The sequence below is a fragment of the Chrysochloris asiatica genome, unplaced genomic scaffold (assembly GCF_000296735.1).
Source record: "Chrysochloris asiatica unplaced genomic scaffold, ChrAsi1.0 scaffold00038, whole genome shotgun sequence".
Lineage (NCBI taxonomy): Eukaryota > Metazoa > Chordata > Mammalia > Afrosoricida > Chrysochloridae > Chrysochloris > Chrysochloris asiatica.
In genome coordinates, this window is record NW_006408556.1 from 2,884,600 (window position 1) to 2,955,329 (window position 70,730).

Sequence of the window (70,730 nt, forward strand, 5' to 3'; positions counted from 1 at the left end):
GTGTGTGGGGGAAATGACGGCTCTCAGAGCCCAATCAATGAACTCTCTCATTTGTTGTCCTTCCCAGGAGACGAGCTTACCAAACTGGGAGAGGAGGATGAGCAGGGCTGGTGCCGCGGGCGGCTGGACAGCGGGCAGCTGGGCCTCTACCCCGCCAACTATGTGGAGGCCATCTAGCTGCTGGGCTCCCCTCCACACTCCCCCTCACTCCTTGCCTACCACCACCCCTCTCACTCTCGTCTCCCTCCCCTTGCCATAGAGTTCCAGACATATTTTCCAATCAAGCTTTTATTTTTTTAAAAGTCAAAACAGAACAAAACAAAAACAAAACTAAAAAAGTAACACAAAGAGACAGAAGCATTTGCAGGGCCGCCTGGAGACTAGGTGGTGGGGCTTGGGGTGGAGGCCCCAGGATAGGTGAGGGTCTTAGCACTTAACCCAACAGCAACATCAGTTCCCACCAAAGAGTCTCCTGAGCCCCAAGGGATGTCTCCTGGACCCTTCTACCCTGCCTGGCGCCCCCCTCCCCCATTCCACCCCAGGTTGCCAGCACTTGCCTCTCCTTTCTTTAGACCTAGTTTCCTGACTTCTTCCCCACCACCACCCTCCTCTCAAAGGCCACCCCTCAGTCCCCAGGGGAGTTAAGCCTCCCAGTCTCCTGTCTTCCACTCTGCCCTGGGGAGTACCCTTCCCTCCTAGCCCTCTGCTCTCCCTGGTGACCACATAGACTTGTGGGACTGTGGAGCTGAAGGAGGAATGGCCACTGTCCTCACCTGTAGAGGTTGCCAGCTGTCCCTAGACTCCCCCAGGCATAAAGAGGGGTAACCTGGAGGAGGTGACATTGTCACTAGGGTGCAGGAGGGTGAGTGAGGGGAATCAGGCCCACAGCCTGGGTTATACCAACCCCTCAACTCCAGGCCCAGCTGAAGATCCAAGAGCCTGTTTGGGCCCTTTTTTCCAACTGTCAGCACTTTGGGTGCAGACTCTTCCTGAGAGCCCTCAGTAGCTTGCAGAGACCCCTGCCCCCCACCCCTTAAATAAGTCCTCTGGCAAGGAGGAGTGGCCCCGACGTCCAGGGGAAAGCCAGCAACAGTAGCAGCCTCCTCCCATTTCCTGGGGAGGAGCGTATCTTGTCCACCCTCCCACCCTACCCGCATTATTAGCCTCCTTGAGACCAAGCCTCAAGGCCCTTGGCTCCCACTCCTCTTTCCCCTTCCCAGGCCTGTCTGGGGAGACATTGAGGCCCATGGACACCTCCAGCCTGGGCCCTTCAGGGGAAAGCCTGTAGCCATTGGAGGAGGCGTGCATTTGGCAGGAGGGAGGAGCCCTGGCCATCAGGAGCAGAACAGTCACTGTGTTTTGGTTTTTTTTCCTTGTCACCTTCACACCAGGAACAGTACTGCCTGTGCTGACAGCCCCTGAGCCCCAGTGAAAGGACTTGTGGGTGGGAGGAGGTAAAGGGCCTGCTCAGAGCAAGGAGGGACTCCTGTGGTTAACAAAAGCAGTGGTGCTGAAGTCATGCTGAAGTGGAGAGGGGGAACTTGAGAAGCAGACCAGTGTAGGACAAGACCCCAAGAAGTGAAGGAGTGGCAGGAAGAGGGATCTCTCAAGGGCACCTGGGGCAGGGATCTGAGACTTCATTCAGCACCAGGTGAAACTTACTCATGGCCTATGCCACTTAGAGACCTCAGGTCCTTAGACGCTCTCCCTTTTCGGCATCAGGTAAAGAGTGAGATGCCCCAGTTCCTCGGCCCATCTCTAGACCTCCTGCTTCCTGTGGTTTCTTCCAGCAGTCCACTGTGAGGAGGGAGTAGACCCTGCCTCAAGGCACTGACTGTTTCTGTGTGGGCAGGGGAGGATCCTGGGAGACTAAGTGGACTTCTCTCAGGGTAAGGAGTTGGGGAGTAGGAGCGATGGCACCTTGGAGCAGGGAATCCCCTTCCCTCAGCATCTGTCTGCTGTCCTGGCCTCCGCTGCTTCCTGAGATGGGTCCTAGACCCTCAGAGCCTGCGAGAGATTCCAGAAGCCCTTATCCAGGGCTGCGCCAGCCCTCCAAACTCCAAAACAAAAGCCTCTTCAGCCTTTCCACGAGGCAGGAATTAGGCTTGAAGCCTCTACCCCTTACCATGAACCTTTGAAAGGCAGAAATCCGGGTAATCTGCACCTTGGGGCCTGGGCTCCCCCTGTCTGTGCCAGTGACTTCCCAGTGCCTGGGGAGGGGCTTTGACCCTGCTGGACTCCAGGCCTGTCCTCTTAGCTGCCCAGTCTGGGCACAATTCAAAACCCCATCCCTTCAGAGCAGCCTCCTTCATGGTCCCACCTGGGTTCTTGGTCCCCAGACTTCTCAGGACCCCAGAGCAGGAAGGAGGGTCTCCCTGGAAGCCCCCATCAGCTCTGGGGGCCCAGCCCTACCTGTCAGTACTCATGTTAGGGCACTGAACACCTAGCCTGGGGGATGTGCCCACCATGTGCCCACAGCCACCTCCTATAACCAACCCCCTGTCCACACCCTCGATGCTGCACGGGCCCGCCCTGGCGGGGTTCAGTGAGTCCTGTGTTTTGCCCCCATTTAACCACCATTCTGCAGCCTGGTCCTGTGAGGAGCCAGGGCTGCCCCACCACCCGCCGCCTGCCGCCCTAGGCTTCCTGACTCCATTAGTTCCGACACTTGTGAGTCTCTGAGAAGTGCTGTGGTCTCAGCAATGCACCTGTTTTGTACATGATCGTGTAATTTAAAGGTATATAAATATAAATATATATATAAGTTGTGACTCTATGACTGTGGATAAAATCCAGAACTGTGTCAACCTGGCTAGACTTGGTCATCTTGAGTCTTATGCGTCTTCAGTCCTGAAGGATGACGGGGGCTGGGGGCAGGTGTGGGTAGACTGGGTGTCATCCTGGATGACCATGGGCAGGCCCCTAGGTCCTGTCTGTATGGGAAAGGGTTGTACTTGGGGCTTCTACAGCTCTGGCTTTCTTGTGTCCTTAATGTTCTGTTCAAGGGTAAATTTGACCCCAAAATAGTTGATTTTTAAAGCAAAATTCTAAAACTGACAGTTAAGGCATATGGCTCCTGGTTGCCTGCAGTGCCACAGCTGGCTTGTGGTGTGACATCAGGCCATGGCATGCCTTCCTGTGTCCTGCCTGACCTCTAGAAACATTTCTGTGTGGGACCTTTAGGAGGACCCTCCAGGAGAACTTCTCTGGGGAGTGAGTGACATCAGAGCTCTGGCCTCTCAACTGTGTTCAGCCCAAGCCGGACCACTACCCAGACCTCCCCTCTACCCCAGGTCTCACCCCACCCTGCCTCAACCCAGTCCTTCCCAGCCCCTGCCTTGTCCTCTGTCCAACCCTGTTGGATCTCTGTCCCAGGCCTAGTCCTGACTCTGCCATCAGTTCCCTGTGCACCCACCCCTACCCCCATCCTAGGTATCTCTCTGGTAGGGCCCTGACCCAAACCTGTGATGCAAAACAACTGTGAGTTCAACTTATAGTGACCCCATGTGAAGGTAGAACTGCACCATGGAGTTATCTAGGCTGTAAGTGTGGTGCTGTAGGGTAATGCACTGGATCACAGGTGGGCAGTTCAAACCCACCAGGTGCTCCTCAGTAACTCTGTACAGGGTCTCTCTGAGTCAGAACTGACTCAACATCACCGAACAACAGCAAACAGCAGCCTTTCACAGGAGTCTATCACCAGGCCTTTCTCCTGTGGAGCTGCTGTGGGGTTAGAACCACTAACTTTCTGGTTAACAGCCAAGCGCTTCAGAGTTGTACCACCAGGGCGCCATCTCATTTAATCCCCTCAATATCCACCTCCATTTGAACTCTTGCTTCTAGCCAAAACGAATCTTCAAATAAAGATGAAAGGCTACCTTGTATTACTCTGAAACTGTTCCATTTAGCTTTGGGGAGCCCTGGATGTGGGGGCCCTGTGCAGAAGGGCTCAGGGAAGATATAGGCCAGGTGGGAAGGTGCAGAAGAGGAACTCTTAGTTAGCTGCCAGCATATAAGTTGTCACTGGTCGGTGGATACTTGACAAGGGACACGCTCAGCAGATCCACTCAGTAGGGAGCAGCTCTACCGGAGCCCGGTAGCTGGAGCTAGGGAGCTACTCCAGTTCCACACCTCTAATCCTCCTTCCTTCCAGCCCCTGGTAAGACATCCAAGACATCTCCAGGCCCAGGCCCAGGCCCAGGCCCAGCTGGGACATGCTAGCAGGTGGCTCCAGGGACTCGGTAGGGGGCAGGGCTGGTGGGCTGGAGACAAAACCAGTTCAGCCATGCTAGCATCTGGCTGGGGGCCAGTCTGCCCCATCCCTGGGTGTGGGCAGACAGCAGGGACCCAGTGAGGCACAAGCCTGGGGCTGGGCTCCTTCCTCCCGCCTGGGTCCAGGCCCACTAACAGATGCCAAGGTGCTGTTTGCTCATTGTCAGAAGTAAACTTTCTTCAGGAGACAATAAAATTGCTGGAGGCAGAAGGAGGCAGCAGAGGACAGGGTTTAACCCTTGGCGGTCTGGGGCACTGGTTTTCCCTCAGGTCTCCCAGAGCCTATCCCCAGAGGCCCAGGGTTGTGAAGCATGGAGAAGCTGTCGTCACCAGGCTAGAGGTGTGGACTGGCAGATAGTGCCCTGTCCTTGGGGAGCAATAGATGTGGGTTCAGTTCCTGGTTCTGCCACTGATGGTGTGACTGTGAGCAAGTCATTTACCCTCTCCCAGCCTCAGTTTCATCATCTGCAAAATGGGGGAGGTACCCTGCCTCATGGTTTTATTGGGAGGTTTCATGACAGAAAAGCAGGAGAAATGTTTAGCACATAGTCAGGACATACAAGTGGCTCAGTGCATTCCAGGTGACTTCCAGGGGAAGGGAAGCATGAGGAAGCATGAGGCACTTTGACTAGATGGGTCCCCATCTAGTGTGCATGCACACACGCACGCACACACCCTTCCCCAACACATGTTCACATGCTCACACCATTCAGGGCTTGTAGTTTCACAGAGTGCATGGCTGAAGCCTCAAACAAGTCAACGTTTCTTCCACCTACCCTTCCCCCCATCCCAGAGGGCCAGCATGGCAGGGTCTAGTTCTCTAGGCTCTGTGCCACCTCAAAGGAAGGTAAGCTGTCCGGTCAGTCCCCAAGCACAAAGTCCTAACCCTCAGCTGAGCAAGAAGCTGTAGATCCTCCAATCCTTCATGTTGAACTCTCTTCAGTCCTAGCCCCACCTTCCCCAACCAAAGGCTCCAACCTTCCCTTGGTCTTGGAGGAGTCACTGTCTTTCTCTTGGAAAGTTCCTACCAGTTAACTGTACCTTTCTATTCAGGCCCAGCTGAATGCCACCTCCTCCAGCAGCCTCCCTGGATCACCCCAGGTCCCTGTGCTCACAGCACTTTGGATCACTGACTCCGGCTGTGCTATTCACACATATGCTGGGGACGTACATATCAGTTCTCTAATATCTTTATTATCCATTCATGGGCACCCCAGCTCCCCAGCTCACGGATACAAACTTCTCCCAGCACTGTTCCAGGCAGGTACAGAATGGATGGCAGTGGGCTAGGGCAGAGGGAGCACTAGACTGAGAGTCAAGGGACCTGGCTTGGCCACTAATAAGTGACCTTGGCCAGGCCACTGCCATCCTGTAGGCTTTTGGCTCTGCTTGGGCAATTCTGGGGTCTGTGGGTGAGGCTGGAGGAAGTCATTCCCTGGGGAGCAGTGAACACTGAGAACAGCCCAGGTGCCCTGTCCTCCATGGGGCTATCCCATTGCCGGGGCAGGTAAGTAGTTAGGCCTGAGGGGGAAGTATACCACCCTAGGGTCCCTGGCTCCAGAGAGCACTCTTACACCCCTGGGAGCATGGGCTGCCCCCTCTCTGGCCCTGGACTGACCTCTCCATGGCCAGTCTGGGTCTTGCCAAGGCAGGGCAGGCAGGAGGAAGGCCTGGCATGGGCAGGTTTCCAGGGAGGCCCTAGGCCCACCCACAGCCCTCAGATGGGGTGCACAAACTGGTAGACCAGACGCTGGGAGATATCAGGCTTCCGGATGATGCCCTTCTTGTAATACTGGCGGATGGAGCGGCTCAGCTTGTCGTAGTTCATGGCAGGACGGTTCTTGCGGATGCCCCATAGCCGGGCCACCTGGGCCGAGTCCTCGATTTTAAAGATGCCTTCAGGATCAGAAGGATCCAAAGAGAGCCATGATGGAAGCAGGAGAGGGAGTGGGGTAGGAGGGAGAAAGACGGAAACCAACAGGTTAGTCTCATGAAAACCAAGGGAACCAGTGCTGGGACCTCCCTCTGCTCAGGTCAGGGCAGGAGGGTAAGGTGGGTTGGAGAGCAAAATGGACAGACCTCCCTGTTGTCGTATCCTGCCATTATGGTCTCTCAAAAATATGCATTATAAACCCTAACCTCTATGCTTGTGCTTGTCATTCCATTTAGGAATGGGTCGTCTTTGCTATGTTACTGAGGTAGGATTAGTATAGGGTGAGTTTTGAATCTAACTCTTTTGAGATATGTTGTTGTTGTTGTTGTTGTTGAGTGCCATATAATAGAGATTAAATGCTAGAGAAGAGGTAGGGTAGGGTAACATAGATGCCAAGACAAATGGAGATCTCAAGGAAGCAGGAAACATAAACTAAAACTAAGGACACTAGGACCTTCAGCCTGAGCTCATAGAGAAGGGAAGACCTCTCCTAGCTGGCACCCTGAAATCAGACTTCTATTCTCCCAAAATGTGAAAGAATAAATTTCTCTGGGTTAAAGCAACCTATTTGTGGTATTTCTCCTATAGCAGTACTAGATAACTTAGACAGAATTGGGTACCGAGAGAATGAGGTACTGCTCTAACAGAAACTCAAAATGTGGAAGCAGTTTTAGAATTGGGTAATGAGTAGAGGCTGGAGAGATTTAAAGTGCATGAAAGTAAAAGCCTACACTGTCTTAAAGAAACTGTGGGTAGAATTATGGACATCAAAGGCAACTCTGGTAAGAGCTCAGAAGGAAGTAAGGACTGCTATAGAGAAAGTCTCTATCATCTAGCACCAGCAACAGAATGCTGCTAGAAATGTGGGCATTAAATGTGCTTCTGGCAAGACTTTAAAAGAAAATGATGTGAATGTTGTGAAGTATACAGGGGACAAAGTTATGAAAACTTCTTAGACATAAACACCTTGAGAGAATGGGTCTCTGGGCATGGGCCCAAAACCATAGTATTGAGAGACGCCAAGATCAACTGGCATAACATAATCCAGAGACACATGTTCTACATCCTACTTTGGTGTCCTGGTGTGATGATGTGGGTTAATGCAATGAACTGCAAAGTTGGTTTGAACCATAAGTTTGGTGGTTCAAACCCACCAGCCGCTCCTAGGAAACCCTATACAGGGTTGCTATGAGTTGGAACCTACTTGACAGCACTTAACAACAACCACTTTGGTGACTAGTGACTGGGAACTGAAAAGTGGCCATCTAAGGTCCAACTATCGATTCGTCCAATGGACTCAGAGACCACATGAACACACAGTCTCTAAGACCCTGAGATCAGAAGAACTAGATGATACCCAGCTACCACTACCAACTTCTCTGAAAGGAATCATATTAGAGGGTCCTAGATAGAGTGGGAGAAAAATGTGAGATCAAACTGAGAATCATAAAGCCCCAACACTGCGTTCCTTGATCACACTTCAGGTCTCCAACTGAATTCACCCCTCTGGCTCAGTTTTCAGCCAAACAATAATCAGGTCTCCATGGGGAACAATAACACTAGGGAGATATGCACACCTTAGAATAATCAAGTCATTGAGATCAAATGGGAAGCATTTTCCCAAGGAGAGAAATAGAAACAGTAAACCAATGGAGGAAATGGAGGAAGTGGAATAAGTGATGTTGCATTGAGAGGATTGCAATCAATGAGATGAAACAAAATGTGTATGAATTGTTGAATGTAAAAATAATGGTCTTATCTGTAAACCTTCACCCAATTTACAATAAAAAGTTACAGAAAAAAGAGAAAATTATGAACATGCAATTGGACAACAGAAGAAGGGTGATGCTTTTTATGCAGTTGGCAAAGTACTCGAATAAATTATGTTCAGTGTTGGAAGGTAGCACTTTTAAGTGACAAACTTGGATGTCTAGCTGATGAGATTTCTAAACAAGATCTCAAAGGGGTCGTGTGTTTCTCCTTGCCACTTTTGGTAAAATGCATGAGGAAAGAGATGGACTCTAAAATGAACTGTGCAGAATGAAAACAGAACTAAAAGATTTCAAAAATTCTGTTATACAAACTTAAGGACACGTGTCCTAGAATGTTCACCAAGGATGTGGCTACACAATCTTTTGTTAAAGAGATTAAGTCTGTGACTAATGGATCTAACCAACTACCACAGCACAAAGCCCATCGGCTTAGATTGAAGGGGACAAAAGGAGGGAAAGGAAAGCATGCTGTCTGCCCTTGGAATTCCACAGGCAGGAAGCAGGTCAAAGGAGCTACATCTGTTGTCCTTTAAGAAAAGAACCATTACTGGTATAGTTTGGAAGTCAGCAGAACTGTTGGAAGGAGCACAGGAAGCAGGGCTTTCTCAGTTTCAAAGGGTGGGGCCATGATCACCTGGATCTCAAAGGGGCCACAGCCTCCTAGATTTCAAAATCAGATCTTTGTCAATTTGGTTCCAGAGTGTGGGGCTGCCATTAAAGTGTGCCAGAGGGCTGGGGCTACCACCCAAAGCTGAGGGAGTGGGGCTGTCATACTCAAGTAGCACTAGAACAGGGCCTTTGGGGGCCAAGGATATGGGGGGTAATATTCAGGTAGATTAGGAGAGTGGGGCCACCCAAAATTGAGTTGCCATCCCAGTAGACCAGAAGGCAGAGCTGAAACCAAGGACTAAGTGTCCTCCACTCAGAATCCAGAGAGTCTGGCCAACACCCAGATGCTACAGGACAGGGCCATTGCCTAAATGGTCTCAGAGAACAAGTGCTGTTGTGTTGGTTCTGACCCATAACCACTCTGTATAGGGTTTCCGAGGAGCAGCAGTGAGCTTGAACCACCGACTTTGCAGTTCAAATTGATTTTGCAGTTGAGCACATTAACCTACAGTAGTGCCACACGAGGACTACGAGCCAATCAATGTAAATTGTTCTGGATTTTTTAATTTGTTTGATGCGTATTATCCTTTCTTTCCTCCAATTTCTCCCATTTGTAATGGAAATGTCTTATCCATGTCCTACTATTGTACTTTGGAAACAGACAAATTATAGTCTTGATTTTACAGGTTCATAGATGAAAAGGTATTTTGTCCCAGGATAGAATTCACCTACAATCTCACCCATTGTTATAGATTGAATTGTGTCTCTGCCAAAATATGTGTCAACTTGGCTAGGTCATGATTCTTATTATTATGTAAGTATCCTCCATTTTGTATCAGATGTAATTATCCTATGTGTTGTAAACCCAAACCTCTATGGTGTTAAGAAGGTAGTAATGCTTATGATGCAGTACGCAAGCTACAGAATTAGGTTAGTCTCTTTTGAGATATAAAAGAGATATATCACAAACAAGAGAAGAGAGGAGGTAAGGTAGATGTCAAGACACATGGAGATCTTCAAGGAACCAGGAAGCAGAAGATGAGAAGACAGGATTTTCCTCAAGAACGTCCCCCTAGAGATAGCACTCTAAACTGGGACTTCTAGCCTCCTAATGAGAAAATAAATTTCTGTTTGTTAAATTCACCTACTTGTGGTATTTCTCTCATAGCAGCATTATTAGAGAATTAAGACAGCTGGGATCTTTTAAGACCTCAAACTATGATACCCACAACTTGGGCAGGCCTGCACCATCCAGCCTGAAGATGGCTGGGCCAGTCACTCACCTGGCTTTGTGCCTCATTTCTGTTCTTTCCAAATCACCCACCACACTGCTTCTACCAAATTGTACACAGTGTAGAAGAGTGACCCAGGCAATCTGTGCTTGAGGTCCAACTCCTGGACTCACCAACTCTGTGATATTTGGTTAAGTGAGTTAGCCTGTCTGAGCCTCTGTTTTTCCATCTATAAAATGGAGACCACATATCTACTCCCATGGTTGTGGTGAGAGTATAGAAATGTGTCACACACATACAAGGCCTCAATAAATGGTAGTGAATACTACGGTGTCTCACACCTCTTGGAGTCACAAGCCTCCTGAGCACCACCAGGGTGAACCTGGGAACATCAGAGAGTTATTTGGACCACCTAGGATCTGTCAAGAGACTCTGTCTCTGTTTAGAGCGTTGCATGCTCTACTCAGCTATCTGCCTGCCTTTGCCCTTGCCTTGCAGTCCCAAGCCTAAAAGGGCTTCTTTGCCCTTCTCAGACACATCAACCCACATCACCCTTTCATGCAGGATTAGTTCATGAGTGGGGCAATGAGCTGGGCAGAACTGGGTTTGAATCCCTATTCTGCCCATTCTTAGCTTCTTTCTGGGACTACATTTTTCTGTCTGTAATGAGGGCACTGTAGTGATTACTAGAGTCCTGGTGTGGCACTGCAGGATAATGTGCTGGACCACAAGGTCAGTTTAAACCTCAAGGTCAGCAGTTCAAACTACCAGCTGCTCCTAGGAAACCCTATACAGGGTAGCTGTGGGTTGAAACTGACTTGATGGCACTTAACAATAACAATAGTGACTCCCAGGGATTGCTGAGTTGCTATAGAAAGCACTTAGAATGAAGTGCTGAAGGATGTGCCCCTTGGGGCAACTTATTACATTATTAATTCCCTTAGTGCTTGCTCCTAACCCTGTGGGCAAGGTTCAGTTCAGCACAGTCCCTCCAGGAAGCCTTCCAGACTCCACACTAATCTTCCTTCCCCAGAACTCTACCACGGGGCTGCCCTAACCCTCATGAATGGTTCCATCTCACACGCCCCAGGTTACCACACAGAAACTTCTCCTCCACCTCTGTCCAACCCATTTTATCCTCTACACTCAGCACCATCCCCTCCATGAAATCCTGGACCCAAGCACAGCCTTCCCCCACTGATGCCCCACAGACCACCATGTCCCACACACTTCATTTCACTGCCAGTTCTCACACCAGATAAAAGGTCCTTCAAGGACAGGGCAAATCTGAGCCTCCCCTCACCCCTCACCCCACAAAAGAAAAGAAATCCAACTCACAGCATAGCATCAGTTCTGACTCATAACCACCCTACAGCACAGAGTAGAACTGCTCCATAGGTTTCTGAGGCTGCAAATCTTTATGAGCACCAGCTGCCTCATAGTTCTCCCAAATTGCAGCTGGTGGGTTCAAATGGCCCACCTTTCCGTTAGTAACCCAATGCTTCACCACAGAGCTCCTTCCCTTCACCCCCCAGGACACTGTAATTCTCTGTAAAGGTCACTGAGTGGGTGTGAGGCCTGAGTAGGTGCCCAGTAGAGGATTGTTGGGTGAATGAATCTAGTTCATTTTATAGATAAACCAAGGTCCAGTCACCACAGCTACCAATGGCTTAAGACCCTGCTTTCTTGACTCTGAGCCTTTTTCAAAATACACACATCAGCTAGCCCTGAGCTGTTCAATATGGTGACTGAGCATTTGAAATGTGGCAAATCCAAATTGAGACTTATACATGGGGTTACAGGAGCCCTGGTGGTTAAGTGTTGGGCTGCTAACTGGAAAGTCAGAAGTTCAAACCCACCAGCTGCTGTGTAGAAAAAATATGTGACAATATGCTTTTATAAAGATTTATAGCCTTGGAAACTTTATGGGGCTGTTATATTCTGTCTTATAGCATCACTATGAGTCTGAATAGACTCAACGGCAGTGCGTTATATATGGGGTCAAAGTTCCTGGGTTTGCACTTGACTACTAACCTTGATAGTTTGAAACCACCCAGTGGTTCTTTGAAAGACATGTCTGATGCTGTGCTACTATAAAGGTTATAGCCAGAAAAACCCTATGGAGCAGGTCTATTCTGCAACACATGGGGTTACGATGGATTAGAATCATCGTAGAATCAGAATCAATGCCAGGTTTGGCGTTTTTGGTTAGGGAGTATAAGATATGCTTCACATTTAGAAATGTAGGAAATTATCTTATTAATAACTTCCCATATTGATTATATGTTGAAATGATAATAACTTAGATACCTGGGACTAAATATATTTTATGTCAATGTAAAATTCAATTAGTTTGTTTCTTTTAGTGTAGTGGTTATGAATTGGGCTGCGAACCTTAAGGTCAGCGGTTCGAAACTACCAGCTGCTCTGCAGGAGAAAGATGAGGCCTTCTACTCCAGTAAAGATTTACACCCTCGGAAACCCTGTACAGGTTCGCTATGGGTCGGAACTGACCCGACGGCACTTAACAACAACAACATAGGAAATTTAATATTAATTATGTGGCTTGCATTATATATCTTATTAGACTGTTGGTCTAATCCCCTGTGTGATGCTCTGACATTTTGAGAGTAAAGACTGTGTCCAAGTTCTCAGCAAATAATTTTGAGCTCCAACTGTATTCTGGATGGTGTCATCAGTTAACATTTGTGGCTGTAAGCTTAGCAGTTGGAAATCTGAGTCCACGCAGAAATGCCTTGAAAGAAAGGCCTGGCGATCACCATCAGAAACAGCTACCGCTGAAAACTCTGTGGAGAACAGTTCTACTCTGAAGCAACTGGTTTTATGTTCCACGCACTGTGTTGTGCTGGAGATCTGAAAGAAGATGGTGTTTTATTGGAGAGACAGACAAACATGGATACAAGTTGCATATAGACTCTGGTGTGAGGTGGGAACCCAGTAATAGCAGTAAGGGCAGCTCCACCTCTCTGCCCAGCTCTGACCCCAGCCAGAGCACAGTCAGGCCTCCACAGATCCCAGGACTCCCTGGCTTCCATTGCTCCCCGGCCCCAACGCACAGCCCGGCAGCCTCACAAGAACCTTACTCACCCTTCTCCTTGTTGAGCCACCTGATGAAGCGGCCATAGCTGTGGGGCTTGAGCAGCAGCTCTTTGAGGAACTGCCACAGGTGTATGGGCTGCCCAGGGCAGGAGGAGTCCACCTCACTGTCAGTCCAGTTCTCTTCACTGGTTGAGGCTGGGCAGCAGGGAGGGTGGAGGTAAGCTAGGAACCGCGGCCAACTCTCAACCCCAGAGCCCGCGCCTTGACCCCCTCCTGCCCCTGTCACGGGCTCACCACAGTAGTGAATCATCCCAGGTGAGGTCTTCTCTTTCATCCAGGCTGCTGTAGAGCAAGGAGAGGAGGTTGGGGGACCCAGACAGACCCCACCGAGTCTGTGTTTGGGTGGGGCTACAGGGCCACAGAAACCTCTTTGTGGCTGGGGATTGTCCCTCTGACACCCTTCCTCCTGCCAGTCTGGGAGGACAAGTTGTTTACAAGGAGCTGCTTCCGGAAAGAAGATTCTAGGATTTCAGAGATAGAGGGACCTTAGAGAGCTTGCATGCAACCCATCATTGTTCATATGAAGAGAGCAGAAATTGAGCCTCACTGGGTCTCCCTTTCCTCACCTGTAAAATGGGTCTATGACATCTCACAGACCTTGCAAAAATCCAAGGTAATTAATTCCACAGAGCACCTCACTCAGTTCCTGGCACAATCAAAAGCGGCTCCCTGCCCTCCACTGCCAAGTTCACCAAGCTCCTCCAGCCCTCTCCCTGACACTCCCACCTCCAGACAAAGCAGTGGGGGTGGGAGGTAGCCGCTGAGGAGCAGGGATGACTTGCCAGCTCAGCTTCTGCCCACGTCACCGCTGGCTCTCAGCCTGTCACTAACTGTTCCCTGGACAGCCTGGACTGGGTGGGACGTAGGTCTCTGACTGGGCCCTACAAGTGGGCTTTGTTCTTTATTCATCTTGGGTCCCTTAAGGCGGGGGCCTTGACGCATTGAGCAAGCACTGCCATCTCTAAAGCGCCTATGGGTGCCTGGTGGATTTAGATCATTTGAACATTGGCTGCAGTCATTACGAGACTTGAGTAGTGGTATGTATACTGAAATGGGCCGTGATGGCACGGTGGTTAAGTGCTTAGCTGCCAACCGAAAGGTTTATGGTTGAACCCGTCAACTGTTCCAGTGAGAAAGACGTGGCTGCTTGTTTCTGTAAAGACTGACAGCCTTGAAAACCCTGTGGTGACGGTTCTATTCTGTCCTATAGGTCACTATGAGGTGGAATCGTCAGGTTAGCAGTGAGGTTTTGGTTTTATGTATACTGGTGTATATAAACTCCATGTATGTAAAAACAACAAAAAAGTACATTATTTATGATCTTGTTGTCATGGAGTTAGTTCTAACCATAGCGACCCTATAGGATAGAACAGAGATGCCTGATAGGGTTTCCAAGGCTGTAATTTCTACAGAAGCAAGCTGCCACATCTTTTTCCTGCAGAGCAGCTGGTGGGTTTGAACCTTCAAACTTTTGGTTAGCAGTACAGCACTCTGCCCCTGCTCCATAAGTAGGTAGATTGATAGATATTGTGGTAAAGTGTTGTCAAATCAGTTCTAACTCAAAGCAACCTTGCATAGGGTTTGCAAGGAGCAGCTGGTGACTTTGAACTGTCAATCTTGCAGTTAGCAGTCTAGTGCTTATCCTATAGAGTCACACCAGGACTATTAAAAGGGCACACTGCATTGGCCAGGAATCAAACTTGGGCCTCTAGCACGGCTGTGAGAATTCTACTACTGAACCACGAATGCTAGAGCTGATGGATGGATGGATGGATGGATGGATGGATGGATGGATGGATGGATGGACAGATAGATAAATATATAGAGATATTGCTTGTTAAGGCATAGACTATGTGCACAGTAGACTCTGGCACCATATTCTATGTAAGCAATGTACGTACTCTGCAGATCTGAGATTCAGAACAGAGTCCTGAATGGAGTCCAAGGAGTACATCCCTGGGGGAGATCCCTAAGCCCACTTCCTAGCCTGATGTTCCCCTGGGAATCCTGAGGGGCAGCTTACACCACACCCTGGCTCACCTGACTTCCAGATGTCCAGATGGGCATGAAGCACATCCCCACCCAGGGGTGAGCGCTGGCGGAATTGCTCCTCAGACATGGCGCACAGCTCCTTGCCCCCCAGCTCCTGGAAGGCCTTACCCACGGGGGGCAGCCGGTACTGGTGTTCCGTCCACAGGAGCCACTTTTGCACGTTGCCAGGGCTCCAGTCCACAGGGTCTAGTCAAGAGACACCCCCTCAGCACCAAGGGCCAGGTGATAACAGCACCCCAAATAATGGACCACTGTGTTCTGACGGGGCTCCTGTGGGGAGCTGTGGTCCAGGGCCATGTCCTCCTTGGGATGGAGATAGGTCAAGGACTTGACAGGGACTTGAGGGACCTGGGAGCAACTTGGGATCTGAGGAGGGGGCTGCCAAGAAGAGAGGAACTGGGTCCCTGAAAACAAATTTAGCTCAAGGCAAGGCAGCTTGGGGCCTCTGCATCCCTCACTCCACTGGGGCCTTAGGCCCTCCCATGGATCCTCAGACCCTCCAAGGATCTACTGGGGGAGTTCAGTTTGGGAGGGGGCAGTGACATGAAGGTGAGTTCCTTCCCAACTCATGCCCTCTGCAAGCTTTTTAAAGAACCCGAGAACAACACACCCAGGGATTAGTTTTACAACTCACAGTCCCCATCACCCACTTGTATTTTACAGATGAGGAAACCATTGTTCAGCACCTGCCAAAGAGCTGCATAGCAGCAGCTCAAGTGTGTGAATAAATGAATGGCAGAGTATAGACTGGTAGGGCTCAGCCACAGACCCCAGAGCTGGGAGGGCACACTGGCTCAGTATCCTAGACGTCCCCTGGGGAGCTGTTCTGGGTGAGCCTGGAAAGGCGCGGGCTGGGAGCCAGACTGGTGGGTGCAGACACAATGGGGCCTCCAAATGAACACAGTGGTCAGAACCAGTGTCCCAGTTGGGTGACCTGCTGACTGACCTACCCCCACTTAATAAGCTCATTTTCCTTCCTGAGGTCAGAGCAATTTGTTCCTGTCCCCATTGTTCAGGGAGTAGGCCCCTCCCAGTCCAGAGTAGAGGTAGAGGCACCATGAGAAAACCTGCTGGGATAGGGCAGGCAAGGGGATTGGGAACCAGGAGGACTGGGGCATCTGTGGGAGCTGCCTAACTGGGAAAAGCAACTGGGGGTGGGGTGGGCCCAGCTGAGTCCCTGGAGGAGGAAGGAGCTGGGCCTGGGGTAGTGGGGAAGAGTGGGGAGGTGCCAGGAAGAAGAAGCCAGGACCCAGAGACCCAGGGAGAGGTATCAGGCCCCCCAAAGCTAGAGAGATTCTGGAAGACAGAGACTGGGGACGTGTGGTATCAGCTCCACAATCACATCTCAAGGGCAGGCCGTCACAAACATGCCAGGCCCCCTGATGTCCCACCACACCAGGACCCACATCACCACCCTTTTAGAAATGCATTTATCCATGTGTTTATTATCTGTGTCCCAAGTGTAACCTATATTCCGTGAACCTAAGTTCAACATTCAATCCTCCAGTCCTGAAACACTGCTGGTAGTGCTTGTGGCTGAAGTCATTTAAAACTATTTATTGAGCATCTAAAAGGAGCTCTGGTAGCGTAGTGGTTACGAATCGGGCTGCGAACCTTAAGGTCAGCGGTTCGAAACTACCAGCCGCTCCGCGGGAGAAAGATGAGGCTTTCTACTCCCGTAAAGATTTACAACCTCGGAAACCCTGTACAGGGTCGCTATGGGTCGGAACCGACTCGACGGCACTTAACAACAACAACATTATGTGCAAGGCAAGCCTTCAAACGGTTCAGTCATGGCCAATGAAAACAAAGGCTGCATATGAATTGCAGAGCAACCAAATCTCTTATGAGTGGGGATTTTGATAATGCACTGGACTGCAAGATCAGTTTGAACTACAAGGTCAGTGGTTAAAAACCACCAGCTGTTCCTTGTAAACCCTATACAGGGTCACTAGGAGTCAGAGCCAACTTGACAGCACTTAACAACAACAGGGAAAAGGCATCAGTGTTCTCTCAAAGACGGCAGCAGGTATATGTCCAAAGCAGAGCAGTTGGCCACCATCTTTGAGCGGTGCAACTCTTACCTGTTTCCTACTCAGACCAGAATTTGCCACACAAGAGATTTGGTTGCTATGCAACAAGTAGCTGCTCTGGTTTCCATTAGACATAATGGAACCATTTTGAACCAGTCTGAAGCCCAAGTGCAAGGTGATATTCCAGGAACTGGAAACGTAGCAGTAAACAAACAAAAATCCTCCAGTCTTGTGGAGTATACATCTGAGCTGGAAAGGTAGACGGTAAAATGGTTACACAAATAAAGAGTGTAGCATGTCAGGTGGTAATAAGCGCGATAAGAGAAGTGAAGTGGAGAACGGGAATAGGAGGTAGGGTGTGGAGAACAACTTCAATAGCGAAGCCAGGGAAGGTCTTATTGAGATAGTGCCATTTGAGTCAAGACCTGAAGGAGGTAAGGGTGAGCCAAGAAATATTCCAGGGAAGGTGCTAAAATGGGAGTATTCTAGAAATAGCAAAAGAACCGAGTGTGAACTTCCAGGCTGAGAGATCAGTAGGTGCAAAGGTCCTGGGGTAGGAGTGTTCTAGGAACAGCAAAGAGGCTACTATGGCAGAAGCAGTGAAAAAGAGGAGAGCAGAGATGAGTCCTGGAGGAGGTTATGAGTCAGATAGTACAGGGCTTGAATTTGCTTCTTTCAGCACCTCCCAAGTAGGGGTACTGGTTGGGTGTGGTTGGAGTACAGAGGTGGGTTAGAACTTTCCAACCCTGGCCCACGACTCGTGTGTGTGTGTGTGTGTGTGTGTGTGTGTGTGCGCGTGTGTGTGTTATGGGCTGACTGTCAGGCATCTCTGGGACTGCGTGAGGTTGGGGTGAGGAGCCCTGTTGGCAATGCTTCCAGCGATCTCAGCTGTGCTGCGCCCCACCTGGTGAGATGGGCATGTTGGAGGGGCTCACCTGCGGTGATGTTAAGCAGTTTGCAGGCCGTCTCGATGTCCTTGAGTACCTCGCCCACCACCATGGACTGCACCTGCTCCAGCGAATGCTCCTCCAGGGTCAGCCCGCCTGGCGCCAAGTCCAGGCTGCCCCCTGGCGCCTGGCTGTCGATGACCGGGCACTGCTCAGGCTCCTCGAGTGGCTGCTCCCGAACGCTGGCCCCGGGACCCTTGGCCACCCAGCTGCTGTCTTCAGGGCACAGCATGTCAAAGTAGGAGAGGTAGAAGGCAGATAGGCCCTGCTCGGGTGTGGCAGGTGGACTGGGGCTCCAGTCTCGTCTCTCAGGCCCCACCACTCCCATGGCTGCCTTCTCCAGTCCTGTCCGCAATACCGCGTCGGTGGGCAGCAGGAGGCGGCCAGCGGGCATGCTGCTCAGGCCCGGGCTGGCGCTGCCCATGCCGCTGCTGCTCGGGCTGGTGGCTGCGTCTGCACAAGTAAAGGAGGGAGGAGAGTCAGCATCCCCATGGGGGACACTAAGCTGGTTACAGGAATGAAGAGCCCAGTGGGCAGTGGCTGGGCCTGGGAGAGAGTCAAGGGCTTCCGGGTCACTGGGCAGCTGGGACAGGGCTGGGCAGACAGGGAAAGACAGTGTGGGGGTGGAGGCAGGAGGGCAAATGGGCAGCTCTGTGACTCTCCAAGGAAAGTCAGATTGGCTGGGAGCAGCAAATCTTGATACACATATTGTGCATTAAACAACCTCCTGGGTACTTGGCCTCATTCAGTCCTCACAATGGAAGGTGTGATTAGCCCCACTTAGCAGATGAGCAAACTGAGGCCTGGAAAAGGAGCCCTGATTTATATCCAGGCTTCTACCCCCAAGTCAGTCCATATCCAGGTCCCAGTCTACTGTTCTGTGAAGGAAGTTACTTCTGGGAGGTAACTTAAATCTTTCCTTCTGCCCTTGAAGAGGCTAGGGGTTGGGTGGAAGGGAGCATCCTGTAGGCCACCATCATCTCCACCAGCCAGGTGAAAGAAGAGATGAACAAATGTGTGGGATGGTGGATTTGCCCTCCCACAAGGCCTCTTGGAGGATGTAAATAAATTCTGAGTATCATTCCTCAGTGACCAAACTCAAAGATGTGCTTGTCCCTGCCTTCTACCTCCAGGGCTGGGGGTCTGGTACCCAACCTACCTCCTCCTCCCCTGAGAGGAGCTGCACCCTGGCCCATCTCAGTTCCCAGACCCTCCACTCTTCCCCCAAGTCCTGGAGGAATGCACAGCTGTCCAGAGGTGAGGTCTTCGTGCTGACCTATAAGCTGGCTTTTGGGGGGAGGCAGGAGGAGATGGAGAACAACTGAGACTTGTAACCATGCAGACACTCACTCCTCATTGCTGCCCCCTCAAGGTCCCTGGGAGGAACCCGATGGCCTGTGACATGAGGAACTAGGGACCTCACTCTGCATGGGTCTCCTAGGCTGTGCTTCTCCCAGGACCTTCCTCTTAACTCCAGAAGAGAGCTCACAGTTCGGGTGAGGCAGGGACTTGGGAATTGCACATTTTTCTAGGATACGTCAATGATTTGTGAGCTTGAGATTCAACACTAAATCAAGGCCAGGCCCGGGAAGATGATCAGCAGATCTCACTCCCAAACATACAGGGAACCGTTAGCAAGGAGGGAAGCAGCATATAAACCTGTCAAGGCAAGTTAACTTGTGTCCTTTCTCAGAGGTACTGATCATTTAAAGCCGTGGTTCTCAACGTATGCTCCCCAGACCAGGAACATCAGCACTGTCTGGAGACTTGTTAGAAGCACCAATTCTCAGGTCCACCCCAGAGTTATTGAGTCAAGCCCTCCAGGCAGATTGTGATGCCCAAGTTTGAGAAGCGCTGCTTTAAATGCATCTGACAAGTACCAGGGGGTGAGGCTTTAATTAAAGGGCCTATAGACCCTCTAGGTTGGTTTGAACAGCAAGGTTGACGGTTCTACCACACTAGCCACTCCTTGGAAATCCTATGTTGTTGTTGTTATGTGCCGTGGAGTCGGAACCGACTCATAGCGACCCTGTACAGGGTTTCCGAGGGTGTAAATCTTTACGGGAGTAGAAAGCCTCATCTTTCTCCCGCGGAGCAGCTGGTAGTTTCGAACTGCTGACCTTGTACAGGGTCGCTATAAGTCAGAAATGATTCCACAGCACTTAACAATAACAGACCCTCTAATAAGGATCCCTGGAAGCATAGTGGGTTACAAGTTGGACAGCAGTTTAAATTAACCAGCCACTCTGCAGGAGAAAGACGACTTACAGGGTCCCTATGAATTGGAACTGACTCCATGTCACATAACCACCATCATCAGACCCTATAATGGTGGAGTTTATGGTGTCACTTGGGATAGTGGGGAGGTGGGGCTCCCTGGCCCATCTCAAGTCACCCTGTGGGACAGATGGACTTAGCCTAAGCTTGTAGCCCACAGCTGCCTTATTGTGAGCTTGAGACGTTACAGGTGGGACAAGGGAAAGAACCCTGCTTGGAAGTCACCTCTGGCTTCCAGCTAGCCCATTCGACACCTTTGTACAACTCGGAAAGCGATGCCTTTGTCCTCTCTAGGTAGCAGAGCTTAATGAATGACGCCCAGGTGGGATCTCAGCCCCTCTGGCTCTCTCAGCCAGGCACCCTTGGGTAGTGTTCAACCTTCCCAACCTTACACATCAGCCTGTCCCATGGCAGAGAAATGCCAACAAGATAAAGGTGGTTCCCTTTGATTTAGAATCTTCCCTTCAAGGGCTCCTTTAAGTGATGAGGAAGAAAGTTCAGGGTAGGGTGTGGTGGGCAGGGGCTGAGGGAGAGGTGGGGTTGTGGGGGACAGAGGGCAGGCCTGGAATTATTTCAAGTCCTTCTGTGCAAACACACATGTGTGTTGTGGGCCCATGTTATTTACCCAGGTGGCGCCAACAGCGCATCCTGTCCCTGGATCCCCACCCAGGCCTGTGCCCATGCCCTACCCCCCTTGCAGCCCCACCCCTAGGGACCCTCCCGCACCACCTTTGCCTGCCTCCTGCCCATCCACGTCCCCAGAACCTTCAGGCCTGCCACGTTAGGACAGTCTCTGCCAACCCAGGCTGCATGCCAGAGAAATGGAAACTTTTCCAAGAAGCAGGGCAACTTGCTTCCCTCGTGGCCTGTTTGCTTGGCCTCAGCCCCAGGTAGGCTGGGAGGCAGCTGCCGTGTTTTAGAGCAGGGTGGAATGAGGGTTTGGTGGGGATGAATGGGAAGGGCAGGTGACAACATTTACCCAGCCGAGACGCAATGACACATCCCTGACATTTGTTGACTGAGCTGTGAAGCCCTCACATCTGGCCCCTCACCAGGGAGAGACGTTGCACAGGGCTTTTTCTAATTCCCATTTTGCAGATAGGAACATTAAGGCCCAGTGCTCCTTCACCTGTGAGAACTCCCTCCTCCTCCTCCACACCCTGCATTCCAACTTTCCCTCAACCTGCTCCTAAATGCCAAGGAATCTGCTCTCAACCAAGGCTAGTCCCAGCCCCAAGATTTCCTTGGTGAAAAATAAGTTAACCTGCACCAGGAGGAAATGCCCAATTGTCTGCAGACGGAGGTGGTGGGGAATGGTCTCCCCCCCTGTACGGCCCACATATGGGGGAACCCTGGTGGGCTGTTTAGGGAACCTGGGGCCAGTGTACCCAACACACAACTCTGCCATCTTCTCCAGGTTATGGTCCACATTCAGGACCAAAGAGAGAACTGCTCGGTGAGCACCTGCTATGTGACAGATGCCCATTGCCCCCTGGACTACTCAGTCTGGGTGAAATGGACTCACCTATCTTACAGATGTAGACAGTAAGGCTCAGAGAGGTTAGGGCCAGGAGCAGGTGCTGCTTACAGTGAGAGTCCCCCTGAAGCTCCTGCCTTGGTCAGCCCTGTCTTCCCCAGGCTCCGATCTGCCTCTTGATTGGGTCCCATGATTTTTATCTAGCCTTGCTGTCTGGAAGTTTACTTCACTCCTTATCAAGTTCATTTCCCTTCAACATCCTACCGTCAGACACCCCAATGCTCAATAACTTCCCATAGCTTCCTGCCCCACCCCATCTCAGTGGGTTTCTAAGCCCACCTTCTACCTACTTCATACAATCAGAGCTGGAAGGGACCATAGATCATGTGATCATTGTATAGATGAGAACAATGATACCCAGAGTGGGGAAGGGACTCATTTGCTGGGTCACCAGGATTGACAAGGTGACCACATATTCAGACTCTAGTGAGAACCAGCAATTTTCCCCTGGTCCCTGCCCTGTGGATACAACAAGACTGTTTTGCCTTCTGTTGTGGTCCCCCTACTCAAGGTGCTCCTTCCTCATTAGGATGCAGCTCAAAGTCCTCCTCCTCCAGGGAAGCTCTCCCCAACAACTCCCTCCCCTAGCTTCTGTGCTCTCTCTGCTCTGCACCATGCAATTCAGCCATGATTGTAACCACGGTGGTTGTCCACCCCTGGTTACACATGTGCGCTGAGCAAACCGAGGTTCGGAGAGTGTCAGGAACATGCCATTGGTCACACAACACAACCAGAACCAGACTAGAGGCCTCCCAATCCTCAGGCCACTGTTTCATAGCCCAAGGGCCTGGGACAACCTGGTGTTTGCTTCATCCTGATCCAGCCCAGCCTCTGTAGGCCAAGGGACTGCCTGTCTCCTGAGCGATGCCTTTAGCTCTCCAACCCCGAGTTGATCTTTTCTTGATTAAGCCACGTGTCTGGATTAATCCTGGCTCCCTCCTGCCCTGGAGGCTCTGGCTCTAACTCTAGACAAAGAAAGTTTGGTAACAGCTGGTGGAGGCCAAGGCCCAGAGACAGGTCCACATCGGTGGGGTGGCGGCCAGAGAGATTAGCTACCTCTGGCCCCTTCTCTCAGTGCCTCCCATTCCCCCAAGGAGGCAGATGAAGGAAGGATAGAAGGAACAGAGGAATCCAAAATCAGAGCTGACCAGCAGCTGTTTCCCACACTACCCTTACCCCTCTGAGCCAGGAATGTGGCCCTGGGCCTCCCCTGCCTCCTGGATTCTCACCCCACCTGGCACCAGCAAACAGTTCCCATAGACCTCCTGAGCCCACACCTCTTTACTAACGCCTGAGGCTGTTGTGGAGGTTGGAACCAGTCTTCTATACTGTGTCCTGGCAGACTCACAGATGGCACCTACTGAGAGGGTTGCAGCATGGTGTGGCACTGTAGGATCAGTACTGGACCGCAAGGTTGGTGGTTCAAACTCACCAGCCGCTTCTTGAGAACCCTATACAGGGTCGCTATGAGTCAGAAATGACAACAACAACAAGCCCCTGCCTCAGTCCTGAGGACTTACCCTTCCCAGATTCAGGGAACTTGGCTGCAGGCTCACCCCAGTAAGAGGAGCACTGAGGGGAACTATATGGGGAAGAGGGTGACAGATGCAGCTTCTATGCACTTCCCTTTTCCCCTAACTGCAGTCCCTCTCTCCCTCCACACAAGACTCTGGCCCCCTCTGTGGGCTGCAGTCAGGAGGCTGTGATGGTGGGATGGGCACCTGCCAGGAGTCATGCAGAGTGACAGGGGTCCTCACTGGGTCAGCTGGTCAGCACCTTGGAGAGAACCAAGGCCTGCCTAAGGTCACAGGGAGCTCCTGACCTGCCTCCTGGCTTCCCACAACCCTAGCCTCCCATCTCCAGCCTAGCCTCTTCTCTCTCCTGTGGCTCTTCTCAGCTCTTTCCCCTCTCTTCTGGGACAGACAGCTCCCACTCTCCCAATGAGTCCTAACTCCCTTCCTCTTCAGAACTGCTCTTCAAACTAGCAGAACCCAAGAGAAGCAGTCACTGTGGTCAGGGCCCACCATGGGGCCTCAGGGTGTCTGGGCCTCCTCAGAACCCACGGCCCCCATCACACACTCTTCCTTCTTCCCTTGGGCTGGTTCTCCAGAACTGCTCCCCTTCTCAGTTCCCAGCTCCCTCTTGAGTTCAGGACAGACTCTGTCCTTGCATCCTAGTACTTCCTCCTACTGTATATGTTTGCTGCCCAGGGTGGTGGCTTTCCTCACAGGACAGACCACCCTATTACCAGGAAGGGCTCCTGGACTGGCGGCTTCCTGGCCCTCTCTCAATCATCCTACTTTGGGCATCCCAAGAACCTGCTGGTCCAGGGTCTCCGAGGGCAGGGAGAAGAGAGATGGGTTTCTAGAGGTTGGCTGAGAGAGGCCTTGTCTGTCTGAAACTGGGTGGCCTTCTTCTACCTCCCAGATCTCAGGTCTGTCCAGGTCATTGATCTGACTTTCCCAGGAGCCCCTGCTCTCTGGGAGGTGTGGCTTGGGGAGCTAGGCAGTGGGTCTGGTAGCTTGAGTGTGTATGTATGTGTAGAGAGGAGATGCAGGATGAGAGTGAAGCCATGTAGGGATTGGAGGGTGGGTAGGGAATTGGGGGGCCAGGTCAGGCACAGGAAACAGAAGTGGAGGGAAGAACTTCAAGGAAGCCTGGTTTCACCTGCTTTCGCCACCATTCCCTGAGGCAGTTGAAGCCTGACCACACATTTGCACCAGCCTCCCCTGCACATCCTACTGCCTGGGTCCCCTGGCATCTACACACATGCTGTCTGACGCTGCTTCCAATCCATTCTGGGACAAGGTGATGGCCAAACTAAATAAATCACTTCAGAGGACTCTCCCAGCCACCCCCTGGGGCAGCCAGTATTATTCACATCTGGTGGACAAGGGCGCTGTGACCTGCTCTGGGTATGTGTTCAAATGCAGCTAAGCTGGAATTTGAACTCAAGTTGGAGTTTCATACTCTTTTCAGTTATGCTGAGGGACTTGGCATCTTCCAAGTCCATGCTGACCACCCTCTGGCCTCTTGCCTTTGTTCAGGCCACCTACTGATCTAGCCCCTGAACCTAATAGGCCCATGGTGGTCACAGTGGTGGGATCTGGGGGGGCCCACAAGATCAGTCCCATATAGAGTTTGCTCCAAAGGAGGATGTGGTCTGGAAAGAACTTGAGGTCTCAGCTCCTGGATGTGCCCCTTCCCAACATCTGGGACACCCTCGGCAGTCCTGGACCTCTGAGGGACCTCGGTCTCTTTATATTCAAGGGGCTGGCCATCTCCCAAGACCTTTCTCTTTCAGCCCTGATCCTGATCTTGGGGACTTGGGAGGGAGATGGTGGAGGGCCAGAGATGGACACTGTAGGCTGTCCTATAAGCAGAGATGTAGTTCTGGGATGGCATTTTCAGCATGTTGAAGGGTATGATCTTGATCCACCCTTCTAACCAAGCAGGATCACCAGTCAGACTGTCCTTCAACTCACAAATCACCCAGCAGGCCTGTCCCCACCCCAGTAGTAACATCTCCTCCCCACATACTTTTGTCAGCTTGGGAACCCCCGTCTACACAAGACTTGGGATGCAAATGAGTGATGCTGAGGGACCATGACCTGGGTTTCCAGCCATACCAAGTACAGATTCTGTCTGGCTTTCAAAGCTTTCCAGAAATTGAATTTTATGCCTTTATTCAGCCCTTATTGACATGTGTTGTTGTTGTCATTGGCGTTGTGTGCCATCAAGCAGATTCTGACTCACAGGGTAGAACTGCTCCATAGGGTTTCCTAGGCTGTATCTTGATGTATCTTCTTCTCCCACCTTCTCTCACCCAGAACCAGCAAAGCAGAAGTATTGTTTTGTGGGTGTTACAGACTATGGTGCGGTTGTTTCAAACAATAAGCACGGGACTGGACTGTGAACAACAAGATCTGCAGTTCAAGCCTGTCAGCTGCTCTGTGGGAGAAAGATGAGGCTTTCTGCTGCCACGAAAATTCGTTTTCAAAGCCTTGGAAACCCAATACAGGGTTGTAATGAGTTGGAACTGACCGGGAGGTGATTAACAGCAACTTCAACAATCTTTATGGAGAATCCTGGTGTGGTGGTGTAGGGTAAGCACTGGACTGCTAACTGAAAGTTTGGTGATTGAAACCCACCAGCCACTCCTCAGAAACCCTATACAGGGTCGTTCAACAGCACTTAACAACAACAACTTTTATGGAAACAGATAGCTAGGTGTTTTCTTCCACAGACCCACTGGTGGGTTTAATCCACTAGCCTTTCGATTAGCAGTCGAGTGCTTACCAGTGTTTCACCAGGACTCCTTTACTGAGCATGTTGTTGTTGTTGTTAAGTGCCGTCAAGTCGGTTCTGACCCTTAGCGACCCAGTACAGGGTTTCCGAGGGTGTAAAATCGGTTTCATTTCTCAGCAGCTCCAGCACCAGCTTGCCTACCTCCCTGACCCTAGCATATACATACTCCCCATCCTGCGACCCAATTGCAGCCGTATCCCAGATTCCTGCTTTCTCTAACTCAGCTATAGCATTTCTCATGATCCAGCTCCACAAACCCTCTTGGGGAGGGGGGAGGGGGGACAGGCCGCAGCTGTGGCCTTTGAGGTTTCATGGATGCCCTGTTCAGGTGAACAGCAGTCCTTAAGGGTCTGGGGACCCCTGGATTTCACTCGGCACATGCTGCTTCTGCTGTGGATGGTCCTTGCAGCCTCAGTCTCCTCATCAGTGAAGCGGAGACTCAGAGACAACTGTGTCTCTGGGTTTTGACATGGCAGGGCAGGGCAGGGCAGTGGCAGTGGCAGGAAAAGGCTTCACAATTTCTGAGAGGCGTGTACACACATTGCTGTCTTATCTTGGTTCTTTTGCGTCTCTGCAGCTTCCTCCTGACACAGCACAAAGCAGGGACCAGATGTGCTTCATGATGATTCTGTAAAACTTGATAGTCTGGGGAAGAAGTCTGCCTGAACCCCAACCCTTGGCCCAGGGAACATGCCTTGGGGCTTGGGAAGGGGGGTTAGGGCATGAAGGCTCTCCAACATCACAACAGATAATAAAAGTCCTGAATGAACTGAATGAGAGGTGAAGAACAGAAATAACTTCCAAAATTTTCTCAATCTGTTGGGGTGGGTTATTAGGACTTATGGTGTGCAGTCGAGTCAGTTTTGACTCACAGCTATGCTGTATAGGGTTTCTGAGAGCAGCTGATGGTTTTGAATGGTCCATCTTGCACTTAGCAATATAGTACTTATCCTGCATCTCCACATCAGGACCGTAGGGGTTGTTAAAGGAGCCCTGGTGGTGTAATGGTTAAGCACACATCTACTAACTGAAAGGTCAGCAGTTTGAACCCACCAGCAGCTCCCAGGGAGAAAAGACTGGTGATTCACTAAAACCAAACCAGTCTGTTGCTGTCAAGTGGATTCTAATTACGGTGATCTTATAGAACAGGGTAGATCTGCCCCACAGAGTCTGTCGGGCTGTACATTTTTACAGAAGTAGCCTGCCACAGCTTTCTTCCTAGGGAGCGGCTGCTGGGTTCCAACCACTGGCTTTTCGGTTTGCAGCAGATTGCGTCCACAAAGGCTATAGACAATAAAACCCTGCTCTGTAATACACAGGTGGTCTCCATGAGTTGAAATCAATTTGATGTCAATAGATTTGGTTTGTTTGGTTTGGTTTAGGGGGTTATTTAGGTAAAGTGTCAGCAGGGATCTAGCACCCTTCAGTCCCCGGCCCAGGGAGGCTCAGGAAGGTGGGAGTGGGAGGAGCTGGATCCCAGCTACTCTCAGACTACTTGCTGCCCCTAGAGCAGAAAGGCCAAGGACCACAGGAAGAGTTCCAGGTGCGGTCACTCCCAGCCCCCACTCCCCAGTCCCAGAGCTAGAGGGAGGAGAGGCGCCTTGATTCACCAAGTTCCCATACAGGCCTACTGCCCCCTCCTCAGATCCTGGGTGGACCGTGGTGGTCCTGTCCAGCTTCCAGCTGTGTCACCCGAAGGTCCCTGGCAGTAGGGGAGGGGCTCAGGAGGAAGGAGGATGATGCCCGCCCAGCCACTGAGATGGGAAAAGAGAATCTGGCAGAGGGCACTTCTTAGGTTGGCTCCCCCCAGGGCTGGGCAGGGAAACATGCAAACTAAGTTGGAGAAGGAGCCCAGCGTTAAATGTCAGGAAGAGCCCAGGGCAACTCGGCTTTTGCAAAGTTTGCTTTGGGAAGAGTTGTTCCACCTGACAGGCATTCACTTGGCTGAAGCACCAGGTGGGGTACTGAATGGGATGAGACTTGCAGCTGGGAGGAGGGTCCCAGACCCAGTTTGAGCCCTATACTCCCTGCTATCTAGTTCTGGGACCAGGGCAAGTAACGGGCCTCCTCTGAGACTCAGTTGTATCATCTGTTAAATAGGCTGTCAAAGTTGTTGTTGTTAAGTGCTGTGGAGTCAGTTGTGACTCATAGCAACCCTATGTAGGGTTTTTTGAGGAACAGCTGGTGGGTTTGAACTGGTGACCAGTGGTTCCCGGTCCAGTGCTGACCCTACAGCATCACACCAGGAGTCAAAACTGTCAAAAGCATGTCTTAAAATGGTGGTGAAGTTTGAGGGGGACCGTGGATGGGAACCTTTGTGACTCATGAAGGGCTGGGGTTGCATGAAAGTGGCACCTGGGAGCAGGTAGTGGATGGGGTTGTAGACATGGGGAGGGAGAGATAATGGTGTGAGGCATGAAGAGAACAAAGAAGCAGCTGATGATGGTGGGTGGAGGGAGAAAAGTGGGGTCTGGGGGAGAGAAGAGGATGGTGGTACAGGAGTCTTAGGCCCCTTGTCCTGGGGTCACCCACCTTTCTGGCCAGCCCAGGACAACTGCTGACCCCTAGGAGGAGCCAGGCCTGGAGTTCCAGTCCCACCCACTTTCCCCCCACCCCCTCAGCCTAGGGGACAGGCTGCGAAAGCACACAGGCTTGCAGATCAGAAACTTCCAGCCTCTCCCAACTCCTATGCAGTCTTCAAATCCCCACTGTAGACAGTCTCCTCCATGAAGCTTCCTTTCAACAGCCTTAAGTTCCTCAGAGACCTTCATATCCAACCTTTTTTCACAGATGAGGAAATGCAAGTGTAGGGAGAAAAGCAACTTGGTGGAAGAAAGGGTCTGTAGATCCACTGCACGTCTGGTTCTGCAAGCCCTGTCTCTCTATGCAGAAGATCTCCTTGTCAGTCTGGACTGACTTTCCCAGGTCCCACTCAAGCTGCATCACCAAACCAGTTTAGCACAAAAGTCTTCCCTAATTGGCTATTAACTTAGTATCTGCAATGAACTCGGTATTTAAAAAAGAAGAAAAAAAAGTAGATTCTCCTGGTTCTTCCAGTTACTACCAGCAACACACTTTCTGAGCATCAACTGAGCACCTACTGGGTGCAGCCCTCTTTACCCTCAGGCTAAGTGGGTAGAGTCTTGGGCTCCGGCCTACTTCAGAGGATCCTTGTGAAAAGTGAAAAGTGTAAAGTGAATTGGGTCACTTCTGCCAAAAAGCTTTCTAATTGGTAATGTTCAATAAACACTTCTGGATCCTTCTGTGAAGCCTGGCACAGTGTAAACACTTGTCTGTTCACAGTCAGAAGGTCCAAGAGGGAGAATCGTCCCCTAACCAGTGAGAGGTCATCTCCTTCACATCTCACCCTCCAGGAGGCTCTGAGGATGCTCCCCACCTGACCCCCAAATTTGTCTGTGAGTTTGGGGTGGTAAGATTCTAAGCTTTGAGTTTCTGACTCTGGTCCCTCCCCCAGGTGGGCTGAGGGCAGGCTCATCTGACTGGGCTGAGCAGTGGCCCAGGCCCACCTGCCAGATGGAACCTCCTCCCCAGCCCTGCCCTCCATTCGGGCCTGGGGCAGCCCAATGCCTGTTTGCTTTGTTACTCAGAAGAGCAGCTGGTGCTGGGGAGCTGTCCCTTGATTAAGGGTTGTCGGTGAAACTGTTTATTGGGGATGTGGGGGGCAGGAAATAAGGCCAAGGCCCAGCCCTGGCCAAGGTTAAGGAGAAAGACTGTGACTGTCATAAAGGGCACAGGTCACTCTCAGCTTGTGTCCTGGATAGGAGATGCTGGATGGCCTTGTCTAACAGGGTGGGGAGTTGACCTACCCACTCCACAACACATATGCCTGCCACGGATGCACACTCCTTGTCCCACTTCAGGCCCCTCAGTCTTCTACCCTACCATCCCCACCACCCCCTTCCCTATATGGCCACAGGAAGACTCTGGCAAATGTTGGAAATAAGAGTCTTCAAGGGATTCCACACACACACACCCCACACCCACTTCTGCACACACAACTGTTGATTTCTTAATGTTCTCAGACCGGGCCCGTGGGTCCTCAGCTTCCCCAAGATGCCTGAGCACACAAGGTTTGCCTGCAGGTCTCCCAGACCTCCTGGTTCCTGTGCTCGCCACTGGCCAGCCCAGCCCCTGTGCTCTGGGCCGGACCCCCAGCCTTGGCCCTGAGTTTCCAGGGCTCCTGCCCACTCAAGGCCTGGCACAAGGGCAGAGAGCCCCTTCCCTTAGCCCAGCAGCCCTGCTGGCCCAGCAGAACCAGCTGGGTCTTAGGGGCTGGGGCTCTGCACCCACAGAGTTGCCACTGTCCAGTTGGACAGACTGGGCTTAATGTGTAGCCCTGACAGAGATCATCACAGACCTGGTGCAACCCAGGTTTCACCAGACCAGGGTGCTCACCCAGGCTCTGGGAACAGCCCAGAGAGGCTGAGTGGATACCTTACAGGGCAGGTAAGGGACTCTGAGGGTGAAGGAACCCAATCACAGGGTCACTGATGCAGGGAGATGAGGCCCGAGCTTGCAAAGAGTACCTCCAAGGCCTGCCCTCAATCACTCACCTTCCCCAACTTAGCCCCTGTGGTTGGACCCTCCATTCCACCTGCCAGACTTACCTGTTAGTTGCCCAGTGCCCAAGGAGTCGTCCACTGCAGTGTCAACCTCAGGGACCAGGAGGAGGCATGGGCATCCTGGGCCACTGCTGTGTCTCAGCCGGGCATCTGGGGGGCCGGTGGGGCCAGAGGCCAGCAAGGTTGGGGGCAAAGGTGACACTCGAGTGGGACGTCGGGGGCCTGGCCACCCTCGAGGGGTGGCTTTCTGAGGTCTCAGGGCTGGGTGTCCTGTAGGGAGCCCTCTGCTCCCAATCCAGGGATGCCTGTTGGTGCTATGGCAAGGCCCAGCCCCCAGGGGCCTACAGAAAGGCAGTGGGCTCCTGGAACTTGGTCTGCAGGGCAACGTGTGGACAGGCAAGTGCAGGAATGTATATGCTGGGAGGAAGTCAGGCAGCCGGGAGATGAAGAGTTGGCTGAGGCCTGATTTCCCATTATAAGTAATCCTTCCTTATTTACCTGAACAAATACGCTCCCTGCTTACCTCAGACCACAGGCAGGCTCCTGGTTAACCCTTGCAGGTCTCCCTTTCTTCACTGGGGGAACCACACCCTAGCAGCCAGGAATTCACTCACTCACTCATTCACTCATTCACTATCTCACTCACTCACTCATTCATTCACTGATTCACTCACTTACCCACTTACTCATTCACTGATTTACTCACTCCTCACTCACTTACTTACTCACTCATTCATTCACTAACTCACTTAGAGGCTTGGGGACACACAGGAGTGAATCCCAGAACTAATGATGCTCTAAGGGAAGGCATCCAGCAGGGAAAGTAATCAACGGCTTCCCAAGCCAGGACCAGGGAAGCTTCAGCAAACCCTGGGGAGGGGATCCCAAGGCTGGTAGGCCCATTGCTGTGGGAGCTGTGTGGTGGGCACAGTACTCAGGAAGGATGGTCAGCTCACTTTCCTAGGGGCAAAGCAGGAATCTACAGGCAGCAACTGCCTCTCCTCTAGCCCTTGAAACATGAGGACGGGACACAAGGAGCATTGTCAGGCCAGGACACCCACCCTCAGGCTCTTCCACCTCCATGAATCCCAGGGAGGCTGCCCCCAGTGGAGCTTCTTCCTCAGCCTGCCAGGTGGGTTGAGGGTTGCCTTGGAGGCCAGGAGCTGGTTTTTCTGTTCTCTGTATCTTCTCAGAAGGGCATCAAACACAGATACCCCTGTTCTGTCAGGTGAGGGTTTGTTTTGGTTGCTTCGTTGTTAGGTGCTATTAAGGTGGTTCTGGCACATAGTGACCTTATTTATATATGACAAAACAAAACACCAGCTGGTTTTGTGTCATCCTCACAACTGCTTCTATGCCTGAGCCCACCATTGCAGACACTGCCAATCCATCTCACTAAGGGTCTTCCTCTTTTTCAATGACCCTCTACTTTACCAAGCATGGTAGGACTGGTCCCTTTGGATAATATGTCCAAAGTACTAAAGACACAATTTCACCATCCTCCTAGCTCCTAAGGAACATTCTGGCCACACTTCTTCAAAGACAGATTTGTTTGTACTTTTGGCAGAACGTGGTATATTCAGTATTCTTCACCAACATCATAATTCAAAGGCATCAGTTTTTCTTTGGTCTTCCTTATTCATTGTCCAACTTTCACATGCATATGACTAAGGCACACCTTAGTCCTCAAGGTGACAATTTTGCTTTTAACAATTTAAGGAGGTTCTTTGCAGCAGATTTGCCCAATCCAACACATCATCTGATCTCTTGACTGCTGCTTCCAGGAGTGTTGATTATGGATTCAAGTAAAATGAAATTCTTGACTTCATTCTTTTCTGTTTATCACGATGTTGCTTATTGGTCCAGTTGTGAAGATTTTTGTTTTCTTTATGTTGAGGCATAAGCCACACTGAAGGCTGTAGTCTTCCAAATTTCTTGGCATAGATGAGCGAGCATTTCCAGCATTGAATCCATTTGTTGAAACATCTCAATTGATATTCTGTTAGTTCTCGGAGTCTTGTTTTTCTCTGATGTCTTCAGTGCAGTTTAGATGTCTTCCTTCAATACCATCAGTTCTTGATCATATGCTACCATCTAAAATGGCTGAACATCAACCATGACTCTGGATATTCCTTCCATTTTCTTTTGATGCTTCCCATGTCATTCAGTATTTTGCCCTAGAATCCTTCGATGTTGCACCTTGAGGCTTGAATTTTTTCTTCAGGTCTTTCAGCTTGAGAAACACCAAGGGTGCTCTTCCCTTTGATTTTCTATCTTCAGATCTTTACTTTGTCTTCTCAAACTGCCCTTTGAAATTTTCTGTTCAGCTTTTGTATGTCATCATTTATTTCATTTGCTTCTATTTCCTACTCTATTCCATCATTGCTTCCATTAGCTATTCTATGTTCAAAAGTAAGTTTCAGAGTCTCTTCTGACATCCATGTTGGTCTCCCCCCCACCCCCCCGCTTTTTTAATGACGTTTTGTTGTCTTAAAGTAGGATGTCCTCAATGTCATCCCATAATTTATCTGGGTTTTGGTCATTTTGTTGTTGTTAAGCACAATCAAATTGGTTCCAGCTCACAGTCAGTCCTGTATAAGGTTTCTGAGGAGCAGCTGGTGAGCTTGAACCACCAACCTTGCACTTCAAAGTGACTTTGCAGTCCAGTACATTAACCCTCAGCACCACACCAGGACTCCTCTTGATCATAGGTGTTAAATATGTCAATCCTACCTTGAAATCCACCACATGTCTGTCAGTTTGTCATACTGTGGTGCCTCATGAGTTTCTGTGATTCTGGAAGCTATGCCACCAGTATTTTAAATACCAGCAGGGTCACCCATGGTGGACAGGTTTCAGATGAGCTTCCAGACAAAGACAGACTAAGAAGAAGGAGTGACGAACTACTTCTGAATATTTAGTCACTGAAAACCTTATGAACAGCAGAGAAACACTGTCAGATATAGTGCCAGAAAATGAGCCCCTCAGGTTGGAAGGCACTCAAAATGTGACTGGGAAAGAGCTGCCTCCTTAAAGTAGAGTTGACCTTGATGACGCGAATGGAGTAAAGCCTGTGGGAATAAAGCCCTGGGGACCATCATTTGCCGATGGGGCACAACTCAAAATGAAGAGAAACAGCTGTAAATATCCATTAATAATGGGAACATGGTATGTACGAAGTATGAATCTAGGAAAGTTGAAAATTGTCAAAAATGAAATGGAACGATATCTTAGGCCAGGATGGCCAAATTTCATCTCTCATACTTTGGACATATTGTCAGGAGGGACCAGTCGCTGGAGAAGGATATCATGGGTGGAGGGTCAGAGAAAAATAGGAAGACCCCCAGCAAGATGGATTGGCAAAGTGGCAGCATCAATGGGCTCAAGTGTGGCAACAGTAGTGAGGTTGGCCCAGGATTGGGCAGTGTCTCGTTCTGCTGTGCATAAGGTTGCTATGAGTTTGTACCGACTTGATGACATGTAACAACAACGACTCTTGAAATGATATTTAAATTCAGGTGGGACATACTCAAGGTTGTACTTTGGCTTTGTGGCCTTGTTTTAATTTCCTTCAGCTTCAGCCTGAACTTACATATGAGGAAGTGATGGTCTGTTCCACAGTCGAACCTGGCCTTGTTTTGACTTTTCACAGATGTAGTCTATTTCATTTCTGTGTATTCCATCTGGTGAGATCCACACGTAGAGTCATTTATGTTGTTGAAAAAAGGTATTTGTGATAAATCCTTGGTCTGAAGAGTTTTTGTTGTTGTTTAATGCCGTAGAGTTGATTCCGACCCATAGAGACTCTATATAGGGTTTCCAAGGAGCAGCTGGTGAGCTTGAACCACCGACCTTGCAGTTCAAACAAGTTTGCAGTCTGATGCATTAGCCCCCAGCACCACACCAGGACTCCAGGTAGCATCTATCATTGTGTTAGGAGTCCCTGATAGTACAAATAGTTAAGCACTATACTACTAGCTGACAGGTTGGTGGTTCTAACTCACCCAGAGGCATCTTGCAAGTAAGACCTAGTAATCTATTACGGAACGGTCCCAGTCTTCTTTTAAAAACCCTATGGGGCACAGTCCTACTCTGCACACATGGGTTTGCTATGATTGGGAATCAACTGGGTGGCAATGAACAACAACAACATTGTTATTTTCTAATTTCAGAAGTAATTTTATGACTGCCTACAACATTCTAGGGCTTCAGGAAGATTCCCTGGCCTTTCAGACTAGCACTCTCACCTTAAACTTTGGCAAATGTCCCCATCATGTGGTTAGGCTTTCCCCTGCTGAAGAACCTTATGCTTGGGTGTTATCTTCACTGGTATCTTGATGAGGATGAACTAATGTCCTCAAATGGCTACAGCTGACCATTTCTGCCTTCCCACTAGCCCAGCCTCCCAGGGCCAGGAAAAAGAATAATCCCTACACTCCTAGGCAGGACTCCTGTAGGGTGCCTTCCTGCACCCTGTTCCCAAGCTGGGCCAGCACCCCCCTCTCTGCTCTCACAGAGGTTTGTGCTGTACCCCAGTACCTGCTGCATGAATAATTATGGCTGCTTCACCATAAACAATTGTCTCCTTGTCACAAGACCAGAACTGATGGTGCCAGGCTACCATTACTGAATGTATTGATCCAAGATTCTATGGAAGAATCCTGGTCTAAAAGCAAAAATTGCAGATCAGAATTTCAAATTCTCATGGAATCCAGAATTTCTGGATCCATAGAGGCTGGATGAGCCCTTGAAACTACTGCCCTGAGATTATCATTAAACATTAAACCAAAAATATCCCCTGAAGTCATCTTTCAATCCAATTAACTTTTACTTAGCTAGTAAAGAGTGCCTCCAACATTGTGCTCTTTTAAGAACTATTTATATGAGATCAAAGTGACAAGAGGATCTTGAAAGATTAGCTAGGAAACTTAGGGGGCACTGAGTTTTTGTTAATGGAGGAGGAACACTTTGGAAAAGGAGGGTGAAATGGTTGCATAACATAATCAATTTCACACGTAGAAATTGTTGAATTGGTGTATGTTCTATTGTGTATATTCTCAACAATAAAAGAAAAAATACAAACAACAATAAAAGAAAAATATAATAGTACCTATTATGTGCCAAATACTTTTCAGTGATCACAAGACATTAAAGTATTAATTATTATCAGTACTATAATATGGGAAGTACAAGGAGTACCCTATGCATGCTTTATTGAAGGGATGGGGTGTCAAAGATAGGTAGTTACTCCCAAGGTTCATTCTATCCCTTTCCTTAGTAAACAAGTCCTTGGTGGTGGTGGTGTGCCAACTCATAGTCCTGATCACAGCCTTGGTCCAATTATGGGGAGTTTCCCTGGGGTGTGGCCTGCACTTTTATTTTGGTGGTAGTGGTGGTGATGTGCTGTGGCGTCGGTTCCGACCCATAACCACTCTGTATAGGATTTATGGGAGCAGAAAAAAGAGATTTACAAGAGATAAAAGGAGAGAGAATGGAGCAGAGACGGAAGACTTCAGAACCACCAAGAAAGAAGAACAGGGAGCAGACATGTTCTTTGGACCCAGGATCTCTGCATGGATAACCTCCTAGACCCATGGAAAGATTGATGACAGGATATATGGCAATCTCCAAGGAAAGTGGGGCTCACAGGTTTTCATAGGAGCTGACAGAGATGAACTGGAACCCTGAATTTGGACTTCTAGCCTCCCAAACTAAAAGAGAAGACATTTCTATTTGTAAAAGCCAGCCACTTGTGGTATTTCCGTTACGGCAGCACTAGAGAACTTAAGACACCATCTTTAAACTGCTTGCCTCAGCATTTTTATATGGGAAGGAGACTTTTTGCTTATGTTATATGGGATCTCTATTATGTAAATGCAAGTTTAACTCTACCTGAGATAGACCAGAATAATGAACAGATAAAAATAGATAAAGACAGCTTAGTTCTGGATAGTGATGGAGAGGGGCCTGGCCATATCATGGGAAGCCTTGATCTTGGGAAGGCTATTCCTTGGCATGCTGGGTACAGGCTTAACTCTGGGCTCAAGGTAACAGGTAACTAGTGAGCTCTAGGGAAAGAAAGGGCTATTCAGAGTCTATCTTGAACAGTGAGGGAACTCTGGACAATATGATATTCATATCCTCAATACCCTGATCCATGCAGCATAAAGTCACAGCACCAACTGGGGATTTGACCCAAGCACATGTCCTGAGTCTTACCTTCCAGCTATGTGGCCGGGGATAAATGTCTGACACCTACTGATCACTCCTCCCCTTCTTGCCTCCAGTGGCCTATCAGAGCTGATATGAGGAGTGAGATGTTGCTGAATGTGCTTTGTGAATCCAGATGCCTTGTTACAACCTTGCTGACCACCAATGATAGGCCATGTGTTTGACACATGTCATCTCTACTCCTCACAGCTACGCTTCCAGGTAGATATTGTTACAGCCATTTATCTAATGAAGAAAGTGAGGCTCAAACATTTAAAGTTTGAAACTCAGGTCTGCTGTGGCTCAAAGACTGCACCGTTTCCTCAACTTCCCCATACCCGATGGTGGTGGTGGCGCACTGCCAAGTCGGTTCTGACTCATAGCGACTGAATTTCTGAGGCTGTAAATTTTTATGGGAGCAGAAGCCTCATCTTTCCATCAAGGAGGAACTGGTAGACTCAAACTGCTGGCCTTGTGATTAGCAGCCTAATGCATAACCCGCTGCACTGCCATGCCTGGTTGGTGTTGTTAAGTGCCATCAAGCCAATTTCAACTCTTAACGCATTAACAGGGTTTTCAAGGAGCAGCAGGTAGGTTCACAGTCCAGTGGTTATCCTATAGTGCCACACCAGGGGTCCCTAATTTGTTGTTGTTAGGTACCATCGAGTCAGTTCTGACCCATAGCAGCCCTGTGTACAACAGAACGAAATACTGCCCCATCCTGTGCCATCCTCACAATTGCTGCTCCATCTCGTTGGCAGGCTCCCTGATTGGTCCCTGTTACTGCCTTTTCTGTATACCTTCTCTTGCTTCCTGGCCCACAGCTGCCCCAGGATGGCCTCCAGCTCCCATCTGGTCTAGTATGCCCCCTACTATTCTCCCTCCATCTAGATCCCACCCTCTTTGTATCTGATCCTTATCCAACCACCTCCAGACATAGGGAAGGGCACACAACTCTAACTGGTCCAACATGAAGCTTTCCTGGAACTTTTCTTGGGCCTACTGAGGTAGATATTTTCTCTCTCCATGGGAGTTTCTGAGCCCTTAGGGTGTATGTATGTCTGGAACTATCACCTTCAAGAAGAGCGTGCTGAGACAGCCCAGAGGAGCAGGGCTGGACATCATTGTGTGTTTTCACTAAATGGATTTGAGTTTCTTTTACTTGTGGCAGAAAGAAATCCCATCCTTTAAGACTCTTCTCAAGAGCTCTCTTCTCCATAAAACTTCCCCCTGAGCCTCCAGCAGACATCACATGACCCCATTCATTATTCACGAATTGTTTCTCACTTTTCTTCCTAAGATCTTAACTCCTTGAGTGCAGGGACCCTGGAGTATCAGACACCATAGATGATGATTTCTGGAGTAGCTGGTCTGAGCTTGCCTCCCAGAGTGGACCTTCTTTGTCACTAACCTATCAAAGCACAAGATGGGGACTCAGGGCCCAAGACTCAGGTTTAAGTGCTCAACTACTTCACCGAAAGTTTTGAACCCACCCAGAGGGTCCTCAGAAGTAAGGTCTGACGATCTGCTTCTGAAACAAAGGTCCCAGTCTTGAAAACCCTATGGAGCAGATCTGCTCTGCACACATGAGGTTGCTATGAGTTGGAGTTAATTCCATGGTAACTAACAAGAATTTACTAGTGACGTGTTCTTGAGCAAGTGTGTCTGAGTCCTCTCTGGCCTCCCTCACCACCTTTATAAAATGAAGATGATATGTCCGCCATGCAGCTTTGTGGTAGGGTTGTTGGGAAGAGTGAATGTCAGTTGACAATGGAAATAGACACACTGGAAAGGGCAGTTTGTCTGTCAGTAGGTCAGATTACTGTTTTGTTAACTGTCTTCACGTCCCTGCACTCTCATTCTCCCACCTGGGTCCTCCTCCCCTCCCCGCCAAGGAGCTACAACCTGGAGGTGGAGGCTGGAGGAACAAGACTGGGATCCACGCCAGCCACAGAACCTGCCCCCAGGAGAGATGGGCTGTCACTTGGTTCTTGTCCACCCCATGCCTGGTTGACATGTGGCTCCACCCCCAGTCACAGGCTCCAGCTATGAGAAGATAGGAGCCACTGGTAAGGAGGACAAGGTGTGCAGAGTCTGGGCCTGGTCACCTGGATGGGGCTCTGGAAAGTAATATGGGCAGGAAGTCTGGCTTATGGAACTCCAGAGACCATCAACCCTCGAGGAACAGAGTATGATCCTGAGACCAGAGAAGTTAGGGAACAGGCCTAAGCACACACAGGAGGACTGGGATCTGTACCACAGGTGGTACATGCTCTCTCCTTTCATCCTAATAAGTGCTTCACCTGGGGGTTTCATTGCCCTTCCCATTCACAGATGACAGAGAAACAGAATCTTAAGGAGCCCCAAAGTCAAGGCTAAAAACTAGCAGAGGCAGGATCCAGGCTGGGTCTGTAGAAGTCCTCTTTCCAGGACACAAGTTGTGGCTGGATGGTGTATAAGAGGACCAGGGACAACCCAGGGAGTGGCAGCTGTGCCCCTGGTCCTGCCCTTCCTCAGAGGTCATACAACTCGGTATATCCATCCCTGGGGCACACCTGGGTCATGACACATTGCTCAGCCTGCATTTACTGAGTACTTCCTCTGTGCAGGTCCTGCAAGGGGATGGAGGTGGGGCAGGGGAGCTGGGCACAGCCTACCCTTCAAGGTGCTCAAGGCCTGGTGACCACAGTCATTTGGTGTTACCAGGGTCCACCCAAGGCTAGCCATCTGTGGGCTTACTGGCTTCGTAAATACCTAAGAGGCACAAAGAGTTACTCTCTATTCTAGTGGAAAGTGAGCTCTCAGGAAGAACTTGGGGCCTGGGTCCTCTTCACCTTCTTACTGCCTTCTGCTGCCTCTCTCTGGACTGACCACTCAGAGAAAGATGCTGGGCTTCTGAGTGGAGCTGAGCAGATAGGCTGCCCTCCCTTTCTCCAAGGGCTGACTGCACTCACCCCGTGCTCTCTTCCCTGTAGACTCACCCACCCAGTCTCACTGCCTGATTGCATCTGGGATGCCAGCTGAGGAGGCCTTGCCTACCTCTGGGCTCCAGCTCAGCCTTCAGGGCCCCAAAGTTAGCCTGTGGACCAAGCCAGGCAGCATTTGAGCAAAGATGGTCTCCAAGCCTGGAGAAGCCTGCAAGGCTGTCTGGGAGAATGGACAGACACACACAGCATCGCTTTACTCCCGTGTCCCTTAGTGATGGCAGAATAAAGTGTCATCCTAGATGAAATGTTGACCTTGGCCTGTCTTCTGCCCAAGTGAATTCATTCATATGCTACAGCCCTATTGTGGACCAGTAAACTATATAGACCAAGATTGCTGTCCTAACTGGGCTTCCATTCTAGAGGAGAGAGACAGACAATAACAATAAAAGTAAGAAATGACTAAATTATATAGAGCAATCACAAATTTTATAAATCCAATGCCGTGGATTTGATTCCCACTCATGATGACTCTCTGTGCTCTATAGGATTTGCTTGGCTGTAATCTTATGGAAAGAATCTCTGGTAACGCTGTGGGTTAGGCATCAGGCTGTTAATCACAAGGAAGCAGATCACTAGCACAACTGGATGGATTTAAGCTGTCAATCTTTTGGTGGTTAACCAAGAGCAAACCATTTACGTTACCTAGGGACCTTATATAAGGAGCTCTGGTAGCGTAGTGGTTACGAATCGGGCTGTGAACCGCGAGGTCAGCAGTTCGAAACTACCAGCTGTTCTGCTGGAGAAAGATGAGTCTTTCTGCTCCCGTAAAGATTTGCAGCCTCGGAAACCCTGTACAGGGTCACTATGAGTCGGAAGCAGAAAGCCTCATCTTTCTCCCACGGGACTGCTGGTAGTTTTGAACTGCTGACCTTGAGGTTAGCAGCCCGACTCATAACCACTATACTACCAGATATCCTTTCTAGTTCAATAGAGGATGATAATTGCCGTGAAACAAACAAACACGCAAAAAAGGGCCAAGGCAAGGACTCGTATGTAGAGACCAAAGTTCGTTAGTGGTTACCAAGGGTAAATGAGAGGGAGGGGAAAGGGAAACTCAACACTTAGGGGACACTGAGCTTCTGTTCAAAGTGATGGGAAGTTTTAGGAACAAATAAGGTTGGTAGGTGAGTAACATGATGAACATAATTAATGTCATTGAACTGTACATGTGTAGAATGTTGAAATAGCAAATATTTTGTTACATTTATGAGTCCATTTACCATAGTAAATAAAGAAAACACATGTAAGCAAAGTTTCCTTGCAAGGAATTCAAAAAATAAGAGGTTAGTGATGTCAGGAGTGCTAGGTGGATGCAGGTCGTCATCACCAATGGATCTCCATGAGAAGGTGTTGTTTGAGCAAAAGTATGTAGGAGGCGAAGGTGTGAACCCTGGTGCTGTTTGTGAACTCTGTAGGCAGAGGGAACAGGTTGAGCATAGGCCCTGGGGTAGGCTTGTGTCTGCTGTGTTTGAGGGCTGTGGGAGGAGGCCAAGCTGACCACAGCCCACAGAGGGGGCGGGAGAGTGGGAGGATGTGATGCAGTCCGGATGGAATGTGGAGTCAGTCTGTGTAGGGCCTTGAAGCCAGGTCTCCTCACTTCCATGGTCCTCCCTGCTAAGCATCTCACTTGTGGAACACTCATGGGTCACTCGTTGCTTTACAAAGATTAACTCATTTAACTGTCTTAGTCCTTTACCCTCCCCACCATTAGTGTCCTGTTTTACAGGTAAGGAAACTGAGGCACAAGAAGTGAGGAACTTGGTGAAGCAAGGAGCCAGGCTCCAAAGCAAAGCCCTGCTCTTAGCCACTGCACCACCTGCCTCCCTGCTAGGGGCCCCTCCCAGCTTCCCCTCCAGAGAGGGGCCAGCTGGGATGGGGGTCAGTACCAAGTGCAGCCCTGACTCCGTCGTGGGGGGTGTTGGTGGAGGGTCCTCACGTCACTGTCCACACCCTGGAGCTGGCAGCTGCCTTTCCCCCATTAACATCGAGCCAACAGGGCCGGACAAAACCGCAGACCCAGATAAGAGCACAATCGGGACCTGTTTTGCTCACAGGCCAGCCGGCTGGGGAGCTGAGTGGTGGGAAGTGGGGAAGGCCGCTGGCAGCGCTGCAGCTTTGCTATCAACAGCCTGCCCCCTCCCTATTAGCCCCTTTGAAATTTACCCACCTTATCAGGGGTGCAAGCTTTCCGAGGGCGGTGAGGCCTTTGTGTACAGCCAAGGTCTTCCGCCTCACCTGGCCTCAGCCTCAGCCTCTGCTGGGAGACGGCCTTCCGCTTCACCTGGCCTCTGCCCAGACACAATGTGGAGGGGGGCACATGGGTAGAAACAGAGGAGGCGACTCTCAAACCCCTAGGGGGACTCTTCTCTCTTAGGCCAGAGGAATGCTGGCCAGGACTGAGTCTTCTCCATACCTCACTCTAAGTAAGACTGCAGCACCCCAACTCCCTCCTTCCTTCCCTCAGTCTTCTCTAGCCAATGTTTCCACTCAATGCCAGGCTGGGTGGGCACAGCCTCCTGTCCCTCTTCATGGTCCTGATCCGTTCTCCTCAGCAACCCAGGTCTGTTACATGCTTGACCCCCTGCCCCAAGTCATCCATCCCTTCAGCAAATGTTTATTGAGCATCTACTACATACAGCAGTGAATAGACAGCCCAACTGCTCTCTCCCAAGGGCTGACATGCATTTGGGAGACAGTTGATAAATACACAAATCTGTAGGATGTGTCTTAGGAAGATTACACAGCTATGGAGAAAAATATGGGGACATGGTGATTTAGTGGTAGGAATCTCGCTCTCCGTGCTACAGTCCTGGGTTTGATTTTTGGTCACCACATCTTGTGTGCAGCCACCATCCATCCATATGCCAGCTGTGGTTTGCATGTTACTAGGATGTTGAATAGGTTTCAGTGGAGCTTCCAAATGAAAACTGACTAGGAAGAAAGGCCTGGTGATCGACTTCTGAAAATGAGTCAATGAAACCCCAATGGATTAATTCCTATCCAAAACCATTCCATGAGCAGCTAACAACATGGATAAAATTACAGCAGAGAAGTAGGGCAATTTTGCTTGTGCTTGTGTCAGTGGAGGCGGTGTTGCTGGGGGTTGGGGGGTAGGCAGAACTGAGGATAGGGGCAAGGAAAATCTCCTTGAAAAGGTGACATTTGAATCAAGCCCTGAAGGATTCTAACCTGCTCCTCCTATGGGGTTAGAATCACAAACACAGAATGGCAGAGCCAGGAGGAGGATACAGACTAACCAGTCCAACAACCTCTTTTTATTGAGGCTCAGAGAGGGCAGTGAGTTTCCCAAGGTCACACAGCACAATGGCAGCAGAGCTGAGCAGGAGTTAGTGCCCAGGGTCTCTGACGCAGCCAAGACCCTTCCCTCCAGGGCAGTTCTGGTCATTTTTTTTTTTTTTTTTTGCAGTGTGCCTGCAGTCATTTGACTGCCTCTTGCCACCAAGGGGGCCCAGGACTTGTCTGAGGCTGAGGGTTGGGACTTGGGCCCTGGTCTAAGGACTTCGAGGTGCACATGGGTGGTATCGTGACAATAGAAGCTCTGCCTTCAGCAACCCTGGCTCCCTCAGAGCCCTCAGCAACCCCTGCCCAGCGTCCAGTCCTCTGACTCACTCATCCCACCTATTTATCCATCTGCCCCAGAAGTCCAGTGACCACCAGTGGTCTGAACTCCAGAGTTTGTTCTTTCCATCGCCATCTGCCTCCCACCCTGGAGGGTGCGTGGCCAGAAGGGCAACCTGGGAGAGACGGCAACTGCTGAAGCCCGGCAACAGTGGGACCATAGGGTCAAGAGGGACTTCCACCCTTCAGGTTGTCCAAGGATGGTACAGATCCTGGGGCCTGCTGCATACTAGCAGGACTTGAAAGAGACAGATGGATGCTGAAAGGGAATTTAGCCTATGAGTTTGAGGGAAGGTCATGCTTTTATTGATCTGTAGAAGTCCAAGACAGCTGGGCTATTGGGGGAAAAGTACAGATCTGGAGACTATGCAAATTCCAGCTCATTGTATGACCTTGGACAAGTCAATTCCCCTCTCAGTCTGAGTTTCTCCTTTCTGCAAAAGAAGAACAAGGATCTCTTCTTCAAAATGATATTGGCAGGAGTGACTGAGAACACGTATGAGGGTCTAGCACATAGCTGGGGGCCCTCCAGACAATGAACTTTCTCCTGCTGGGAGACCTAAGTCCCATTCCTCCTGATTTACAGGTTTCTTTTTAGGACCTTGGGCACACACACTGGATTGTTCATAACCTTTGATCACCAAATGCACTCACCAGACGACCACACATAGTGAACACAGTGAACCCATGGCCAACTCAAGATCTAGATCATCAGCAGCTACATGGATTAACTCACTGGTTTCTCACATCAATCCTATAGTTCCTGCTCAGAAATAGTCCCCATTTTACAGATGAAGAAATTGAGTCACATCAGGTGAGGCTGGAGATGCATGAGGCAAACTCTCCCATTGACACTTCCTTTCTGACTCCAGGAAGACAGAGGCTTGGACAGTGATGTTACCATATGACCACCTCTTCTCCCTGCTCCCTGCCATATTATACAGTCCAGCTGAGGGGATAACAGCTATAATCTCAGCCCCTACACCTACCTGGTCCTGCCTGCCTCACCCTGTAAGGCTTTGACACCTGGGGTACCCTGGAGAACAGAGGCACCCTGTCCTCCTAGGCCTCCCCCTCTCTCAGCCCAACTAAGAGCCTGGTGCTTCTAATCTCCTATCTTCAGGCATGTTGGGTGAGGGTTAAAGGAAAGACATTAATAAATGAATGAAAGAGGATGCTGGAAAGGGGATGGGCAGGGTGGGAGGTGGGCATGGTGGACTCATCAAGGGTATAGGCCTGTCTCCCAGTAGGAAGAGCCCCTTCCACACTCAAAGAGTTACTGTTTCCCTTGGATTGTGTGCCCCTGCCCTGATCCCTTGCCCCACTGGTGACTTCCCAGATGCAGTGATGGCTGTAGAGTTCCCAAGAACTGTCCTAAACCTATAAAAGTTCAAGCTGATCCTCAGGGCAGGACGCTACTACCAGTCAGGAAGTGCTTGGAGCTCTTCACCTGCTGCCAGGAGTGGCTAGCTCCCCAATGTAGGATGCAGGAAGCACTTCAGGTCCAGGGCAGAGTTAGGCTTAGGCTAAGGTTGGGACTGGGAAGTCCTGGGCCTGGAACTTTCTCAGCAGATGCTATGCTGGATAAAGAAACTTCCTTCCATACATACACACGTGAGTCTTGGCCTGTATGAGATCAGTCTAGAGAATCTGCTAAAAACTGTGGACCCCTCACTCAGAAAACACACTTAACTGTGTACTCAACTCCAGGAGCTCACAGACCCCTGGAAACCTCTCTACAAACCCCAGAGTAAGAGGTCCTGTCCTGGATTGTAGACCTTGTTGGATTCACCTCCAGTTCAGTGCAAAGCATCTGGCATGCAGTACGTGCTTAATATGTGCATGTTTCAACACATCAACAGGTACTGATTTATTAGATGAAGGAAAGGGTGGCTGCGGCAGTCATGCCTTGGCTCAGCAGGCCAGAGTCAAGGAGAGAACAGGAGATGGGATGGGGGCTGGTACTCACTGCTCACAGCCCTCCCATCTCCCCATGCCCTCCTGAGAAGGTGCCAGGGGTCTGTGGGGAACAGAAGGTCCTGCCTGAGCAGTTGCTGCAGGAAGCTCTCCCCAAACACTCACCTATTCCAGCATTATTAAGCATCTACTGTTCTCACACTGGAATACAACAGTGAACAAAGCACGTGACTATCCCTGTCCTCGTCGGGCCGATGCTGGCGTTCGCTTCCAGACTTCTCTATAAGCCGTTGTACTTCATCTTCAGAACCCATCTCCCCTAAGAAGACTTCCATGACCCCGCCAGTCTCGGGACCCTGTGATCACAGTACGTACCACACGTTGTCGAATGGCTTTTCTGTTTGTGAGCCCTTTGGGGTAGGGATTTTATCCTTAACTTCCCTGTATCCCTAGGGTTGAGTGAAATGCCTGGCAAAGAGCGTGGAAAGAAGACACGAACAAATAATGGATGGGGATGGACGGATGAAGGTGTGGAATTTGTTGGGGTTAGGGCTACCGACAAGGAAGTGGGCAAGAAGGGGGGCCAGGGCTGAGGTGGGCCCGGGAGAGCCCCAGGGCTGTCCAGCAGATGTGGGGGCAGGTACAGGACTTGTTCTCTTGTGAGACCAGATTTCTCTGGACAACAATGACTGCAGGTGTGTGGGAAGGAAGGAAGGTTAGGGGAGGGGTGTCAGGGAATAGTATTTGCTTCCTGGTGCGGGGTTTCCAACCACTCCCACCCAACCCTGGGGCTCCAGTCGAGACACCCCTCCCTGACGTGACTCAGCCCTGCCAAGTGGAGGGGTGTCAGGAGAGGGGGACACTGATGTCTTACCTGCCCAGGGTATTACCTTGGTATAAGGGCTGTGATAGTGTCCACCTTATGCTCAGAGAGAGGGAGGGGTCTGCCTGAGGTCACACAGTGAGGTCGAGCTTACAAATCCAGGACTCTGCAGTCTTCATTCTCAGGACAGTCCCTACCAGGCCAGTGAGAGGGGAAAGGGTGTCTATGAGGGTCTTCTCTTCTGATACAGGGACAACCTAGGCCTGTCTCTGAGGGCCCTAGGGCAGAGGGCCCAGTGAGAAAGGACCCTACTGCCCTGGCTCTATTAATAACCCCTGTGGAGTCCTGGTTGCACGGTAGGATAAGCACTGGATTGCAAGGTCAGTTTGAACTGTAAGGTCAGTGGTTCAAACCCATCAGCCACTCCTTGAAAACCCTATACAAGGTCACTATGAGTTGGAACCAACTCGACAACACTTAACAACAACATTTTACAAATGGAGTCCTGGTATGGATACGTCCTGACTGTAGGATAAGCACTAGACTGCTAACCGCAGGGTTGGTGGTTCAAACCCACCAGCTACTATTTGGAAACCCTATTGTTGTTGCTAAGTGCCTTCGAGGTAGTTTGGGTCACTAGTCATCAGAACCTTCTTGACAGAACTTAACAACAACAATCATTTTACAAATATAGAAACTGGGGTATAGAAAGGCTGAGGAAATTGCCTAAGGTCACATAACTTATAAGTGGCAGAGGTGGTATTTGAACCCAGGCTGTCTGCTCCAGGAGTACTGGTGGTACATTGGTTAAGTCCTCAGCAACTAACTGAAAGTTCTTCCACGACGGTCAGCTCCCATAAGATTATAGCGTTGGAAAAACCTTACAGGACAGTTCTACCCTGTCCTATAAAGTTGTTATGAGTCAGAATCAATTAGATGGCACGTAACCACCACCATCTGGCTCCAGAGCCCATACCCATGCATGTAACTCCATGCTTTGTTACTTCTTGATATATTCACCAAGTAGAAGTCTTATCTTCTCCTGCTGCTTTAATTTAGCCCCTTGTGGCCTCTCTGCCTTTATACACTTTATACATTTAATAATAATGTCATCCTGTAGGATAAGTAGTGGACTGCTAACCACAAGGTTGGTGACTAAAATCCACCAACCTCTCCTTGGAAGCACTATGGTGGTGGTTATGTGCCGTGGAGTCAGTTCTGTCTCATAGCAGCCCTACAAAGGGTTTCTGAGGCTATAAATCTTTACGGGAGCAGAAAGCCTCATCTTTATCCCATGAAACAGCTGGTAATTTCGAACTGTTGACCTAGTGACTCATAACCACTACGCTACCAGAGTTCCTTTGGAAACACTATACAGGGTCACTATATGTCGGAAGCGACTCCACAGCATTTAACAACAACAACAACAACTATTTGTATTATTGAGCCCTTTTGATGGTGCAGACATTGTGGATTACTGCTTTCTTACATAATGTCACTCAATGCTCACAAGGAGTCTTGGTGTGACACTGTAGGATAAACACTGGACTGCTAACCACAAGATCGGCAGTTCAAACCCACCAGTCACTCCTTGTAAACCCTATACGGGGTTTGAGTTAGAACCAACTTGATAACACTTAACAACACCAACAAGGTAGTATCATAATCTCATTTTAGAGATGAGGAAACTGAGACCCAGAGAGGTTAGTTAACTTGGCAAGGAATCCTGGTGTGGCACTGCAGGTTAACACACCGGACTGCAAGATCAGTTTGAATCACAAGGTCAGCGGTTCAAGCTCATCAGCTGCTCCTCAGAAACTCTATACAGAGTTGTTGAGTTAGAACCCACTCGATGGCACTTAACAACAACCACCACAACAGGGACACATAGTTAATGAGAAAGAGCCAGGATGCAAAGCCCAGACTCCTGCTGTATTAGGGCCGGGCTGGATGAGAGGTCACCATCAGTCTGTCCAGGAAGGTAGCTCTGTTCAGCCTTGGAGACCTCTTGTCACCTACATCCTTCACTGGACCCAGTAGCTACCCCCCACCGGTAAGCTCTTTCCTCCTCTTGACCCTGACTCAGCTTCTGCGTCATGTCGGGGAAGCCAGGATCCCCGCACCCAGTCTGGGATAGAGTTGGCAGCAGCTGCAGGAAGCAGGTCCCACCCAGCATCTCAGGTGTCACTCACAAACGCTGCAGGTGACACCTCCGGGCACCCTCCTCTCTCACCTCTTCATGACTTCCCAGTCTCACAGTTGTTGCTTCTTTATGCAGCCTCAGGGAAGCCAGGGACTTGTAAGCCAGGCCCTGCCCTTAAGGAGGTTACAGTATACCCGAGGGTACTGGGATCAGCACCTGAAACTTCTGGTAAACAGGGATAGGACTCCAGGACCACTGAGGCAGGCTGGGAGCTACTTGAAACATAGTGCAGGCATTGGCGAGGTGTGAGGAAGTGGAAGGAGATGAGCACGAGCCAGGTGGGATTCTTCACCTGTGTGACATGTATGACACATGCATGAGTGGGGCGGGGTGGACAACCTGGGCCTCTGTTTCCTCATCCATGGAGAGAGTGACAGTACTGATTATTTAGGGCTGAGGTGAGGACTAAACATGCTAATATATATGAAGCTCTTGGAGCTCAGTGTACGTGCTGTGTGAGTGTGAACTTTGGATCCTCCATTGGGTCCTCACAGCAGTTCAGTGAGGGGGCTATATTCTTGTTCTCATTTTAGACATGAAGAGACAGACTGGGCAGGAGTCTCAGCGGCAGAACTGACTAGTGTCTAGGCCTGCCTGAGAATTCAGGCAAAAGCGAGTCCCAGACTGGGTGCAGGGATCCTGGCTTCCCCGACAAGACGAAGTAGTTGAGTCAGGGGCAAGAGGGGGAAAGGGCTTTCCAGAGCATTCAGGCAAAAGCAAGTGGGAAGTCTGGAAGGTAGAGGAAGACTGAGGCTCAAGACCTTTCCTTGGTAACCACCATGGCAAGATGAATGGGTCATGGGTCTCAACCAGGAGACTCAGATCCTAGCTTTAGTCCTAGCTCTGCCTCTGACTTACGGTGCAACCTTCACATACTGCTTTCCCTCTCTGGGCCTCAGCCTGTTGTTAATGTCGTTAAGTGCTGTCAAGTCGGTTCTAACTCATAGCGACCTCCTGTAGGGTTTCTGAGGAGTAGCTGGTGGGCTTGAACCACCGACCTTGTGGCTAACTGACCTTGGGGTCCAGTGCATTATCCTGCACTGTGTCACCAGGACTCCGGGCCTCAGCCTATCACTAAGTCCTGCACTGGCCCACTGGCCCACTGACCCTCTCATTGAGGAGAGGGAGCCCTCCTGCCACTCATTTGCAATCTGCTCTCCATCACTAGCTCAAACAACACACCGATGGGGCAAGCTCTGCACATGCGTTGTTTCATTTCATCTCCACACACCTTTGTGAGGAAGATCTCATTTCCAGTTTACAGATGTGGAAGTTGGACCCCACACATAGAGGGTAAGTGGCTAGCCAAGACCCCACAGAGAGTAAGGAGGAGGAGGAGGCAGAAAGTGAAGTCAAAATCTCCACGATCCTTCCCCTCTTCCCAGGTAGGAGCTGTGCATTCCCAGAGGAGACCACCACTGACTTGTATTCCAACCTCCGAGGACTTGGAAGAGGGAGATTTCAGCATTGGGGCTGCCTCCTACTCTGCCAGGTGACCTCGGTACCTGGCCCAGCAGGGCCACACACAGCCTGGGTCCCTAGGGCCTCTTGAGCACCATCTTCCCATGCTTCAGCCGTGAACTACTATCACTGGTTCCCTTGCGTTGCTCCATCAATGAGTCTCCTGGGTGTCCCGTGGAGCCATGTACAGCATGTCATCTTTCTTGGTAGATAGTAATAGGAATAGCACTTAACACACGTCAACCCTAGGAAGTAGGTACATTTTACAGATGAGGAGACTGAGGCAGAGGAGAGGCTGTGTTTCCTTAGGGAACACAGCTAGAAAGTCACAATGAAAGGATTTGAACGCTGGCAGCTTGACTGGAGAAAAGACCCCATTGAGCTGGACTCCTTCCCAACACACAGGAAACAAAGGGAAAACAATAGCTGCCTGGCAAACTGTAATTAAGAATTAAACTGTACAGGACAGACTCTCTGTGCCCCAGGAAAGTTCAGTGTGAAGGGAGATCAAAGTTCCCTAGAAGAAAGTCTGAGTCCCAGTGACCGGAGTTGTTTAGAGGGAGGTCCGGGCTGACACACAGTTTCCTGGGCAAGATTTGATGCATTCCTGATAGTGGGTCCCTGCTCTGTAGGTGCCAGGAACTTGACCCAGGCTACCTCCCTACCCCCAGACCAGCCCTGCCAGACTGAAGCCCAATCTCTGTCCCGCAGAGCCCTCCAAGGAGAAGGGATGGGGGACTAGGCTGAGAGGATGGGCGAGTTCCTGGGTGCTCAGTGATGAGGGGATGTGGCCTTGCTTTGCCTGGCCTGGGATTCCAGAAGGGGCAGCCCCTCTGGCTCCCTGCCTGCCCCTCACACACAGTGGGGGATGAGCAGGTGAGAGGCCAGAAGGCTATGCCCTTCATTCAATAAAACAAAAAAACTCCAAACCCTCTGCCATGGAGTCGATTCAATTCTGATTCTGTAGGTTTTCCCCAGACTAAATCTTCATGGGAGCAGATACATCCTTACACGGCCAGCAAGGGAAGTGGGCACTGGGTCCTTCCCTGTTTCACATAGAGTCTGGCCAATTTGTGTTTTGTGGGAGGAAGAGCAGAGAACAGAGAGGTGAGGAGAGGAAGGAAGGGACAGGGCAGAAGGTGATGGAGGTCTCAGGTGACCCACCCCATCTCTCACAGCTCTCCGCCCTGCCTCAGGCTCCCTGGTTGGCCCTGCCCTGTCTCTGACTGCTGCCCCTCACACCTGGCACCAGGCATGAGGTGGCCCTACAAGGGGAATGTGCCTGGTGTGGCCACCTTGAGTGGGGTGAGGCCTCCTGGGAGGGGCTGTTTGTTCCTGGGCAGCCCAGATTCAGAGATGGCTTTATGGTGCCATCTGGGAGATGTGGCATGGGCGGGCCTCATGGGCACAGGGCCAGGGCGAGGAAGGGGACACAGGGCACAGCAGGGAGCTGCCCCCCAGCTGTTGCCTGGCCCTGAGAGGAGGGTGGGGGCCTCAGGTGAGTCCAGCACAGTCTGGCAAAGACCCTTTGAAGCAGGAACTAGTCCCATTTCACGGGTGAGAACACTGAGGCCCAGTGGGTCAGCAAACTGCCAAGGTTACACTTGGTCAGTAGTAGGACTAGGATTCCAGCCCAGGTCTGAGTGACTTTGAATTTCACGCTCCACTCACTTCCCAGCATTGCGACACAGGTGCTGGGGACCAAAGGTAGGCTTGGAACCAGAGGACCTACCCTAGAAACTCAGGACAAGGATCTCAACCTCCTTGGGACTCTACTTTCCCGTACCGTAAAATGGTGCACTATAAACCTCTCGGGTTGAGATTACATCTGTGAACATGTCAGAAGAATGGATGTGGGTGTTAGGAGTGGTTAGGTTCCATAGCTGATGACCGTATGGGGCTCGATGCTGCTCTGAGATGAAGTCCTAGCATCCAGGAGCCAGCCCTGCTCACTTCAGGCCCTGCCCTTCCCCTCTGGGGGAGGTTTGAGTAAGTTGCCTCCCCTCTGTATGCCTCAGTCTTCTCAAGTGTCAAGTGGGGGGCCAACATTATCTAGATGCACATCACACACATCACATGTACATACTGTTGTTGTTGTTAAGTGCCATAGATTTGGTTCCAACCCATAGCAACTGTATATATGGTTTCTGAGGAGTGGCTGGTGAGCTTGAATTGCTGACTTTGTGGTCCAAATGGACCTTGCAGTCCGGGTGCATTACTCCAGAGTGGTACACCAGGACTCACCTATACATATGGTGTTGGTGGTGTACTGTGGAGTCGGTTCTGACTCACAGCAACCCTGCATAGGGTTTCCAAGGCTATAAATCGTTATGGGAACAGAAAGCCTCATCTTTCTCCTGTGGAACGGCTGGTAGTTTTGAACTGCTGACCTTGAGGTTAGCAGCCCACCTTGTAAGCACTATGCTACCAGATATATAAATAACATATAGGATACTGTTATTTATACCAACAGCATATTTTAAGAAGTATTCATTTGCTCCTCAGTGAGAGAGTTAATATGACGGCTTCCATAAAGATTTATTTACAACCTGGGAAACCCAATCTATCCTATAGGGTCACTAGGAGTTGGAATGAACTGGATGGCAAAGGTTTTTTTGTTTTGTTTTGAAGGACGTCAAGGATATTTTGGCTGGTGAGACAAGATCTAGGGTAACAGAACTTGCAGAAAAAGACAATTCTGGGAACCAGCCCAGCTTCCTTCCTTCCCCAGCACCTGGAAGCAGCTTTCTCTACGGAAAAGGAAGGATGCACAGGATTATTTGCTGTGGTGCAGTGTGATGGATCTCTTTTATATAGCCCTTCTCATAGACTGCAGTCATTTGAACTGCATGGTAAGTAAGCAATTCAAGCTTACCAGCTGCTCCTCGGAAATCATATACAGGGTTGCTGTGGGTTGGAACCGACTCAATGGCACTTAACAACAACAACCGTACTCTTGTAACTCCCACCAAATGTTTGGGTGGGGTAATGCAAATAAGGTGCTTAAGGCACATCAAGAGGATTGGACAGTTTGTTAATAATGTAAATAAGATGCATGGCACCCTGTGGAGGCAGGACCACACAAACGAGGTGTATGGAAAGAACCCTGATGAGAAGATTGGTCCGTTTTACCATACTGCCAGGTTTAAAAGAGAGCTAATCTCAGAGTGGAGTCCTGGTGTGGCGCTGTGGGTTAATGTGCTAGACTGCAAAGTCAGTTTGAACTGTGAGGTTGGTGGTTCAAGCTCACCAGTCGCTCCTTGGAGACTCTATACAGGGTCGCCATGGGTTGGAACTTAACAACAACAAATCTCAGAACAAATGGGGGGAGTGTTTTGGGGGGTTGGGGACTCTCACTACAATCAAGAAAGGAAAGGTAGGAATGGAGTGTGTTCTTTGGACCTAGGGTTCCTGGTCTAAGAGCCTCCTAGATCCAAGAGTTGGAGAGAGTGAGCTGTAACACTGGAGATGGTGAGAGACTATACAAAACAACTGCGGGAGACCAGTGTGAGACGATGCAGTGAGACAGCTGAGTGCCTTTGGACTGAGGCTTACCTGTGGAGTAAGGTGCCTCCGAGTGCTTATTGGCAGAGCTAAAGAACTTTGTAACATTTGCCAGAGAAGGGCAGAGGTCAAGCTGGCCAAGCAGGGAAAGGTCTGAGAAGAGGCTGTTCTGACACAAAGACTGGATCCTGAGTTTTTCCTGATCCTGAATTATACTGTTACTCCTGGTGTGGTACTGTAGGATCAGCACTGGACTTACAGCCACGACATCAACAGCTTCCTTGGAAACTCTACACAGGGTCACTATGAGTCAGAACTGACTCAATGACATTTAACAACAATTATAAACTAATAAACCCCATTACTGTGCATATGGTCCCTGAGTTCTGTGTGGTCATTGCAATGGACTATTGAATTCTTCAGAGTAAAGAATGCCATGGAGAGGGATGGTTAGTATCACAACTGGTTAAAAAAAAAAGGTTGGAGACAGGAGATAGGCCTGATTTTCACCTCACAGGAATCAGTCTTGCACTCTTGATCTTGATTCTCCTTCCCCCTGGAGAAGACAGGGCACAAAGAGGTGCCCCTGTCATGCCATTTCTTCAGTTGCTGTGCCCTAGTGGTGCAAGGTTACTTGTTCCACAAGGCTAGGATAGGGGTAGAGGCTGGCTTCCCTCCAAGGCCCTGGCAGTCGGTGAGCTGCCAGGAGGGTCTGCCTAGTGGTGTGAGGGCATGGGCAGGGGTTAGGGATGGGGAAGGCAGGAAAGGACCTGCCTCCCTCCACAGGCTTCCTTGGAGTTCACCATTCAATCACACCCAGGCCTGGACCACTAGGGACCACTCAGGAGGCCTGCTGAACCCCAGTCCTGGACCTTGGACATCTGAATCCAGAAAGCTCTCCTGAGCAATCTCAGTACTGGTGTGGGTCCTCTGATTTCTTGTCCCTTCTCCAGGCTTAGGCCCTAGCCCCTGCCACCTGACCTGAGGCCTTCCACCTGGAACCTTGCTTTGATGGATCCTCTCACCTGGCCAGGAGGGGCTAGAGTACTTATTTGTCTCGGGCTGTACCTGGTGCCGCCTGACCAGCTGTTGATCTCTGCTGCCTTTCCCTGATTTACCTTCTTGGCACTTAGAGGAGCTCGAGAGGATCATCTTTAAGTTTGTGTCTGTTTGCTGACTGTCTCCCCATCAGAGTATCAGCTCTTTGTGGGCAGGGACTGGGCCTGGCTGTCTGCTGTGTCTCCAACTTTGGACACCCATTTGCTTCCTAGAGGCTGAATCCACATTACCTCCAAGTCTTGCAGAGCACCTGCTTTGAGGGGCACCAGACACAGAATAGTGTTCTTCCATCCTACCATTAATTCTACGCTCCTTCCTTCATTTGAGCAATCGTGGAGGTTTTCTTTTACCTCAGCAGGTTCAGATACCTGTGCTGCTGTCCCCTTACCTAGCTGGAGTGGGGGTGGGAGGGTGAAGGGTGCGGGCATCACAGGTGGTGAAAACACAGAGAAGGAAGAGTTCAGGGCATGTGCAGGGAAGAGATTGCTAGTTGCCTCTCCAATAGTCATTCTCTCCTCTTTTTTACCAATGGGATCCTAATTTTCTTGGATGAAATAATTAATGCCTTACAGATATAAGAGGCAGGTAATCAAGTTCTGGCCAATAGGATATACATGAAGTTGTTGGGTGGGCTTCCAAGACAGTTTCTTGAAAGTGGAGCTGATTCAGCCTTTTCCCTTTTTTGCTTGGCACTAGGATGTGATGGCTGTGGGGTTTTATGTATTATGTGTTGTATTATGATTGTAATGAGGCTTATAGGATAGAAACCAGCCCTGGACCTACCTTCAGACTTTATGTTCCATGAGAGAAAACAAATGTTCCATCTTGTTTAATCAACTGTCTTTTAGGACTATTAATTAAAGCTGAATGTCATTCCTAAGACCAAACTCACCAAATCCACTCCCATTGGGTAGATTTGGACTCAGAGCAATCCCAAAGAACAGAGAACTGCTCCACAGGGTTTCCAAGGCTGTAAATCTTTATGGAAGCAGACTGCTACATTTTTCTCCCATGAAGATACTGAAAGGCTTAAACCACCACCCTTCTGGTTAGCAGTCGAGTGCTTTAATCACTGCACCACCAGGATGTCGCATGAATGGAGGGTCTGTCAATATCGCCTTCTTTGCCTAGATGGTCTTGGGTGACAATTCCTTTAAGGAGGTCTTTGAGATGCAAAGGGGATGAAAGGAAGAGGCACAGGGCCTAGATGTGTGTGTAGCCTGCCCTGGCAGAGTCCCTTCAAGATGAATCAGGACTGCTGTTTTGTGTCCAGGGAGGGTGGAGCCTGAAGGGACCCCAGACCCAGCTATCATTTGTTGTTTCCCTCACCAACAAATTCTCAGACAACAAGGGAACAGGGGCATAATAAATATTCAGTGACACCACTCCAACTCTTCAAATACATACAAGGGGACTTCAAAGGTTCCTGGATAAGTGGAATTGAAAGATAATGGAATTTTCCCACAAGCTTTTTGAAGCCCTCTCATAGTCAATATTTGAAAATGCTCTGCTATCCCAGAATCACAGCAGGGTCTCCTTTCCCTGTAACCATGGACACTGTATCCAGAGGGGTCAGCGTCCTGAACTGAGGCTGTGGCCAGCCCTGGGGTGAGACTGGTGAAGCCAGTGGTGTTGCTGTGGAACTCTGCCAGGCTCTATGTCCAGCCTGAGTGGCCGCAGAAGCTCCCCTGCAGGAGAGGTTCTTGAGGAAACAGAGAAGGCTCAGATGGACAAGGTAGCTTATTATGTAAGCCTCACATCATGTGGATGGAATCAGAGAGGGCAAGTGGATCCTCCAAAGTCATACAGCACAAGCGGAAGACAGGTGTCAGAAACTACTTTTCACAAAATCTGTAATTGGCATCTAAATACGACAGGTCCTGTTTTGTTGTGCTTGGCTGTTTTCCTCACTTGGAACGCTCTTTCCCCAGATATCAGTAATGATCATTCCCTAACCTCCTTCGGTCTTTTCTCAAGCATCACCTTATCAGGAGAGACTTCCTTGTCTTTTGATTTAAAGTTGTGCCCCAACCCCTGTTCCCTATGTCCTTCTATTTCTCCATTTATCACTTTCATCCCCCAATAGACCATGTATTTTACTGAAGGTCAACTCCAAGATGCAGAGATCACTTTTGTCTGTTTCACTACTGCATCCCCAACATCTTGGACTCAGACACAGGCAGGTGCTCCATACATATTTATTAAGAGAATGAGTGAATGTCAAGCTTCGCTCAGTTTTCACAGACACAATGAACATGTTTGAGTGACTTCAGGGGATAAGTGTCCCCAAATGCATCCCCTGCCCCCAACATGCTTTGTGTCCCATGGGGCATATGTGCCTACTGCCCCCCACCAGGAGCTGCAGCCCCTGAGCTCACAAAGCTTACAGATTTCTTCATGAGCCAAGACGCGCCTTCATAAGGGCATGGTTGAACCAAAGCTTAAATTTTCTCTGCTGCTTTCCTCATGAACAACAACAGCTCTTTCATCTCTTTCGTTTTAGTTCTTAAGAGCTATTGAGTCTGTTCTGACTCATAGCAACCCTGTATAGAGTTTCCAAGGAGTGGCTGATGGGTTTGAACCATTGACCTTGCAGTTAGCAGTCCAGTAGTTATCAAACAGGATGTACATGTATGTTACTGTTCTAATCCAGCCATTTCTAGTGTTCTGACCCTCAGTTTTCTCATCTATTAGATGGGAAGAATAGTGGTGCTTACCTTATCAGAACAGTACCTGCTCTTGTGCAGGCTACTGACTGGAAGTCTGCAGAGGCACGGAACACGTTCTGGATCTTAACTTGGGTGATGGTTATGCAGAAACGGAACATTTGGGTTTCTGGTCTCTACTGTAGGTAAGTTACATGTCAATAACAAAGAAAAAGCAGCATTTATTTCAGAAGGTTGTTGTGAGGAATGTCACAGAAGCCTGATTTATGGAGAAACCTGAGTTTAAAAACGTCAGCTATTAAGTATGTTGTTGTTAACTGCCATCGAGTGGCTTCCAACTCATAGCAACCCTGTATAGGGTTTCCAAGGAGCGGCTGGTGAGTTTGAACCGCCAACCTTGAGGTTCAAACTGACCTTGCGATTCAGTGCTTTATCCCCCAGCGCCACACCAGGACTGGATTAGTATGAGTGTGTGCATATGCTTGGAGCTCTTGGTTGTGCCCGTGCAAGTATAAGATGGGCTGGCCCTGTGGGTGTGATGTAGTTAAACATGAACCAGGGTGATGAACAATCAGTGTGTCATCAGCCCATAGATGCACACGTGTGGCGTGTACACACACTGCTGCATGTAAGTGGGTGCTCAGAACTGTGCATGCATGTTGGATCACCTACGAGGAGACTTAAAGTTCATGGAAAAATAGGATGAAAAAATAACGGATTTTTCCTCAAACTTTTTGAAGCTCCCTCAGACTTGTGAGAAGGATGAGGCTCGGACAATGTATACAACTCAACAGCACTTAATGACAATGTAGTTGTGAATGTGTGTGAGCCCATGTGCAAGTACAGACAGGCTCTCTGAAACTGTGTGATCTACAAAGGACAGAGCCAGCATCTCCAGCTCATGGTCCTGGGACCCAGAAGAATTCCTCACACCAGGTAAGGTGGGGCTAGTTGGCAGCAGGGGTGCCCCCCCCCCACACTCCACCCAACTTTTCTCACAACTGCAACTTCTCAAAGATGCAAATTCCTCCTTACTCCATGCAAATGATTCCTGAGAGCCAACACTGCCTCCCCTCCAGCTCAACCACTGCCACTGTGATTGGACCCCACTGAACAGCCCCCCGGCAGCCAAGCTAGGGGACCAGAGCCAGCTGGCGTTAGCTCCTATTTCCTAACCTCTGGTTCCTTCTTTTCCCTGGGGGGGCTTTGGTGTGTGGAGAGAGACTGGGTTGGGAGTAGCCCCACACTTCCAGTAGCACTACTCAGAATGGTCACTGTACCCATGCCAAGGTGTGGAGAGAGGACTTGATCTCCAGACTTTCCTGGTGGGTTCCTCTCACAGGACCCTTCAATTCAACTACTGATTACACTCTATTGTTCACTCTTCCATCTCCAGGTCCCCCCTCCCTGTTAAAGACAGTGCCTTAACCAGCCTAAGATGAACCCACATCAGGAAATGCAGCAGGGGCTCCGCACATGGCATCTCTGCACCTAAGGTAACAACTGTCACAGACACACCAACCCCAAGTTTCACCAGGGCATGGACCCCTGGTTAGAGTGTGCTAAGCTTTCAGGATGCTGCGATGTGTCAGGGAGAGAGGTGGGAGAAAGCCAGAGAAAAAGCAGAGAACAGTAGGAAATCAAGACTTGAAGATGCTTTGAGGATCCTGGTGCCTTTTTTTAAATCCCCAAAGCAGCATTTATTTACCCATTGATTTCCAAAACATTTAATTTAGAAGTCTGGCGTTTCATAATCACCCATCTTGGTTGACTCCTGGTGTCTTTTTAGTAACAAAAAATAATAACGGGGTGCCAACCCACCTTGATCTCCACCTGTGGCCCTGGCTTTTATCCTTGATGCTGGTAGTGATAAATCATCTCTACTCTGCCCTTGGAAGTGGTAAGCTACAATGGCCAAACCATTTCCCAGGTGTAAGTTTCTGGACTATCATTTTCAACTGTGGGCACACCTGTGACCCCTGCCCCTCTCCAGGAGCCCTCATCCCTGTCTGGGATTCAGGTTGGGCATTGTTTGCCTCCAGAAATCAGGCCGGTCTAGCACCAGGCAGTCCATTTGTCTTTCCTACACAAATGTTCTGGATGGGTGGGAATTTGGGGTACATGCTTGTGGGGGTGGAGATGGATGGGGAGGGGGCAGGCTGGGGCAGTGTTTGTCCTTTCCACATGAAGCCTGGGCCATGTGGTACCCTCTGCTGGTTTCAGGCCTACCCTGCATCAACTTTGAGGTGACCACACTCTAAGCACCCCCAAAAGACCATTCTTGCTCTTTCCCTCACCCCTGCCTCCACTGTGGCTCTGGGTGGCCACATCCTGAGAAGGCACTCTTCGCAGTCCAGCCTAAATCCCTTTCTGGCCTTGTTCAGTCCTGCTGCCCTCTGATCTTGGTCAGAGAGCCCTGGCTGGGCGCCCCAAGCTGCAACACCCAGCCTTTCAGGAGTCTGGAGTGTCTTGGCTATTGGTGAGGGGCTGGGGGTGGTGCAGGTGGGCCTGGCCCCTACAAGGCCTCTTTGCTTGGGGTCCCAAATCCAGTCTCCCTTTTCCCTAAGATTTTCTCCCTCTCCCACAGCCTAGCAAGAGAAATTCCTAGGACGTGGTTTCAGACCACAGTAGGACCTACTGGGACCTCACTCCACTTCCCTTGCTCTCGTCACTCTGCTTCTTGGTGGAGGCTACTTTGGCCTCTCATCTACTTTATAAGCATCTGTAGGAGCCACCAGTAAGGAAAAAGCTGGGACACAAGATTTTAGGGAGAGGTAAGGGGCTGTAACAGGGTCGCTATGGGTCGGAACCGACTCGATGGCACATAACAACAAAGGGGCTGTAAGGACTGGAGAGACACCAATGGCAGCCATCAGATTTATGAGTCTGAGAAGATCTTCTGGGTGAGAAGCCCCTCTCAAGAGTGAGGCAATGGGCAGTGTGTGATAGCTGAGGCAGAATATTACCTTAGCTATTACACGCACTCGTCTGATGATCTCTATCCAGTCCTGAGGCTTTACACTCCATCCAATCCAGACTCCCACATCCTATCTCCTACCCCAAACTCACAGAAGGTGTAGCTCAGTAGTAGAGCACCTGCTTTGCATGTACGAGGTCCCTGGTTCAATCCCTGGCACTTCTACTTATGAAAATCCTGGTGTGGCGCTGTGGGTTAATGCGCTGGACTGCAAAGTCACTTTGTTCACAAGGTTGGCGGTTCGAGCTTACCAGCTGCTCCTTGGAACCCTACATAGGGTCACTATGGATCAGAATCAACATGATGTCACTTAACAACAACCCCAAACTCTCCCCTGAACTGCAGACTTGGATATTCCACTTACGTACTTGGCATCTCCCTTGGATGTTTAATAGGCATCTACCATGGAGCTCTAAGGAGCTCTGGTAGCGTAGTGGTTACGATTCGGGTTGCAAACTGCAAGGTCAGCAGTTTGAAATTACCAGCTGCTCCATGGGAGAAAGATGAGGCTTTCTGCTCCTGTAAAGATTTACAGCCTTAGAAACCCTGTTCAGGGTTGCTATGGGTCAGAACCGACTCTACGGCACTTAACAACAACCATGGAGCTCTGGTAGTGTAGTGGTTATGAATCAGGCTGCTAAACTTAAGGTCAGCAGTTCGAAACTACCAGCTGTTCCGTGGGAGAAAGATGAGTCTTTCTGCTCCTGTAAAGATCTGCATCCTCAGAAACCCTGTACAGGGTCACTATGGGTTGGAACTGACTCCACGGTACTTAACAACCAACATGGAACAGACTCCAAATGAATTCCTGCTTTCTAATCCCTGTCTGCTTCTCCTGCAGTTTTCTTTAGGAGTTGCTCAATCTATCTAGTAAGAAGATTCTAGTTGTTTCGGCCCAAATTTCAGGAGTCGTCCCTCTTTCTTTCGTCACATTCTACATCTAACCCATCAGCAAATACTGTTGGCTCAATTTTCAAAATACACTGAGGATCCAACCACTCCTCACCTTCTCCACTGACACGATGCAGTAACCACTTCATTGGTCTCCCTGTTCCTGCCCTTGCTCCCTATGCTTTATTTATTTATTTATTTGACTCAATCATTTTATTCTGACAGTAGGTTTTTGTTTTGTTTTTTTTTCAACTTGTAGCAGCACAGCTATTTGACAGTAGGTTTATAAAGTAGTATCTTGTTTTTTTTTTTTTTAAGGTTTTTATTGTGGATTGAGTGAAAGTTTTCAGGGCACATCATCGGTTTCACATTCAAACATTCATATACCTTGTTTCGTTACCTTGATTATAATCCCTTCCACATACCATCAGTTAACAGAGTTTCTATCCTTTTTAGTTTTTGTTTTTTTTTGGGAAAAACTTTGCCTTTTTGGAATTTACAGTCTCGGCTTTTAGGGAAGGTTTTTACATTTATCTGTGGGTATCCAGGGCTCATGTATGGAATTACTAACCAGCATAACTGAATAATCAGATGAGGGACATTTTGCTATGTCTGCTAGGTGGCTAAAGTCTGATCCTCAGAGCCTATGGTTTGGACGGTCAACAACGCTTGGGCCCACAGGGCCTTGAACTCCTGACCAGGTCTGCACAGTCCTATGCTTTATTCTTAACACAGCAGGCAGAAGGATGTTCTGAAGTATGTTGATGTGTTCCTCCCTCTGCTCAAAACCCTTCAATGGTTCCCACATCAGCCAGAGTGAAAACCAAAGCCATTTCAGTTATCTCAAGGGCCACAGAATTGGTGCTGGACTGCAAAGTCATTTGAACTGCAAGGTTGGCAGTTCAAGCTCACCAGCTGCTTCTTGGAAACCCTATACAGGGTCACTATGGGTCAGAACCAACTCAACAGCACTTACCAACACCTAACTTTATCTCCCTTTATCCTCATGTGGTACTGTAAGATAAGCACTGGATTGCAAACCACAAGGTCAGCAGTTGAAACCCACCAGATACTCTTGGAAACCCTATACCATGTTGCTATGAATTGGAACCGATTCCACAGCACCCAACAACATCCTTCCTCTGGAGTCCTGGTCTAGCACTATAGGAGAAACACTGGACTGCTTATGTTAAAGTCAGTGGTTCAAACCCACCACTGAGGAGCAGCTGCTCCTCAGAAACCCTATACAGGGTCAACTATGTATTGGAACCGACTCCATAGCACACAGCATTCTTCTTGCTCATTCTGTTCCAGCTATTATTCCAACTCAAGGCCTTTGTACTTGCTGTTCTCTCTGCCTGGAATGGTCTTAACCAAGATACTCACCAGGCTTCCTTTTGGTCTTGGCCTTTTAGTAAAGCCTTCCCCAACTGTCCTCTATTTCTCTCAAGTACCTATCACCTCTTGACGTATTACCTTTGTTTATTGTCTACCCTGACTAGAATGGCAGCTCCATTAAGGCAGGGTTTTTATTCTTTTTGGTCACTGCTGTGACACCAGCACAAATCCATGAGTGAATAAATGAACTGTAAAGGGGCAAGAGTAGCAGAGTTCTCCTGGGCTGGGCTGGGCAGTAACTGGGAAGTCCCTATTCTAAGTCCTTCACCTCCGTTACAAGGAGAAATAAGAGTGTCTACAAGGAATACTTAAGAGTATTCCATTTTTTCAGTTCCTGGGAATTCCATCCATCGGAGTATTCATCCCATATTCCCATGGAGTGTTCCCTCCATTCCTTCCCCACCTCTCTATCACCATTCTTCAGATCTCAGCTTAAATGTTCCTTCCTCAGAGAAGCCTCCCTGACACCTCTGGGCTACATTAAGGTCCCTTCCTCCATGTTTCCTAGGCACCTGCATTTCTGTTTTCATAGAACATTTGGGAGTTACTTATACACAAAGAGAATACCAGTCCTGCCTGCCTGCCTGCCCTCTATTACCTCAATTGGAAAACAGAGGTAATAAACTATCTACCTTCTGAGGTGGCTGGGAGGATTAAATGAGGAACCCCGGTATACTTTGATAAAAGTTGGTCAGTGTTGGTGGCTGAGAGGGGCAGGTTTGCTGGGTGTGCGTTTTGGTTATTTGAAAGGTTATGTATTCCTGAGTGCTTTGGTGTACATCCAAAAAAAAAAACAAAAAAACCGCCACACACAAAAACAGACGGAATGGAAGCAAATGCTGTTGAATGATATAATACATGGAGGGGTCTGAAATCATTGCAATGAAATGAAATATGATAGGATGAATAAACTATCACTCAATTCACAATAAAAACAAACAAAAAAGGCATCCAAACTTGGGGGAAAAAGTTGGTCAGCATTAGCCAGCTGATATTAGAATTAACTATAGTGAACACTCAGATGTGTGTTGTGACACAAAATCTCAACAAAATGTTTTCAAGTCAGAAATCACAGCCTAGATAAACTGGAAAAGGCCACATTTTCACTATTATTCTTCTATATCACATCAGCTCCTTCAAATTCTAGGGGACCTGGCTAACTAGAGTCTGGCTGAGTCTCCAAGGACAGATGGGCAGAGTGTCTTGCATCTCCCTCAGACTCCCTACTGGTCTGTCTCACTCACGTGGTCTGTGAGCCAGCAGCATGTGCTCATCTGAGTGTATTAGAAATGCTGAATCTTGCTCCCTTCCCGGAGACCTAAATCAGAATTTGCTTTTACCACATTCAAGTTTGGGAAGCACTGCCCCACAGAGCATCTCAGAATGAAGGACTAAAAAGGATATGAAAAAGAGACAAACCCTCATGTGTTACAGGTCCTTATTTCTAAACTAGTGCATCTCCATTTTATGGATGAGACATCTGAGACCCATCAGTGACACTGATCTGCCAAAATCCGTTGTCTGGGCAGCTCTCCTCACTCTATGGAAAACTCACATTCTTCCCCATCTCAAAGGGGTCTGGCTTGCTCCCTGCTCCATTTCCAAACCCGGGCTGTCACGTGTGCCCTTAGTGCCTCAGTTCTCTTGGCCACCAGACAGGACTGGACACCAGGTTGAGTCTGGGAAAGTGGCTGGGTCACAGAAAACAGGTGAGGGAGGGGCCGGTGGGAGGCACCCGGTACAACCTGAGCTAAGGCAGGGAGGCAGCGTGAGAGTGTTTGCTCTGCCAGTAAGGTTGGGCCAGACCACCGCAAACAACTCCCCCAAGTGCTCTGTTGAGAGCCCCCTCCCTGTCACCCAGCCCCCGTGGGAATGGCTCCGGCCAAGAGCTACCATCAAACACGCTCCCTTCTCCCGGGGCCTGGTGACTTCTTGACAGGTTACAGCCCCAAAGACAAACAGATTCTACCAAGCAAATAACTGTTGAGCAGTGGAGGTGTTACGGAAGACCTAGGATTGGGTTTGAGCTGCCAGAAGACACAGGTGAGGAGGGTGGGGGCCACTCCCCTACAGAGAACAAACAGCTGTGGGCACCTGGATATCAGGATGCAGGTACACTGTCTCATCACAGCACTGGGGGTGGAGGGCACAAGCGTTCAGCCCAGGGGAGGTGTCTCTGGACTCATCTCCCAGGCCACACCCAGGCCATCACTGCTGAGACACAAAAGTCTTGCATTCAGATCCATGATGGGACTTTTGAGGGTTCCTCAATTTCTCTCATGACCACAGGTTCCCTAATGGAGCTCTCTAGAGGGAGATGGCCAGGGAAACACACACACACACACACACACACACACACACACACCGCTCCTGCTTAGGGCTGCCATCATCCGGAGCACACACTCAGCTTTGCCAGCCAAGGTCTCTGGATGAAAGGCTGGCAATCAAGTGAAAGTAATGCCAGCATTTGGGGGGTAAGGCTACCTATGGGGCTAAGCCTGACTTGGTAAGCTGCCAGACACAGGCAATTCCCTTTGCTCTCAGATCTCCCTCTTCAACACAGAGGGGTACTGATATGGCAGAGGGCAGAGGAGCGCTGAGCTCTTCAAAGTGCCATAGACATGAAGGGATGGGTCCCGTGAGTGAGTTCAACATTTGCAGTTCTGTTCAGTTTGCAGCAAATAGGGTGGGTTTTAAGGTCGCTCTGAGGTCAGCCTACTAACACTCACCTAATCCATAATGTACCTGAAGGAGAGTCTTTAACACCCAGGAATGTCCCACACGTTCCCGATTCTAAATCTAGGATGCTGGGGCTTGGGTGTGAAGGAGAACGAGCCCTTCACACCTCCGCCTTGTCTTCTTTTCCAATGGGAAAGATGCCCACAATGTCTGTCCTGCCTTCTTCTATCACTCCTGGATCTGTGTTAGGTGTTAGGCACTAACTCAGCAGGGATTTCTTGAGTGCTGGAGAAAGGGTAATCAATAGAGGTATGGTGCCTACCCTAGAGGCCTAGAGACCATTCACCTTTCTGGTCCTGGGTGCCAGGAAAGGCAGCAGATTCAATGATTACTGCAGGACTGGTTTCCCAAACACAGAATGAACCTCATGGTCTGTTTCCCCATCTGCAGAGACCAAAAAGGGCCTATCATAGAACCACCCTGGGGACAAGCAGGTACACAGGGGGCTGATGGAAGCAATAAAACTCACCGACACATATAAGTTTGTGTGTGTGTGTGTTAATTTAATCATACAAATATTCATTTATACAGTAAGGAAAAACCTCCTCATCTTCATCTCCTTCAGGCACCACAAGGTCCCACCATAAACACCCACCCAGCTCACTTGCTACACACACCACTGTCTAGGTGGAGGGGCAGCAGTGGCTGCCCCTACATTCACCCCAGGAAACAAAGGAAAGGCGGGTCAGGTGGGGTGGGTAGGGGAAATTCACTTGTATTATGAGCCCTGGCAGCCCCACTGCCCTCTCCTGCTGGAGGGCTCAGTTTTAATGTGGGAGGTGTATATTGTCATGCCTACCTTGCCACCCTCAGGCCATACCAGCTATCTTGGTGAGCTTCTCTCTGTGCTGAAAGTGTTCTTGATGGGCTTAGGATTGCAACCAGTGCTTACTGAGGGGGAGAAAGGTGACTGAATCTTGTAGAAAAATGCCCCCAAGTCAACTGTCCCCATGGAAAAAAGAAAAAAGGCATGCACACGTGCACACTCCCACACACACCTCACACCATGCATACAGATAGGCTTTTCCCAGGTCTGAGCCCCTGAGGATGGTGTCTGACAACCTTCCACTTTTAACATTCCAAGAGGAACAGGGACTACTGGGGCTTAGGGGGTGGCGTCTATCACCTCACAAGGGGAGGAGGAGAAGGGTCTAGGAGGCAGAATGAATGTTACTTTGAAGCCCACTGCACCCTGGGAAAGCCACAGTCCCACTGCCTCACTCCAAGGTGTGGTTTGCTCTGGCCTGGGAGTGCACGGAAATGGTTTGTTCTTGGGGGGAAGTCAAGGTGCCTGGGACACTGAACTCAGTAGGTGAAGTGGCTTGCAAGCGGAGGAGCTGGATGACTCTGGCAGTGCCAGACTCGCTCAAAGTGTGGTCTGTGAAGCCCCCGCGGAACCAGGGCAGGCAGACCCTATTTGGAAATCAGAAAAGGGCACCCAGTGTGGGGTAGATGAGACAGCCAGGGAACCAGGAAATGCGAAGCCTTCCATGATTCTGCCAGGGATAGCTCAAGAGGTGCTACACTGAGGGTTATGAAGCTGGGAGGAAAGGCTGGGTGTTCGTGGCTCCAGGGTGGTGGTGTCCCAGAAGGTTGGCACCACCACAGCAGCAGCAGTCTGGGTCTTATAGGGCCCTCAGACAAAACGCCATCCTGAGCCCTGTGGCCTTCCCTCCACTGGGGATCGGGCATCACTGGCACACCTCAGACCTGGTTGCTCCACCTTTCTCAGCAGGCTGGCTCTCCCCTCGCCCAGGGCTCCTCCACAGGACCTATGTTTATTCTCCTCCCTAGATTTTGAGGGAAGGAAGTGAGCAGGCAAGAGGGAGAATCTCATACAAACTTTTTCCCACAATCAAACTTTAAAAAAACAACAGTCTCAGAAGAGGATGAGGAGGAACAAACAACACACATTTTTGGAACTCAGACACCCAGAGACAGACGGGCAGGCAGACCCTCTTCCACACCCAGGCTATATGACCCCTTGCAGCCACTCATCACCTGGTCTCCCTGGCTTGTCTCACACTCTCCAGGGTGGGTGGAGTGTGGTAACAAGTAGGGGACCTTTCAACTGCACCTTAGATCCACACTCCTGGCTCCCTTATTACATTCCCGGCTATGGAACCCACTAAGACTCGAGGAAAGGAGGGGTGAGAAGAAGGACTTTGCATATTCTAGTATCTTTGGCAGACAGCTGTGCTAGCCTGGTTTCTGCTTCCCGCGGATATAACCACATCTCCACCTGCTGGAATCCAAAGGATGCTTGTGGGGCTACCTGCACAAATGAGCGGCCAGCTGGTCCGCCTCTGCTGTGGCTGGGTTGCGCCTTGCTCACCATCCCAGTAATTACCATCCTGTGCAGGGCGGGGACCCTTACGTGTCCGTGTGTATGTGGTCTCCAAGGTCAAGCAATCTTGCCTGTGGCTCTTCCCTGTCTGGGGCTGCATTTTCATACAGAACAGCTCAGCCTCACTAATGGGCTGGGCAGATGCCACAAGGGACAAGAGGAGGGAAATGCAGGGAAGGGGGTTGTGTGACCACAGAGAAGCATGTGCTACCTTCCCATGTGCTCACTGCACAGTTGCTGGTCACTGCACCATGCACGCATGGGCAATGGACACCACCTCCCCACACCCAGAGGCACTATGCCACAGCAGGAAGAATCCACAAGCGCAATAAGCATGATGACATTTCTCTCTGCCAAGAGAAACATGGAAGAAAAGCAATTTGAATCATTCCAAGAGCACACAGGACACCTCTCGGCCTCACACTCTCCTGTATCACCCGAGATCTGTCCTCAAGACTTCCTCTGCTGATCACACAGGGAAGTCTGGTCTTCAGAGAGGTCCTCCTGATGGTGATGACAAGCCACAGGCTTGATGAATACAAATGTCAAAGGTGTAAATCAACAGAAGATTAAAAGGAAAAGGAGGAGGAAAAGGGTGATAACCCACTGACTGATGCCATTACACACAAATGGGGTCAGGGACATCCCAAGTCATGTGGTTCGGCAGATGGACCCTGGTAGCACTGACCCGCAGAGTCCCAAAACATGCCACTCTAGCTTTGAAGCCTGAATCGCTTCCAGAGCAAGCAGCTATTCTATGAAGAGTACAATAGCCCATATTTAAAAGAAAAACAAATGGGGAAAGAGGGAGGGGGAATTAACATGTGCTCAAAATGGCAACCTCTCTGTAGGCAAAATAATTTTTGTTTAAAAAGATGGCTTTTTTTCCCCCGTTTTAACTTTCTTTCCCTTCCCGAGTGACCTAATGATTTATTAAACTGACACCTAATAAACAAAACCCAAAGTGGCTGCATGGATTTCTTCTTGGTAGCCTCAAACACCAATCCTGTGATTCAGCATTCACACATGCATACTGAGTTTACTCAAAACTAGTCTGTTCTGCTTCTTCCTCTTCTTCCGGGTGAGAGGTCAGAGCCAGGGGTCCATGCGGTGTGGTCTGCAATCCAGAGGAACCCCTTGCCCTCCCCCCCAAAGTCAAGCCTTCTGTCTTTTAATTTTTCTTCTTGCTGAGACACCCATTTAAGACTGGCCGAAGGGGTAAGGCCCGTGGAGCCCCTGGAAGAGAGTGAAGACAGTCAGTGATGGTAGACACAAGTGCAACTTAACCACACCAAAATCAAAGAAACGGCAGTTCCTAGAGAGCCAAAGGAAGCCCCATGCACAGACCAGGTCTGAAGGTTGTTCTTGTTATACAAAACCTCAGTGAGGCCAAACATCAGTCCATTTCAAATTGCTAAATGTCCTTACTAAATCACATCCAAAGAGATGGGACTCTTGGGAGTGATCCCCTGCCCCCACTCCCTTGTGACTTCTAGATCAGTGCCAATTTCTTCCACCCAGGTCACAAAGCCTTCCTTCTTGACAACACTGTCTCAATACTGCTGTTAAACATCCTAGTACAATTACTCGCTGTGCCTTAGCTTCAGATGTGTAGGCTACGGTGGGCGAGCAACTTCTATCAACCACAGAAACAACTGCAGTAGCAACGGCGGCTGTCTGAGCAGTTCAATGCCAGGCATGGTGCTAAAAGCTTCACACACTGGCTTCACAATACATCTCAAACTCTGAAAGCCAGGCAGTATCATTATGTCTACGAAGGGACTTCAAAGAATGGGTAGAAAAATGGAATGAAAAGAATGGGATTTTCCCACAAAATTTTTTGAGGCCTCTTATATTTTACTAATGAGTAAAGAATATGCAGAGGCTAAGAAACTTCTCAAGGTCATAGGGTTAGTAAGAAGCAGAGCTGAGATTCAAATCCAAGGCTGACTGCTCTTTTCCCCATACTGCCTCTTCTAGGGAACTACATCTCTTCCTTGCCCCATGATGGCAAAGGCTGATTCAAAATTCTTAAATGCTCTTTTGTTGGTCACACTCTCTCCCTATATTGAGACACTAACGTGTCAACGCTACATACAGCTGCATGAACTACTGAAGGATGACAGGAGCCTGTGCTGCCCTCACACCTCACCCCAACCCCATGTATACTTGGAAGGACCCAGCAAATGCCAAGACTGGTAGGGAAGATGAATGGGGATCAGCCTCTCCAGGGCCCGGAGAGTCTCGGCCATGACCATGACAACATTAAGAATATTGAACCTAAGCACAACACCGGGGTGGGGAGACACATGAACATTTGATATATTCCAGTGGCTTGAAAGAAGCATGGACAATCATAATTTGACTACTTTAAAATCATACATTTCTTTGAAATTTTAAAAGCTTGGTTTTAGGGTCCCCAGAGATGAACTTTTCAGTGTGACTTCCATCTCTTTGGCACCTATAATGGTACCTTGCCCTTAGTAGGTGCCTGATCTATCTGCTCAACTAGTAACTGAAAGATGACAAGACATTTCTGAGGCTATCACTGGGAGTGCCGGAACCCCACTACGTCACAAGAATACTGGCCATTCCAAAATCAAATATGGAAAAAAAGTTTTTAAACTGCTGCTAAAGCCTGAGAACACAAGTTCTAAGTCATGCCATCCTCAAAGAGGTATGGCTCTCTGGAGGAGATAGTCAGAGACACACAGCACTCCAGGGTCCCTGCAGTGAGACACAGGGTACACGGAACTAGGAGAAGATCTGGGTTCTACTCCAGCTTTGTACGTTGGGTCAGGTCTCTTTCCTCATCTATAATGAAGAACCTGGAAATAATTGTTCTAGATTTTAGGTTCTAGGATCTGATTCCAAGTGTGGTGCTGTAGGATCAGCACTGGACTATGAACCCTAAGGTAGGCAGTTCAAATCCACTGGCAGTTCAGCTGCTCCTTGGAAACCTTATACAGGGTCACTATTTGCAAAGAATTGACTTGACAGCATTAAACAACAAGAGATGACAAAAAAGGTCTGGCTCAGGAGGCTGAAAAACAGTATTCCAAGAAAAATGCCTTTTGGTAAGACCAGCGGTTAAATCTGCCAAGAATGGGAATACTGACAGTAAAGTTTGTTTCCACCATTTTTACCCTCACAATGGAAAGGTAATGGCTTTTTCCCCCTCATATAAAGCTTCAAATGGTCAGAAGTATGTCTCTAGTTGCTTGGTGATTAACT

At 49.6% G+C, this 70,730-nt stretch overlaps 3 protein-coding genes across 6 annotated transcripts in view; 1 reads left to right on the forward strand and 2 right to left on the reverse strand.

Annotated features, from left to right (window-relative positions):
• The window catches only part of PACSIN1 (protein kinase C and casein kinase substrate in neurons 1), a 64,732-nt gene extending 64,419 nt beyond the window's left edge, over positions 1-313 (forward strand). Inside the window, exon 10 of one of the 2 annotated variants that reach the window (XM_006860378.1) lies at positions 68-313. In XM_006860378.1, coding sequence (XP_006860440.1) covers positions 68-177 — 110 coding nt within the window. In that variant the 3' untranslated portion in view covers positions 178-313. The remainder of the gene's footprint in view (positions 1-67) is intronic. The other variant, XM_006860379.1, reaches the window with a different exon arrangement.
• Positions 314-5,904: 5,591 nt separating this feature from the next.
• Positions 5,905-31,122, reverse strand: SPDEF (SAM pointed domain containing ETS transcription factor). Of its 2 annotated transcripts, XM_006860380.1 has the most exons (6): positions 30,721-31,122; positions 17,959-18,423; positions 14,979-15,176; positions 13,173-13,220; positions 12,927-13,073; positions 5,905-6,168 (listed from the first exon to the last, which is right to left on the reverse strand). In XM_006860380.1, exons 2-6 carry the CDS (start codon positions 18,392-18,394, stop codon positions 5,990-5,992), a joined length of 1,008 nt encoding a protein of 335 aa, XP_006860442.1. In that variant the 5' UTR covers positions 18,395-18,423; positions 30,721-31,122; the 3' UTR covers positions 5,905-5,989. The 2 variants fall into 2 exon arrangements, with proteins under 2 accessions (XP_006860442.1, XP_006860443.1); XM_006860381.1 differs by lacking the exon at positions 13,173-13,220.
• A 36,740-nt stretch (positions 31,123-67,862) lies between these two features.
• LOC102814402 (chromosome unknown open reading frame, human C6orf106) overlaps positions 67,863-70,730 on the reverse strand; it is a 162,816-nt gene continuing 159,948 nt past the window's right edge. Inside the window, exon 4 of one of the 2 annotated variants that reach the window (XM_006860383.1) lies at positions 67,863-68,732. In XM_006860383.1, coding sequence (XP_006860445.1) covers positions 68,697-68,732 — 36 coding nt within the window. In that variant the 3' untranslated portion in view covers positions 67,863-68,696. The remainder of the gene's footprint in view (positions 68,733-70,730) is intronic. The other variant, XM_006860382.1, reaches the window with a different exon arrangement.

What these genes read in the sequence shown, in the direction of transcription:
- SPDEF (XM_006860380.1), bottom strand. Translation starts at nt 18,394, where the DNA reads ATGGGCAGCGCCAGCCCGGGCCTGAGCAGCATGCCCGCTGGCCGCCTC. An exon ending in TGGGATGATTCACTACTGTG is followed by an intron (nt 13,074 to 13,172) that starts GTGAGCCCGTGA and finishes CCTGCTGCCCAG; the next exon opens with CCTCAACCAGTGAAGAGAAC. An exon ending in GTGGCTCAACAAGGAGAAGG is followed by an intron (nt 6,169 to 12,926) that starts GTGAGTAAGGTT and finishes CTGATCCTGAAG; the next exon opens with GCATCTTTAAAATCGAGGAC.